We start from the raw sequence: 65,125 nt of genomic DNA on the forward strand, positions 1-65,125 counted from the left end.
GTATTGTGGGGATAATACCAGGGCCGGCGCCAGAGGTTTTGGCGCCTGCGGCAGCGTGCCTTGCGCCTCTGCGCGGCGTGATGACGTCATCGCAGACGTCATCACGCGCCGCAGGGGGGCTGGGCGGCACGCTGACCGCCGAAGCTGTGGGCTGCTGCTGGAGCGGCGCGCGGCGCCCCAGCAGCAGCTCATGGCTTCTGCGCTCGGCCGGGGCGGAGGAGTGCGCAGCGGCGGCCGCCGCCACATGCCCCAGCCGAGCGCAGAAGCTGCAAGCCGGGGCTGGGGAGGCGCGCGGAGGCTGCTCCGTGCGCCGCCCCAGCAGCAGCTCATGGCTTCTGCGCTCGGCCGGGGCGGAGGAGTGCGCAGCGGAGCTGAGGTGGCTGGCTGCAGCAGTAGCTGCAGCCAGCCAGGCAGCCCCGTGCCGCCGCTGCCACATGCCCCAGCCGAGCGCAGAAGCTGCGAGCCGGGGCTGGGGAGGCGCGCGGAGGCTGCTCCGTGCGTCACCCCAGCAGCAGCTCACGGTTTCTGCGCCCAGCTGGGGTGGAGGAGCACGCAGCGGAGCTGGCGTGGGCTGGCTACAGCTGCTGCTGCAGCCATCCAGCCAGCTCCGTGCCGCCGCCGCACGCCCCAGCTGGGCGCAGAAGCCGCGAGCCGCTGCTTGAGCGGCGCACAGAGGCTGTGCCCGGCTGGCGTGTGTGGCGGCGGCGGCGGCGGCAGCAAGGGGCTGGCTGGCTGGCTGCAGCAGTAGCTGAAGGCAGCCCAGTCACTCCAGCTTCGCTGCGCGCGCCTCCACCCCCAACACCCCCTCCAGCGCCCCTCCCGTGCACACGCGCCCGAGGCCACCGCCTACCTGGCCTCCATGGGCGCGCCGGCCCTGGATAATACCAACCCTGACTTTGTTCACTGTTCTGAGTGGGCACTAATCTGTCTAAAAGAGTGGAATACAGTTATTACTAATTACTACTACTATTACCTGGGCTCAGCACTTTGCTGGTCAGGCAGCTGACAGGGAGTGACCGTGCACTCCTTGTTTTTTTCTGTTTCACTCAAGACCCTTGGATTTTATCCCCAGGATTCAAGAAGCAGCTGGTCACCAGGGAACACACCAGCAGGCATCTTGGCACCTCCAGATATCATAGTTTGGTGTAGTGGTTAAGAGCACAGGACTCTAATCTGGAGGACCGGGTTTGATTCCCCACTCCTCCACTTGAAGCCAGCTGGGTGACCTTGGGTCAGTCACAGCTTCTAGCTCTCTCAGCCCCACCCACCTCACAGGGTGTTTGTTGTGGGAATAATAATGGCATATGGCTGTTGTGGGTTTTCCGGGCTGTATTGCCGTGGTCTTGGCATTGTAGTTCCTGACGTTTCGCCAGCAGCTGTGGCTGGCATCTTCAGAGGTGTAGCACCTCTGAAGATGCCAGCCACAGCTGCTGGCGAAACGTCAGGAACTACAATGCCAAGACAATGCCAAGACCACGGCAATACAGCCCGGAAAACCCACAACAGCCATCGTTCTCCGGCCGTGAAACCCTCGACAATACATCAATAATGGCATACTTTGTAAACCACTCTGAGAGGGTGTTAAGTCATCCTGAAGGGTGGTATATAAATCGAATGTTGTTGTTGTTGTTATATCAGAGGTTACTGGTACAGTGGCTGGATTTTCAGACTGAGACATGTGTTCAAGTTCTCACCAAGTGTTCAAGTTCACTGGGTAACCTTGGGCGAGCAATGTTTTCTGAACCATATTTACCTTACAGGACTGTTGTGAAGATGTGAAAGAATTCCTCTTGTGCTACCCTGTGTTCTATGGACAGAGGCAAGTATGATAAAGTCCAGGATCAGAATTATTAATATTATTAACTACAACAGTGTGCATATGTACAGCTCTTCTGGACGGATTATTGTCCCCACTCAAAGAGGTGAACAAGGTCAGTGTTATTATTATCCCCACAAAACAGCTGGGGAGCTGGGGCTGAGAGGAGTGGCTTCCCCAAGGCCACCTGCTGAGCTCATGGCAGTGATGGGATTCGAACCACCAGTGGGTGATTAGCAGTTCAGCCGCTAAATCACTAGGCTACAATAGCTCATGTCCACTATGGGAAGTTCGGAGCACCGAATCACTTTCAAGCATGAATAGCCTGAACTGGATTCATTAAGTGGCACATGCTTCAGCAAGCAATAATTTGAGTCAGGGCTATGAATTTGGGTCCAGCAACCCGTCAATTTCCCTTTCTCCATGTATTTATTTGTAAAAGAGTGATTTATGTACTTGAGGGGAACGTGGATCGCCCTCATAGTACGTCAAAGGAGCCTGCTGCCCTCCTAATATATAGCACCTCTCAATTTCTGGACTTTCTGACATCCCATAAAGTGGCACTTCATTAAGAATCAACCAGGAATAATCCATCCAGAACCATTTTTTTATTGATAAAATTTGTGCAGAGAAATATCAGAGTCACTTATCACTTTCCACGTAGGGGAGAGACAATGAAATCTTTATTGGAAAATTCTCGCTGGCAGGAACACATTCAATCTTGTCAGAGATAGCAGAGCCACCAAAATATATTGCCTGATCTTTAGAACTGTTACTCTAACCAAACATGCTGTGTCAGCAGATTACGGAGCTTAAATGATTTTCACATCAAAGCATCTACAAGGTTTTCATTTCTCTGTCTCTTCGGCAGGAAAAAAGCAGGGAGGAACACAGTACCTAAGCACATCGTATATGAACTTTGAAAATGGGTCCTTGCGTGTCACAGACTTTATCCATATTACATAGGCCAAGGCCCCCCTCACAACAAAATTGCCTAAGAAATCATTTTCCAATTGGCTTCCCAGGTCCAAGCCAGCCCGGCTGTGAACCAAGTAGGGCTGCCAGCCTCCAGGTGATGGCTGGAGATCTCCCAGAATTACAAGTGATCTCCAGCCAACAGAGATCAGCTCCCCTAGAGAAAATGGCTGTGTGGGAGAGGCCCCTCCCTTTTCCGAACCCCACCCTCTCTTGGCTCCACCCCCCAAATCTCCAGGATTTCCTAACCCACATTTGGCAACCCTAGAACCAAGCCACACTGGCTGTCTCAGAGATTGGTCTTTTGTAAGGTATATTACTTGCCTGAACAAGAATGGCCACAGAGAAGGAAGAGGCCCTCCCTGTCACCATAAAGACCTGGTGCCATTTCATGGCACCATCATAATATTATTTTGGAAAGAACATCATTACCCGTCTTCCTCAGAAAACGAATTCTATGGAGGGGGTACTGGCAGGTATGCCCCTTCAGGTATTGGCAGGTATGTCTTCAGTGATGATTTCAATACATTTTCCCACCTGAGGCTACTCACAGCCACCTCTGCTTCCTAGCTGCCCTCTTTAACAACGGCACCGCAAGCCACACGTGCCCTTCCCAAACTCTCTCACAAGATCCCCTCCTTTTGTGAGAGACTGGCCATCATTTTGGTTGCCCTGACAACCCTGTTGATTACTATGGTTCTTTATGCAACCCAAATGATAGCTGAACACTAAACAGAGGAAGGAATCTAGCCAGTGCTCAGGAAGCCATATAGAGCATGTATGATTTGCTGTGCCATTTTTAAAGAGGATTGGGGTTGAGAAGGCAAAAAGGATTGACTGTCCAGGGCCGTTTCCACACTACTCACCTTCATGCGGAACGTCACGGAAAAAACGTGGAAGATAGTGTCTTCTCATGTGAGTTTTGCGCGATGTTGCACAAAACTCACATAAGAAGACGCTATCTTCCGCTGTTTTTTCGCGACGTTCCGCAGCATTCCAGAGGAAGGTGAGTAGTGTGGAAACAGCCCTGGTAGCTTGGCAGAGGGCACGGTGAGGCAGAAGCAGAGGAAAAGATGGTACCATTACAACCACCCATGGGGGGAAAAATCTTCCACTTGAAGAGACTGCCTCCAGTTGACCTTGTGATATGTATGTCTTCTGTGATTGCCAACTCTGGGTTGGGATATTCTTGGAGATTTTAGTGGTAGAACCTGGTGAGGGACCTCAGCGGGATATAATTCCATTGAGTCCACCCTCAAAAACAGCCAATTTTTCCAGGGGAACTGATCTCAGTCATCTGGAGATGAGCAGTAATTCTAGGAGCCCTCCAGGCTGAACGTGGACGCTAGCAACCCTAGTGTCTTCCATCTTTTCTATGAAGTCTCATGTTAAAGAATATCTCAGAAAATGCCTCCCCCAGGAAAAAGGATATCACAGCACAGAAAAGGCACAGACAGAATATTCAGAAGAGAACCCTTGAAACATCAACATTGAAATCCGAAGGGGGAGTTAATCATCTGGAAATTCAGAAGAAACCCCAAAGAGGTATGGGGACAAAAGCGGCAAAAATCATCCATGCAAAAAAAAAAAAGAGGCCTAGATCCCCACCACCTCTGAGCTTTACCCCTAGACTTTACCCAACTACCAGCGTTTTTTGGCAGGACTGAAAGACTGAGATGTTCCACCAGGCATATGGTTGAAGCCAGTCCAGCAGTCACTGAGAAAGCCTCCCAACCGGCCTCTTGTTCAGGTGGGGGGGGGGATCTAACCATCTGCCCCCCCCATATGAGTTACAGCTGAACTGAATAGCCTGTTCCCCCCTCCTTGTGCCCACCCCTCTGTGTACACCCCTCTGTGTATTAATGGCAGGGGTGGGTGGTAAGGTTGCTGTCTGGTGGTGTTTTTTATGGAAACTGTGTGGTTTTATTGTACATTTTAACATAAATTATGTGTTTTATTGCTGTAACCCACCCTGAGCCTGCTTGCGGTGGGGGGGGGGGGATAGAAGCTCAATAAATAAATAAAACAAATTTTTGCTCTCAAGAGTCAGCAGTCAGACTCCCCCTGCTACATTGCTACTGAGCCTATAATAGATGAAGTGGCTCAGTTGAACAGCATCTCTCCAGCAGAACAATACAATCTTCCCAGTTCAAGATCTTTGATCTAGTACAAAGAGCATTTCCTGTTTCCATAAAGTAACGCACAATCCAGCCCAAATATTTCATTCCAGGTCATAGGTGGGGCTCTCCTTCACTCACTGTCGAAACAGAGCAGTGGCGCTGGGAAAATGTACATCTTGGCATCCTGCTCTCTCCTAAGCCCATGGACTCCAACAGACTGAGAACGGTGTGTCTCTGGCATTGTGCATTCCCTACTCTGGTGCCATTATCTCTATACAAATCTCACACCAGGGATGCATCGCTGCCAACATTTTCTAGATGAAAACAGGGACACTTGTATAGTGTACCTTAGACACCTGGCTCTTACTCTTTGACTGCAACACAGCTATCCACCTGAAACTTAGATATACTTGAATACCTTTTGTTCTCAGATCAAAACCTTTTCCCCATTATAAAATGTTGGAGCCTTTTCTTTGATGCATCAGTTTATGCAGCAGTGGCCTGTCCTCCACTGGTGGCTGAAGCAGATGCAGTCATAAGAGTTTCCTTCCAAAGGGGGCTTGAACAAATGGCTAAACTCACAATGGATATTGTTTAATTATAAACAGAACTGTTCATCTCACACTCAGGGAAGATCAAACTAGAGATGGGCACAAACTGGAAAAAAACGAACCATGCGGTTCATGGTTCGTCAAATTTCATGAACTTTCACAAACCTGCCCCTGGTTTGCAAACCGGTTCATTTGGTTCATGAAAATGCCACTTCCAGGCCAGAAAATCATCACTTCCGAGTCAGCAGAATGTCTGCAGGAAGTCCCTCCCCTGTTGCCTAGGAAACTGATTGATTGGCACCAGGCTGTCTGCAGTCACGAACCAAAAAATGAACCAAATGAACCCTTCTAAAGTTTGTTGCAGTTTGTCAGAAATGGGATCTGACAAACCATGGTTCGTGAACCATGAACTGGCCTGGTTTGTGCTTAATTTTGGTTCGTATTTTGGTTCTTGTCCATCTCTAGATCAAACTACTTGATACATGAAACTTCCATTAGTGGATTTCCTGCTTTGATTAAAAAAACACAAAACCTTTCAAACATAGCCATATTAGGGGGGCAAGGTAGATCAGGGCTGCTGCACTGAGCAAAGAGGTATACATTTTTCCCTTGTACCATTATTACCTCAATAGAAATTCCTCTGTCCTTGAGTTGCAATAAGGGGCAAAAGGCCACAAGAGCACAAGCTAATGGCAACTCAGGGTGCTGGTTTTTATTAGACAAGTTACACATGGGAAAGCTGCTTGGAGGATGGGCAGGATACAAACATGACAGATACATGAATGTGTCACTCTTGCTGCCAAGTGGGGGCGGGGGGGGGGGTTCAGTTGCTTTGTACAGCAAGATCCACTTCTGGCCTTGGAACTGCTTTCTGGAGAACAGAGCGGCCCTCTCAAAGTCAGAAGTTGACCATCCCTGACTGGTGCTGTTTAAAACAAATTTTTATGAAGTGGCAAACTAGGCTTTAGTGTGCTAAGTATAATAAATCAACAGCCATACAGATGTGGCTTGCATTTTTTAGAAAGTAGAATGCTGCTCGATGTAGCTTTTACACAATGGAAGAGCTCCCTCTAGCTCTCTGTGAAGTGCTTTTGATTAAAGAGCCCGTCTGAAGACAAGCTGCAGCGTAATGCTTCCTAGGGGGAGCCTCCGAGACCAGTTTGGGACAGAGTTCAGAGTCTGTTTTTTGGGTACAAAGATTTAAACCTGGGATTAATCATGTGTGCATTTCCTCTGCTATCTCCTGCTAACAGGAGCTGTTCGCCTGCTGTAGCGAGTAATAAGGTGAGATCTGCCAAAACACAGCTGCATTTTGGTTTCCAATATCTCCTTTGTGGTTCTGACTTAGCATCCCATTTTTACTCTCGCACAGTTTTATTCGCACTCTCATTTAAATGCACACAGCCCTTTCCCCCAATTTAATAGCTGACTACCATTTTAACAGCGTGGTCCTCTCCTTTCTCTTGTACCTCTTTTCCACCAACAGATCTATCTAGTCTCCATGCCTAAAGGGCTAACAATTTAACTTCTCAGAAGCTGGGATTTTATTAACATTCTTTAACACCATAGCCATGTTAGGGAGGTCTCTTGTAATATACTAACATTAGAGCACTTAGGGCCAAGCTACAAGTGATGAATGACACTTGAACGGCAAGTGAACAGACTCACGTGTATTCCTCCCTGTTCACTTGCCATTCACTTGCCCTCCACTTGATCAAGTGGAGGGCAAGTGAACAGGGAGGAATACATGTGAGTCTGTTCACTTGCTGTTCAAGGGTCATTCGTCACTTGTAGCTTGGCCCTCATTCCCAATAGCTAGAATTGTCAGGCTGAACCTGGCAGCAGGCAGATTTACCCTAGGCAAACATCTCAAATAGGGTTGCTAGGTAGAGGGTACTTCCATTTCTGTCTTCTCACTCCGGCATGAGGACATCACTTCTGGTTACACCAAAACACAACATTTGGGGCCATTTCTTAAACCATTGGTCTGTACATGATGCTGTCTCTTTCAGTGTAACTGGTAGTGACATCACTGAGAGGCGCATCGGAGCACATGGAAAGCCATTTGCCTAGGCTGCCTATCTGTGGCCTGCAGTCTCCAGGCAGCCGCCCTCCTCCCAACGATTACCAGGCAGAGGGGCAAATCACCAGAAGTTTGCCCACCGCCAGCTGGCACCAGCTGGAATTGGGGGTGTCCTACAGCTTAATTACTTCATTTATGCCCCACCCTTGTTCCTAAAGGAGACTCGAAGCATTTACATCATTCTCCTCTCCTCCATTTTATGCTCGCAACGACCCTGTGAGGTAGGTTAGGTTGAGAGAGTGTGACTGCCCCAAGGTCACCCAATAAGCTTCCATGGCAGAGTGGGAATTCGAACCCGAGTCTTCAGATCCTAGTCTGACACTTTAATAATTATACCTCACTGGCTCCCAAGGCTTGTTTCTGTGGTCTTTGCATATATATGTAAGGGTGAAGCATAAACTGCATTTAGTTGGCCCCTCTATGATCACAATGCCTTCCCCCTAGCATTTGAAGTTTCTCCTTTTCCTTACAAGAAATGGAAGGGTGCACACAGACATTGCAGACATTTTTTCCCCAAAAAATTGTAATGTGTGAATGAGACATAGCTCCTTGGAAAGCTTGGAGATGCACATATCAGAGATCCAAGATAGCTTGCAGTTAGTTACCTGTTGAATGTGTATTCAGACGCATAGCTCAGTTTGTTGCCGCATTGGTGGCTGGATGGTACCGAAATGCTACAGGGAAACTAGTGGATGCAAGCGACAAATTTCTAATTATATCTGGCAGCATGGCAGGACATTTCTCTGACTAAACTCCCAGGGACACTTCAGTTTGTCCACGGATATGGATTCACACAGAGTTCTGGACGGCTATATGCTTCCTCCACTCTAAAAGCCAAATCCTGGTTTCGAAAGAGAGCCGTGAAAGAATTGCACATCCCACTGCAGTGGGAATTTAACAATTAATTGCATGCATTTCATTCATCTACATTTTAATTAAAATGTGCGTTCTTATCAGGATCTAAGCTTGCTGAGGGATCATGCGCGCTGTGCAAGAGCATTTTTGAAACCCATAATGGTTTAACATCACCCCCCTCCCTGCTTGTGGAGATAAAAAGCTTCACTTTCATAGAGACTTCTTAATAGCCTCATCAGCTGCAACTAACTGGTTTTCTATTAAGGCCAAAAGGCAGCCATTAATACAGAGAATCATCTTCTCTCTCTTTCACCCTCCATAGGAAATAATGTACAGCTGCAATAAGGAATTTAATGGGTTTCCTGTTGGTTGGGATGTACACATGAACAATACAAGAAAGAGACCCATTTCTATTTTAACTTGAATTTCTGAACGGTGCCCTAGTGAAGGCAGAGAAATGCTTTCCCCAGCGTTCCAGCTGAAGAGAGGTAAACCCACCTGCCAATTAACATGGTAAATCCATTACAAAACCTGAGTATTGGCTGCAAATACAAGAAACTAAAATACAAGAAGCTGAAATACAAGAGCAGTTGTACTGGCTCCCCATAGAGTTTCGGATCAGGGTCAAGGTTTTGGTTTAACCTTTCAAGCCCTGAACGGACTGGGACCAGTATACCTGAGGGACCACCTCTCCCCATATGTACCCTGGAGAGTGCTAAGATCAGCAAATAAGAACTAACTGGTGCTCCCTAGCCCCAGGGAGGCTTGGCTGGCCTCGACCAGGGCCAGGGCCTTCTCAGTCCTGTCCCATCCTGGTGGAACTCTGTATCAAAGGACGCCCGGGCCTGCCAAGACATTATATCTTTTCGGCAGGACTGTAAGAGAGAGATATTCTGACCGGCATAAGGTTGAGGCCAGTCTTAGGTTACCTTGGGAGCCTCCCTATCAGTCTCCTGCCAGGGGGGCTACAAAACCATCTGCCCCCCTTACACGTGAAGTCACTGGAATGATATAAACTGTGGCCCCCAGGCCCTTTTTGTTTACATTCTGATTGGGGGGAAATGGAGGGGGCAGCCACCTGAGATGTTGATTGTACATGTATTGTTTCTCTTGGTTTTAAATGTATTTACATCTTTTAATTTTGTATCAATTTTATTTTTGTACCCTGCCCTGAGCCCACTTGCTGGGAGAGTGGGGTAAAAGTCGAATTAATAATAACAACATTCGATTTATATTCCGCCCTTCAGGACAACTTAACACCCACTCAGAGCGATTTACAAAGTATGCTATTATGATCCCCACAACAAACACCCTGTGAGGTGGGTGGGGCTGAGAGAGCTCCTAGAAGCTGTGACTGACCCAAGGTCACTCAGCAGGCTTCAAGTGGAGGAGTGGAAAATCAAACCTGGCTCTCCAGATTAGAGTCCCGCGCTCTTAACCACTACACCAAACTGGCTCTTATTTATTATTTATTAATATTTCTTATTTATTAATAAATAAGAAACTATTATTGAGTCAGCTTCTTGGTCTACTGAGATTATTCTGCTCTGACTGACAGCTTCTCTCCAGGATCTCAGAAGTCTTTTGCAGGATCTGCAGTCTAATCCTTTTAACTGGAAATGCAGGAGATTGAACCTGGGATAACCAGGTTCAAATCCCTCCTCTGCTATGGAAGCTTGCTGGGTGCCTTTGGGACAGCCACATACTCTCAGTGTAACCTACCTCCCAAGATTGGTGTGAGGATAACATAGAGGAGAGGGGAAAGATGAAAGTCACTTTTGGTCCCCGCTGGGGAGAAAGACAGAGTCTATATGAAGCTAAATAAATAAATACTGAGCCGCAGCCCCTTAATGGTGGGGAATTGGGGGTGCAACTTTTTATCATATGTGGTGGACGTGTAAAGCAGCAAGGAAATATTGGATAGAAATACATGAAGAAAAGCAAAAGATATTAAAATTTACATTTGTGATGAACACCAAAATGTGTTGTTAAATATTATACCAAACAATATTACAAAAATGCATAGTGGATTATTTAAGGATATGGTGGTCACAGCAAGAGTGATTCCTGAAGCAAAATGGAAGGCAGAAAAATGCCCAGATTTGAAGGAACGGAGGAATAAATTATATGAATATGCGACAATAGCAAAATTAATATCTTATATACTTAATAGACTGACCTCAGAATTTCAAGAAAAATGGAAAGTATTTTTGACTACTTAGTTAAACATCAAGAATAAGTAAAAATTTTAAGTTTAAATTAGCATAGGTAAAGAGATTGGCACTATATATCTGAGGAAGTGAGTGTGACTCACAAAAGCTCATACCCTACCAAAAATTTGTCAATCTTAAAGGTGATACTGGACTCTTGCTCTTTTCTGCTGCTACAGACAGACCAACATGGCTACTCGTCTTAATATATGTTTGCAGGGCTCATTTTGAGGGGGAACATGCCGGAACGCAGTTCCAGCACTTCCCCAAAGAGGTCACGTCAGGTGGCCCCGCCCACCTGACTCTCGGCCATTTTGGGCCCATTTTGGCCTGGATTGAGGCCAAAACGGCCTGGATCAGGCCTCTGACGGGTGGTGGATCACTGTCCCGCTCATCAGCGGCCCGATCCTGACCATTTGGGGCCCATTTTCAACCCCTTTTTGCCATTTTGGGCCCAATTTCAGCCCTGAATGGCCAGGATTGGGTCGAAAACAGCCAGAATAGGTGATGTAAGGGGGTGTGGCATATGCAAATCAGTTACACTAATGACACACTTCCGGCAATGGCAAGAGGCGTGGCATATGCTAATGAGTTATGCTAATGAGTTCCTCCAGCTCTTTTTATACAAAATGACCCCTGTATGTTTGTAATACGTGTTTATAACAAAATCATTACTGGGAATGAAGACAGATGGTAAAGATAGAATAGAAATATTGAAATAGAAGTGAAAAATCCGGAATATATATGATAAACCTATACAGATATGTGAACAATATGATTTGAATGATGTTAGTTTAGGTTTATGTTAAAATGTTTATGTCTAGTTTATGTTTTATGTAGACAAATATAGAAGTAGATAATAGTAGATGTATGATTTATTAGTTTTATGATTATATTTTTGAGTTTATAAACTGAAATAAAATTAGTTAAAAGAAAATAATGTGATTCCTTAACATTTTGTGATTAAGCGCAGTAAAGCAAGCATCACCAATATAAGGAATGAAAGATAAGCTTTATCTTTAAAGGGAGTCTCCAGATGAGGTTTTGGTAGTGGTGGTTACTTCCCCTTATCCAGGAGACTTGATGCGTAGCCCCTTTTAAAGAGCTCTGGCGCACCTAAGGTGGTTTGCAACTCAGGAGCGTACTGGTGGGTGGTGGTAGAGGAAAGTGCTGTCAAGTCATAGCTGAGTTATGACAACACCTGCTGGGGTTTTTAAGGCAAGAGATTAACAGGGTTGGTTTGCATTGCCTGCCTCTCCAACCCTGGTCTTTGTGGGAGGTCTCCCATCTAGAGATGGGCACGAACCAAAATACGAACCAAAATTAAGCACAAACTGGACCGGTTCGTGGTTTGTGAACCGTGGTTCATCAGATCCCATTTCTGACGAACCGCCACGAACTTTAGGCTGGTTTGTTTGGTTCGTTTTTTGGTTCGTGACTGCAGACAGCCTGGTGCCAATCAATCAGTTTCCTAGGCAACAGGGGACAGACTTCCTGCAGACCTTCTGCTGACCTGGAAGTAATGATTTTCTGACCTGGATGTGACGTTTTCACGAACCAAATGAACCAGTCCGTGAACCAGGGGCAGGTTCATGAAAGTTCGTGGTTTGTGAAATTTGACAAACCACGAACCACATGGTTTGGTTTTTTTCCAGTTTGTGCCCATCTCTACTCCCATCCGATTACCAACCAAGGCTGACCCTGCTTAGCTTCTGAGATCTGACAAGATCGGGCAGAGAAATGAATTTCCCTTTCAAATGAGAATTAGAAATGCATCTTCCAAACTCCTTACTCTGCTACTTGCAGAGCTTGGTCCATTAAAGGACTAAAACTCATATGGACTGATCAACTATGATTTCTTTTCGGGGGAGCTAGCTCTACTCATTTCTGCATAAAACCCTGACTGCAGATAAAGATGATTCAGGCACATGAAGTAAAACCAACTCCATAAAACTCTTGAAAAGTTTACTGGATTGAGTTATTAATAAAAACACTTCATCTTCAGTGACACTTCAGGAAGAAAAGTTTTTTTAAAAACCATAAAATGCAACTCGGGATTCAGGGAGGAAGTATAGTTCACTGTTGTCTTTCCAAAAGGGGTACAGAATGATTTTGCACGAGGCCAACTAAGAAGAACAGAGTTAGGTACAAATAAGGGTAATGGGATTAATGCTGCAGGAAGAGGCACGTCCTAATGGTCTCATACACAGCCGTTCCTTGCAGACGCACAACCAAGTTTCCCACTACAGCAATAGGCTCCTTGTATTGGTGATGGTATAATCTTTAATTAGTTTGGATTTGTCATGCTTTTCAAAGCCAAAGGAAATACACTGTGGTGTGTGCATACATTTTTCGAAGGATCTTTGATTAGAGATCTGCACCTATTTATTGCAGGTTACCATCAATTTGCGGCTCTGCCAGATTTTGGCAACTATAATCCACCTGCTCCTCCTGACCTGAGCCAGTTCTGAAGCTTAAATGACCCTACAGTCTCTCCCCAGAAACTCTTTCCAGGGGCAGGCTTCCCGTAAGAATGTGCAGATTGCCTTTTCACACTAATAAGAAATTGCAGCTGCCATCTAATTACCCAGGACTAAAAGGCAGCATATGTAGGCCTGAGACGGTGACTGCCAGGCAAGCATCTGCATTACCACTCCTCAGATTGGAAGTCAGCTCTTTCATACATCATCTGCATTGGTGGTATCTGAGATTTGTCATAGGTGCAGAAGAGCATCACAGAAATGCACCGCACCACTTCAAAGAGGCACGAAATCTCCCTCATTTCCTCCTCCTCTGTTTAGTCATCTTTTAGTTCCAGAAATCCAACCTGCCCTCCCCCACACCTTTGATGGCTTTCTGCACCTGCTAACATTTCTAGTTCCCGGCAAGGGTAGAGAACTTCTGGCAGAGCTGCAGGGGGTCTGCATACTGCAGCTAAATACGATCAAAGACTCCAAGCCTCAAAGGTACTCTGAGCTTGATGTTTTTATTACACAACTCCCTGAAGCAGGCTCTATAGCACAGAGAAGCATCCAGGCAAGCTTTTGCCTAAACAGGATTTTTGTGTTGTTTAATGACTACAGATGTTTCCTTAACAGAAACTAATGGTTAGGAGACAACCTCTTATGTGAGAGCTTGGAGAAGCAGGCACCCAGAGCAGGGAGGGAGGCCACAGGGATGTTATGAGTGCATGCACCCACCAAGTTATTTGAAAACACCTTAAGGTGGGGTGGATCACTCTCTCAGATCTGATGTGCTGATAGAGGATCCATTGCCTTGTAGGCGTGCCTTCTTGCCTCCACTTCTGGTGTATCCAATGCATTTGTAAGCAAAGCAAATATTAGAAAGACGCCATAAAGTTCCCAGCACTGTTTCATCCAAAGAAAAGCAAACTCACTGTTTTGGGGAAACAGGGTGCATACGACGACCTCTTTTGCAAGGCAGCAAAACTGAGGTGAAACAACTTATTCCTTGGGGGTGGAGTTCTGTCCATTGTGAGAACAGACAATGGTGGCCCAATGTACATTTTAAAGACACAAAACAAACCCAGCTCAACCCAACCCAAAGCAATTTACACAACCCAAAGAAGATTCAACATCAAATCGATCATCAAAACTATTGTCAACAATAAGCACAAACCATGAACGTGTTAATTCCAGGTGGGTAGCTGTTTTAAGTCTGTAGCAGCAACATGAAATAGGAGCCCAATGGCACTTGAGAGGCTAGCAAGATTTTATGCTGTAATAAGCCACAGCTCGCTTCGTCAGATTCATTCAGGGTACACCTGTAAGGCCAACCAGCATTAGGCACTTCATGCAGCTGATAAAGTGAGCTCGAACTCAAAAGGTTAACCATTTTTCTTAAGTCTCTAAATTGCCATTGGACTCCAATTTCAGGAAGATGCTACAGCTGCAAAAAAGATATCTGAAAACCATCAAATATGAAGAGTAAAAATACTTTGGCTAGGATGGATCCAAAAAAAAAGCACAGGGTGCAACAAGGACTTTGAGATACATGTCTCAAATATCAGTGGCAACAACTTGGGTTTTGAAACCAAGGGGGATAGGAAGAGTGTGTGTGTGCCCAGTCAAACCAAGTCAAAATACCACTTTGGGCGTGCCCCAAGTAGTTCCTTAGATGCTGGTCTCCATTTATTTATTTAAAGTAAAGCCTGCCTTTCTCCTAAACAAATGGGACCCAAGGCAAGTAACAAACCTGGGACCAGCATACCTGCAGGACTGTCTCCTTATATTCCCCGGAGGCTGCTCCATTCAGCAGACAAACATCTACTGGTGGTCCCTGGCCCCAAGGAGGCCTGCCTTGCCTTGCCTCTCTGTCCATGACAACTCAGGCCCAGTGGGATTTATTACCATTCCACCGAGCCTGCAAGACAGAGATGTTCTACCAAGACTTTGGTGTTTGAGGCAAAGTGGCTCACCTCAGCCTCCTTAGTTGTTGTCGTTTCCATCTGATGATTGCTAGTGGCTCCCACAGGCACAAAATGGTTGTATACTAGGGTTGGGAAATTCCTGGAGATTTGGGGGATGGAGCCTGGAGAGGGCAGGGTTTTGGTAGGAGAGGGACCTCAGCAGGGTATAATGCCGTAGAGCCCACCCTTCAAAGCAGTCATTTTCTCCAGGGAAACTAATCTCTGTGGTCTGGAGAACACTTGTAATTCTGGGAGATCTCCAGCCACCACCTGGAGGCTGGCAACCCTATTGTATACGGGACTGTGCAATGTGCACTGCTAGGGGAGGGGGTGGATTTGTGAAATGTATTTGCTTTTTACACGACCAGTTTTATCTGATGTCTTTTAACCTGATGTGATTCTCTCTGAGCCTGCTTGTGAGGAGAGCGGACTATAAATTGAATAAATAAATAAATAATACTATTTTTAAAAAAGAGTAAATTTTTTTAAAAATTGCAATATTTGGCAAATATGTTTGACTTCTAAACTTCCTTTCGCTATGCTGACGTGGATTTATAGACTGCCCCGATCAGCACTGCACTCAAGTAAGATAGCCGTGGCTTGATAAAAAGACACATTTCTCCAGCAAAGGACTGGTTCCTCAGCGCTATTGAACTGCAAAACTGCGTATCCATGATCTGTGTGTTCTGCACAAATAGTTCATAATTCCCCCACAATTAATCCCAACTCATCAGGGCACAGACAGAATAATTACAGTATAGGCAACCGCAGACTCGTTTAAGAACTTTATTCATCGGGCTATAATTATAGCCTGTCCCTAATCCGTTAATTGCCACTAGTATTTGATGTATTGTGGTTTAGACCATCTGATAAAATGGGGCGGGGGGGGGGGGAGGCATACAGCATGCTCCAAAGCAACAAGAAGAGCAGGCAGTAAAGTCATGGAAGTTGCCTATTAATTATAAATATAATGTGTGACTAAACAGGGAAAACTGTGAGAAGAACTATGACGGAAAACACAGCCAGACAATACAGCGGGGATGTATGTTAGTTCTCCCCAAGTATGTGTGTATTTGCTTGCTTTGAGGCATTATTTCTTTGGGATATTGATTAATCTCAGTTGCACCCTTGAACATGAGCAACAGCCACTTGAGAATAGCCAAATTGATTTAGGAGTTACTCTTTTGCCTCAAACTTGAGAGAGAAAAAAAGGTTTCCCACAGGGCACCCTTGTGGAACTACAACTCCCAGCATTCTTTGCAGGAAGCCATGACATTATAAAGGGGTATAACTAGGGTTGCCAGATCCAGCTTGGGAAATTCCTGGAGATTTAGGGGCAGTGCCAAACAATGGCAGAGTGAGAGGAACAGAGGGAGCTCAGAGGGGAGGGGTTGCCACGAAGTCCATTCTCCAAAGCTGCAATTTCTTCCGGGGAACATCTCTTCCCGTGCAAATTGGCAACCCTAGGCAGGGCTTTTTTTCCGGGAAAAGAGGTGGTGGAACTCAGTGGTGGAACTCAAGACTGCACAATGACGTCACTTTGAGTCAGCTGGAACAAGGGGGGAGTTTTTTAAAATTTAAATTGCCCTTGGTGAAAATGGTCACATGGTCGGTGGCCACGCCCCCTGATCTCCAGACAGAGGGGAGTTTAGATTGCCCTCCGCGCAGAGGGCAATCTCAACTCCCCTCTGTCTGGAGATCAGGGGGGCAGGGCCACCGGCCATGTGACTATTTTTAAGAGGTGCCGGAACTCCGTTCCACCGTGTTCCAGCTGAAAAAAAGCCCTATCCGTTTGATTACAAGAAATGGACAGTTAAAAAGCACATACACTGAAGTGAAATAAAGCAGCCATCACTTTTGCCAGGCCAAACATTGGCCGACCCTCTGTCCTATATCACTTAACCAAAAAAAAATGCATTTAAACTATGCCCATTCAAAAGAAATGGATGTAACTGATCACTAACTTGCTACACGTTATTTACTTCATTGTTTCATTTCACAGCAATTCTGACATTACGTAATGCTTTTCAATTAAGCAAGAGATTACATATTCCCGCTTCGACCTACCTCTGGTGGTTTTGAATAAGCTTTTCACTCCAGCATCTTTAGACACTTGTTTGGCACAATTAAAAAAAAAAATTTCCAGATGAGAGAGAACAGCATGATCATAAAGAATAAATTATTTAGAGGAAGATCAGCACTTCAAGTCACGTCAAGGGTCTGCTAATTGTATTTAATTGAAAGTTCCACGGCGAGACATACGCACAACGTTCTTCAGATTTATAACAAAAAAACCCAAGTGCTATTAAGCATTTACTGGCAAGACAGCTCAACTGATAGGGTAATGGAACGGAAAGCCATCCACCTCTAGTTGGCAAGATAGTTAACAAAGGTCATTACATAACCACTTTCGGCTGACTCTCTCTCCTCTCTTCCGATTTTTGTTCAAGTTCTCAGAATAAAAGCAAATAAAAAGGAGATGCAACCAGTTTAAGTCCTTCTCTTCGAGGTCTGGAATCATTGCAACTTTATATGGATTAGAAATCCTTTGCCACAGGGTGACAGAAGATTTGAATTCATTTACTAAAATCTCACATTAGGTAACAGTTTAGTGTGATGCAGTAGGAGCCCCGTGGCACAGAGTGGTAAGCTACAGTACTGCAGCCCAAGCTCTACTCATGACCTGAGTTCGATCCCGGCGGAAGTTCAGGTAGCCGGCTCAAGGTTGACTCAGCCTTCTATCCTTCCGAGGTTGGTAAAATGAGTACCCTGTTTCCTGGGAGTAAAGCGTAGACGACTGGGGAAGGCAACGGCAAACCACCTCGTAACAGAAGTCTGCCAAGAAAATGTTGTGATGCGACGTCCCCCCATGGGTCAGTAATGACTCGGTGCTTTTTAGTGTGATGCAATGGTTTGAGTATTGGACTAGGACTTGAGACACCCAGATTAAAACCCCCACAGTGCCCTGAAGTTTGCTGGGTGACATTAAGTAGGCTAGTCACATTATCTCAGCCTAACCCACCTCACAGGGTGTTTGTAAGAATGAAGAGGGGAATGGAGAAACACATATGCTTCTCCGAGTTCCTTGGAGGAAAGACAGTATAAAGTGTCCTGAATAGACAGATTGTATTGCTCCATATCTCAAATCTCAAAGGAGGAAGTGCTAGGAAAAGAAAGGGAGAAAGGGTGAAATGTTAAAAAGTGTGTGAGCATTATGTACTATCAAGTTGCCTCCGAGTTATGGCGACCCTATGAATGGACCTCCAAAACTTCCTATCATTAACAGACTTGCTCAGATCCTGCAAACTAGAGAACATGGCTTCTTTTGAGTCAAGCCATCTTGTTTTAGGTCATTCCTCTTTTCCTACTGCCTTTCACTTTTCCTAGCATTATTGACTTTTCCAGAGAACCTTGTCTTCTCATGATGTGACCAAAGTACGATAGCCTCAGTTTTGTTATTTTAGCTTCTAGGGAGAACTCGGGCTTGATTTGATCTAGTACCCACTTATTTGTCTTTTGGGCCATCCTAAACTCTCCTCCAGAACCACATTTCAAATGAATCAATTTTCTTCCTGTCAGCTTTCTCCACTGTCCAACTTCCTCATCCATGCATAGTAATGGGGAATACCATAGTTTGGATTATCTTGATCTTGGTTCCCAGAGAGACATCTTTATCTTTAAGGATCTTTTCTAGCTCCCTCACAGCTGCTCTTCCAAGTTTGTCTTAAAAGATACATACGAGTTTGTCATAACCATTACACAGGTGCCATATTGCATATTAAACGAGATCAATGGTACAGCACATGTTTTGCATGCACCAGATCCCAGGCGCAATCAGAGGCAGGTGCCAGGAAAGACCCCTCTTTGCCCGAGGCCCTGAAGAGCTGCTGCCACTCAGAAGAGACAAAACTGAGCTAGACGGGCCAAGGATCACACTTGGTATAAGGCAGCTTCGTATGACATCCACAGGATGAATCCAGATGAGGAGCAGATGCCAGGGATTTGCTCAGTGTGTGCATTCTTGCCCTGCTACTGGCTGGCTTTTGCCACTGGCTTTAGACACGCATTTATTCATCTGTTAATGTGCAGAAGTAAGAGCGAAGGGGTAAGGGAAGTGTTGGACTTCTTGCAAGTGTTCTACGCTCAGTCATGAAAGAGTTAAATTGTTGTTCTGTTTGTTTAGTCAGATAGCTAGTTAGCATAGGACCACTTAGGCTTTGAGAGACGTTCCCGCCAGAGAAAGTGGGTGTCTTTAGTCTTAATGAGAGAATCCAGGATTGTCTATTGGATGAGCCAGTTTATTGGTGAGGGGGGTGGGGGGAGGCAATTAGCTAGCAACATATACTAAGGTTTTATTGCTCTTTGTTCAGTCTGCTACTACAGTCCACTATTACTACTTCACTAGACCATGCAGTCTAAGCTTTTCTCTCTCTAGTACATAGCTGAGACTATCAAGATGTAGTCAGGAACTGTTGTTTTTCCTACCAAATGTACCCTTTTTAGCCTATTATGTAGTAAAGTATTTTTATAGAGCCAGAATCACAGAAGTCTGTCTACTTATTTCCATTGCGCTATTATCAAACTCTGCAACTTTATATCTAATTGCTGTGCAACCGCCAACAGGAAGGTTTCATCACAAGGAGCTACCTTATCCTGAGTTCAGATCATTGGCCAATGTAGTCCGTTATTACCTTCCCCAGCTAACAGTGGCTTCAATCCTAGAGGTGCCTTTCTATTTGGTATAGCAGAAGCACCTTCTCCCATGAAACAGCTTTTCCGTCTGTGGAGATGGGGAGGGAGAGTTTGCTGATCTCCCCCACACACCCAGCTTCAGACTTCCACTTTGCACCCCACACTGTTCCACTGACCCACAAGAGCTCAGTTTTAGAGCTGCAGAGACACGGGGTGATGGGAAAGCTGCTTTTCTCTAGTGCACCTGTGTTTGTGCTGCTTGGGATCTGAAGCAGTGGCTCTCCAAAGAGAATATTACTGCACCATTTCCAGAGATGCCAGGGATAGACTCTGGGAACTTCTGTATGCAAAACATATGTGCTACTACTGAGCTATGACCCTTACCCTGCAAGCATTCGGTCTCTGACTCTACCGTAAATCCGTTGAGTATAACATAATTTTCACCCATCGGGTGTCCCATAAGCTGTTTGGGGTTTGAAAGCTTACATTGCCGCAGACATGATCAAGAGGACATGGCGTGTACATTGACTATACATTGACTATATTGACAAATGCATATTATTTATTCAAATGCAATGTTTTTTTAATATCAAGGATTCCAATGCTTTATCTTTTCAATTTAGCTTTGTATTTTTCCATGCACGCCTGTAAACATTACTGAGACTGGGTTGAGGCCATGGACCTTTGGTTGCAAGATCTATACCAATCTCCTTTTGCTGCTTCCAGCGCAAGATTAAAGAAAGAGAACCAAGGAATTTGAAAAGGTGTGCTTTCCCCTCCCAAATTCTCCACATTCATGGTGCATAAATTCATGACAAAAGGCAGTGGAGGATACAGGCTTATTTACAGTGTACGCTTACCGGGTCAGACTTAGAATACCCTCCTGAGATTTCATAGTTGTTTCAAAAATGAAATTAATTCCACTATATCTTTCTGGTACTAGCTGTGGTTGTCCCACATGTTACCATCCCTTGCAGTCTCTTCCTTCTTTTGTAGCAAGCCATTTTAGCAGACTTTTCCACTATCAGCCACGATGACCGTACTCTCTCGTACCTGAACACCCATTCTTATTCCCAGGGCTTTTTTTCTGGGGAAAGAGGTGGTGGAACTCAGTGGGTTGCCCTTGGGAGAAAATGGTCACATGGCTGGTGGCCCCGCCCCCTGATCTCCAGACAGAGGGGAGTTGAGATGGCCCTCCGCGCCATGCGGCGCGGAGGGCCATCTCAACTCCCCTCTGTCTGGAGATCAGGGGGCGGGGCTACCAGCCATGTGACCATTTTCAAGAGGTGCCGGAACTCCGTTCCACCGTGTTCCAGCTGAGAAAAAGCCCTGCTTATTCCTAAGCAAGTGTTGAATTTTCCAGCTGTTGGGTTTTATTTTTTAAAAAAACCAATTCACCGCCAGCATAGCTATACATGTAAACATGTTTATTTTGCTAGAGGCTGACAGCTTTTCATCCGTCACTCAACCAGCCCCCATTAAAACAAAATTACACACAAATATTAAATAAATAGCAGCAATAAATCTCATGATACTTTCAGAGGCTTAAAAAAGACATTTCACTCAAATCAAGTAGTACCTTAAAAAAAAAAAAGCACACATTCACTCAAAAGGAGGTCAGCACAACTGGAAGCTTGCATCATTGCCATCAACTCCCGCAACATCACCAGCTGTTTTTGTGCTCAGCCCAGAAGACCCGTTGCAATATAATATTCATAAAATACAAAATTCTCTGAAATAAAACATTTGTATTGCATGGTTAGAGCGTTATAGTTTTCTACCAACTAAGGCCCCCATTTTACAATCGAATATGTTTCGGGAAGGTGGTTAGGCTCATCGAAGCCCGAGGTGATGATTTAATAGCACAGAATCTGATCCTTGCGAAGTAAGTTGCATGGTTGATACCAGTGGAGAAAAATCACTACGTACTCCTTCCCTGTTCCTGAAGGAACATGACAGTGAACTCAGGTTTGGCTTGTGTTCCTGGCCTCCACTTACCCCCCACGACTCCTTTTTCAGTCTCCCAGACAGAAGGACTGCCCATTAGCTATACACTTCCGTTGAGGAAAGGACAGTCTCAGAGTTGGCACAGAGGTAACTTTTTGCCATAACGGTTCCAAGTTGTCTGTTAAGTTGTGAAGTGTGATTCCAACACACACCGTGGGACAGACTTACTCTCCTGCCAAGGCAAGGGGGAAAACACACCGCGGCTCAGCGTATCCAACCAAGCGCTCTCTTCTCCCACAAGAGACAGTACTGCAGACGGTTCCACGCAGAACAGGTGCTAGGACATAACTCCAAAGACAGGGTTATGACGGCAAATACTGGGACCGTATTCTTCATAATCTTTCTTTGTGTGACAAACTTCGAAGAACTCTGGCTGAGGGAGGGAAAAACACAAAGACAAGAAGCTCCATATGGAAGTTATACAAAAACTCAAAATTAATTTGCAGCAAAAACAGACCACCACAGATACTACAAGGAAGGTGGGGGAGAATTTGCTTTTGCATCAGGAGCAAGCCACAGATGCTGCTCTGGCACAGGTTCTACAAACAGAGAATCCTCACGGGAGGGAAAGAACCAATAAATACAACTGAATCACACTAAATGCGCATCGCTGTACCTCATTTCAATGTAATTTCTAAACACAGGGTATAACCAAGAAATATCAAAGTCTTTTTATGCTGACACTCATGCAATATAAAGGTTCTGATGTACAGAGCGGTGTAAATAATGTCCGGAGAGGTCCAAACGTAAAAGTCTCATGTGTCTTCTTTCGCACGTTTGTAAAGAAAAAAACTTTTTATGTTGTGCGTATGTGCTTCTTCCTTGAGATTTTAAGTATATCATACATGGATGAAAGCATCCAGCAGCTACACGCTCAATCTGTGACCGGCTGATGGCTCAGATTTCGTAATAATCTTCATCAGGAGCGTGGCTTGTTCATAACTGGAATAAAAATCCATTCTCCAGTAAATTCAATACATAACCAGGAACACTCATTACAAAACAAAAATTAAGCACAAATGCTCTTACCCATGTAGTATACAGAAATACTTATAAACAGAAACGTTGGCAACAAAACCCAGACTGCGGCGGCCGTACCTTCTCTGGCACGCCAGCAGTCATCAATTACTGGTTTATCTACCCGCCCCTTTGCAAGACAAGTTGCTCTTAAAGGGACATAAACATTTATAAGAACATGAAAAAGTATACATATTGAAACAAATTCATAAAAAACAGTTCAAAGAAAGTTCATTATTAAGACCAAAAGGTGTCATTGTCTCTAAGGTATGGATCCAGTACGCTTCCTTCTGAAAAAGAACATTAGAACTGTCCTTCTGTAGAACATAAAGTACTGCTACTCTAAAGCCGTTTTAAGGGTGATGCATATTAGAGAAATGTAAGGCCAATGGTGCTTCTGTTACTTTGTTTTTAATACGTGATATGTGTTCTAAAATCCACACCTTAAGTGGTCTCATGGTACACCCCACATAGAACAGATGACACGGGCATTCAATAAGATAAACCACCCTTGCTGTCTGACACGTGGCAAAGTGGTTAATTCTGATTTGCCTACCCTTCACATAGATCTCTTTATCCTCCCACATGAGTTTACATATACTGCAATGCCCACATTTGAAATTGCCTATTGGTAATAGGCTCTCATGGCATATTGGGAAGAGCAACACATTTTGCATGAATCAAACCCCTTTAAATCCTCCATCAGGTTTTACCGGAGGTTCATTGACCTTTATTTTTTGTTTGAAGGGAATGACCAGGTGGAAGCTTTTTGCTTCAAAAGACCAGGTGGAAGCTTTTTGCTTCAAAAGACTTTGATATTTCTTGGTTATACCCTGTGTTTAGAAATTACATTGAAATGAGGTACAGCAATGCGCATTTAGTGTGATTCAATTGTATTTATTGGTTCTTTCCCTCCCGTGAGGATTCTCTGTTTGTTGCTACTTGTATACGGGAGGTGCCTGTGGTTGTTGTTGCTAGCACAGGTTCTGACATCATTTCCTGTGGAAACAGCAGCAATGGCATCCTCTACACGTCCGCCAGACCTCAGCATCGCGTAGTGTTGAGTTCCCACACAGGAGACCAGGTCCAGGCTATCTAGCCCATTTATCCTAAGACTACTCAAAAGGCAAGAGATAGATATTTAGTTTTGTTCAATTTAAGATGGAAGGAGCATGGCTTGGGATCAGTCCTCAGCCTCACCAGTTAAAGGATATAGAGTGATTTGAAAGACCTATGCCTGAGACCCAGGCAAGCCACTGCCAGAGTAGACAGTACAGAGCTGGACAGCCCCATATTCTGATTCAATATATGGTAGCTTTGTGTGTTACCCACCAGGGGACAGAAATCAAGGAATCGTGCAAAACCCTTGGAGAATGCAAAAAGTTCAGGTCCTATCTCATGCCAAGCATATGTCATGTCAACACGTTTAAGGTAAGTACTTGGGGTGTGGCCTGCTTAAATCCATTTCTATAACATACATCACTATGATCTGCATAATTTGGCAGAAGGTGGCTTGTCATTTCTCCCCCTCTTCATGTCATGGGCATAGCATGGACCTACATGGTAATGGATTGACTGCATCTCTTATTAACACCTTTAAGACTAAGCAACTTTATTGAAGCATAAGCTTTCAAGAACCACAGTTCTCTTCCTCAGATGCATCTGAGGAAGAGAACTGTGGTTCTTGAAAGCTTATGCTTCAATAAAGTTGCTTAGTCTTAAAGGTGTTACCGGACTTTTTACTATTTTGCAACTACAGACTAACACAGCTAACTTCTCTGGATCTATCTCCTATTAAGACAATCAGTAAAAAAGAGAGATCAGCACTACGTTGACCTCTGCAAACTTCACCTGTAGAATGCATCTATGGGTTTCTCTCCTGTCACCATCCTTTTTAAGGTAGAGAAGTATATAAACAGCTAAATCAGAACTATGTTACCATGCCTGACTGGCCAAGATCTGGGGTTGGAGAAGGTGGGAAGTTATAAAGAGGATGGACAATTGATGGTATAATTTTGGCTGCAACAAATATCACTAGCAAGGAAAGATTTGCTTGCGATGGGTACAAATCCGGTTTGGTGCTGCACTCCTGTGCTCCCTTTCCTCCAGCCCCCTCCCGGAGAACACAACGGAAGGTTTCCTAGTTTCAAAAGGCTTTGCTCAAACTCTAGTTGGCTGTAACATCTGTATGCAGAAGCTTAGACAAACTGGAGTTTGCTTCTTCCTCACCATCTTGGACTCCCAGCCAGGATTCTACTGTGGCTTACCAACCAAAGGGAACAATTTCCCATTTGTCCAGGTACCCACATTCAGATGTCATGGCAACCTGGAATACAATGCAAGGCATCGGAGCGATCACACTCCATGCATCAGGGGAGAAGGAAGTGCACAAGCACATCAACACAAACCGGATGTGTTCTCTTTGGGAACAAGATATCTGTATTCATGATATCTGGATGCAGCCTTTATATGAAAAAGCCAGCAGCCTCCACCTTCAAAGGACAAAACAAGATTCTTGGCCACTTCTAGGCTCATGCCATCACAGTCTGTAACTCACATCACTCCACATCAAACATGCTCTAGGACAGGGACAGGCAATCTTTTCGGTTCTAGTGCCAACCCTGCCCCCCTCAAATACCTACCTTTGAAGGCACTGGTGCATTGGCAAACAAAATGGCCAGGGGTGGGGAGACAAAAGGAGTCCCTGGCCAGACACACAGGGAGCCAAGCAGAGTCCCAGTGGCACTGCCATCACTTCGTGAGCCTGGTCCCTTGGAGGAAGAACCGGCCTGGCATGCCAAGCAAAATGCCTCCGTTATGCCATTACTTAGCATAAACGTGCCCATTCCAGAACAGATCCAAATCATCTCTCTCTACATTTTAATGCCAGCTTTGCAAGGAGGGGAAAAAACGCATGCAGAACTTAAGATAAATTAAAGACAACACAGCACAGAGTCGGTCTATTCATTTAAGATCAGAGCATGCCCGGCAACGGAGAAAACACCGTGTAGCTGATCTGCGAAGGAGGCTTGGAGAAAAAGAGAATCTGGGCTGTGCGCAAGCAGACTGAGGCTGGAGCAGAATGTTCTCTGGATCTCGTCCAGCACCCTCATTCTGCAGCCGAGTGACTTCGCAGCAGACGTACCGTGGACGCAAGCATGGATCCTCCAAACCAGACGGCATAGCGCTGCATGTGGTGACTTACCACTTGCACTTCCACAGGTCGGGGCTGAAAAGCAAGCACAGCCTCTGCTTCAATACATCAAACACAGCACAAGAGCATCACTCCGGTGGTCCGTCTCAAGCACAGCCTCTCTGGTCTGAGAAGGGCTTGCGGTCCAGCCCCACATCTCAAAAGATTGCTCTGAGGGGAAGGAAAGGGGACCCTCAATATCGAGCTGTGCAAACGGACCGGCTGATGTTCCTGTGGGCTGATTCCTCAGCCGCCCACTCTTCTCAGCACAGACGGCTCCCGTCCCTCGTTCCGGCTACAACACCCTCTGCTCTGAGTCCCGTATCTGCTGCAAGGCCCTAGAGCTTCAAATTGCTTCTGCCTCGCCTCCAGAGGAAGGACATGATCACAGATACCACACACATTCCAAAGTCCCCCCAATGACCCATTTTCTGCTGCTAGGATCTGCCTCCAGTGGCATTCTGCAGAGACCCCCAAAGAAATACATTTTTTTTAACAAAAACTGCAGCAATGTCATCAGGACTCCAGAGGAATCCATCAGGGGAGCAGAGACATCCCTGCTCTCGTCCCCTCCCCCCTTTGCCTCCCTGAAATTTTAACCGCACTCATTCAGGTTGCTCAAGAAGCAAGGCATAACTCGCTCACTCTCTCTTTGCTGTGGCAAACGCTGCCAGGTATGCTCCGCAAGTGCTCTGAAAGTTGGAATTTCCTTGAACTGGGAGAAATCAGACAAGAGGATGCAAAAGCGCATCTCCTCGTTCCCTTGTATATTTGTGGAGGCCACAAAACCATTTTGCCTTGCCAAGTTGCTCAGCCCCAGGTTGTGGCTTGAATCAATGCTTTTCCCGCACCAGTAAAAACATCACCTGCTTCACAAGCTTCATTAACAGTGACACACACACTCGCCTGGTTCACTGACAGCTTTTTAATAGGCAGTAAAACTCGTTTACCTTTATCCGACCGCCGCTGAGCTCTTCACTGGCTTTCAGTCGAGCATCCACGACTCTCTTCAAGTCTCTTTGCAGCCGGCGTCCAAAATCCCTGAACATAGTGGACCCTCCTGAAAGAACCACGTTCTACAGGGCAAAGAAAGAACACTTTTTTCTCTCTCTTGAACTTTTACAACCCAGAAGCTGCATGGAGCCCATGACTAATTCAAATCTATAGGAATGTTCTACCGGAAAGCCTTGTCTTGAGAATAACAGTTAGACAGAAATGAGATAAATGAGTCGCATTGCACTTGGATGAGTGTCAAATTGGGTCAAGCCCTTGGCCTGCGCTGTTGGCAGATGAGATAGCCGGTTTGCTGCCATCGTACATGAGCTCACTGCATGCTTAAAACCAATTTGCTGTCTTTAAACCGTCCCTTAGGTATCAGAGCTACATGCCCACACTTTCATTCAAGACTCTCGAACATTGCAAGGCAGTTCAAAGAAAAGGGCTACAGCCCAAAGGGGCTTAGAGAACACAGAGAAAGTTATGCTTCACCACTGCACCTCCTCGACAATACAAAGCACTTCTTAAAACTAAACAACTGGGACCTTTGCCTCTGCAAAAATGCGAAGAGCATCTCAGCTGTGCCCACGGTTTCCTTGAGCTGTGTGCACTCAATTCTTTCGGACAGCTGCTTCTGTTGGTGCTAAATTCCACCCAGCCAACGTCTCCTGAAAGGCAGATTGCTGTTTCACAAGTCAAAATATCTTCTTTGCTCTCTTACTGGAACTGCAGTGAATTCAAATCTGCTTTTGATGAGGAAACCGCAAAATGCTCAGGGGCGGGAGTGCGGCTCACTCAAATGCATCCAGTTTGGATGTGTCATAGCGAAGGAAACAGCAATGCTATGATTAATCTCGGAACTTTTGGCCATCACAGTGCCGAGGAAGAGTGGGTGGTGACCTTGGAGAAACCACACCATGCTTAGCACCGTTCCTTCAGTAGCTTCCGTAAGGGTTGCTCTTTGCCTTGCTGTTTGCTCCTTAGAGGAATTTGGGCAAATTATTATTCCTAAAGCCCAAGCGACTGCATGGGGGCCTCATCTGACAACTAACCACGGCCGTTTCCACACTACTCACCTCTGTGCTTGGACAGGGCCATCTACCTATCGTGTGGGTTTCTAAAATATCCCCTTCTCAACTGGCTTAAAACTTTTGAAGGTATTTTGTTATCCAAAACATCTCCTGTTTTGCACAACTGGAAGCACCGACTTAGGTCCAGCGAGCCCTTTAAATAATGAACCGTGGTGCCTTGGTTATAAACAACTTTTGTTGGCAGCGCCGTTGTTCTTGGCAAGCTTGGCTTGTTCTCAGCCTCTTCTGCTGGAAGAAGGTGTCAAAGACCCCTGGGCAGAGTGGCAGGAGAAAAGCCATTAACTCTGGTGAGCATGGACTGCTGCCTGCATGCTGCTAAAGCAGCAACGAGCCCAGATGGAGGTCCTGAACAGCAGCGGCTCTTTATCATCCCACCAATCACCCTTAGCAGCCGATTATTTACCACCAACCTCCAAGGAAAAAATCTATCAATCTTCTTCACATGCTGCAAAATTCTCTCTCCTTCCTTTCATTGCTTTCCACTAATTTTTTACCACCTGCCCCTAAGGCCAGACTGTGTGTGCTGCTGTAGTTTATGAATGCATAAGCAGCCATCAATAGCAATTCCTAAATAAGTTATGATTGAATAGTCGGGAAAGAAGACAGTGCCCCCCCCACCACCAACAGGGTGAGAGAATGCAGTGGGGGCCACCAGGCAAAAAAAAATGGGGATAGGAACGACAATGCCCCCAGGGCAAAAAAATGGGGATAGGAACGACAGGGGTGAAGAGCAAAAAATATACCAAATTATATAGGCAAAAAAAAAGGACAGAAAACCAACAGTGCCCACACTAGTCAAAAAAAATGAGGATAAAGACGACTGGGGAGGGGGAGCCAAAAATGAAGACACCCCTCCAAAAAATGGAGCTGATCAGGACTTGACTCAATCCCTTGCAATTGATGGTTTAAAGCTGGAGTGAATCTTCGGAGGACGGCACTCCCAGATACAGATAGTCCTGACTTCCAGGACTTTCTTTCGTGGCCAGCGACGCTGAAAGGAGCAACATCTATTAGCTGTGCCTAAGAGGACACTGGCTGCTGTTTAGAGGAAGCATAACAAAAAAATAATGCAGCCTTTGAAGGAAGACCCAAGTCATTTAATCCCAGCTGGGAAAGATTAAGGATGAGGAACCGAAGGACGTATAGAACAATAAAAGCAAGTTCCCAGCTATGGACTGCGCTGTGGGAGTCCTAGGCACTGCTGTTAGCATTTAACATAGCTAACATACCCCCAAAATGCTTTAAAAGAAAGATGCTCGCAGGGGAGGAGCAGAACTCTTCATTACTACCAAACCACTAACAATAAATTTCTTCAGCATCCACAGGGCAGATGACGCACTCATTCCTTTCTGGTTTTTTCCCTCAGGGCTGCCACCCATTTTATTCTTCCCTATCTTAAGACACAAAAATACCCAAAGAAGTACATTTTTAAGTGTCCCTAGCTAGATAAATCTGACGGCCTCCTCTTCAGGCAGAGCATACTTAATTTATGAAACTCAGTGCAATGAGCTTTGCTAATTTAGGCCACTGAATTTTTTTTAAAAAGGATCCAATAAATCTGTGGAGGGCAAGTCAATCAAAAGACATTGACCCTGAAAGTCCAATGGAATCTCCATGGACAGAGGCATTGAATACCACACTAGCTCATTACTTGAAGGTGTTAAAATTTAAAAAGAATTAAATTCGCTCATATCCACGAAGACAACACCAACTGTCATGAACCAGAAAATACCTAAGTTCCATTTTTAGAATCTAAAAATGAGACATGGAGCAGTCTAGTACCGCACACAACTTTTATTAACAAGCAGGGTACCCGCACGGACTTGCCGGGAAGGGGAAATCTCACTTTCCCTTCCTTCACTATTTCCTCTTTCCCTTCCCTGGAAGCCCCCACAGCCTCTCCCCTTTCCCTGCTTCCTCCTCTCCTTCCTACCCACCAGCCAATCAGGGACCTTCACTGTGCAAATCAGGTGCTCTGAGTCACAGCTCTTCCTCCAAACAGTGATTGTCACTATTCATACCTTAACACCCTCCCACATGAACCTACCTAGTCACCTATATCACATTCAGGCATCCGTCACCTGAGGTGTGGCAGGTTGCGAAAAAAGACTGGGACTTTTGATAGTGGTGCCTGGCTTTACAGCACCCTCCCAAGGAAGGTAAGCTTGGCTTATTTTGCACCAAGTGAAAAAGTTGCTTTGGAATAACTGAGAATTGAGCCACAGCTTACAATCCTGCTGGTTACCAGTTCTGCTGTTGGGATGTCTTTGTGCGGGTGTTATAGTATTTTGCTTTTCTTACTCACCACAGGTGAAAGCTGCCTTTACAAATTCTGGGGTTCTCCATCCATTACAGCTTCAACTTAGCAAAACTAGGGAACGGTCTCTGCACTATTCTTGATTAGATTTTAATTTCACCTTGATTATATTTCACCCTGTGCTTTCCGCCATGCACCGGCCCTAGACACCATTGTTCGTTTGATTTCTTCCATACCTCCTCGATAAAGTCTGCCTAGGGAAGAGCCACCACGTTGCATCTGATGAAGGGGGAATCTAGTCCACTGAAACTTACGCAGGAATAACATTCTGATATTCTTTCAGATGCCCACAAACCTACAACACATGTTGGGTTTTAGGGGCCTGTTGTTTGGTGGATAAAAAAATGAATTAATGTGGGTCCCCGCAGGCCTTCCAAAGCTCAGCAAACTGGACACCAATCCTCTGCCTCTCCCTTCTACCTGCCCTCCCAACTTTTGGGACCTTTTTGGGCTGGTTGTGGCAGCTGCCAGGACCTGAAACTCAACACCCAAATGGGCTGCCGGGGGTCACCTGATGATGCAATAAGTAAAAGGTGGATCTTGGAGTGGGCGAAGCAGGCAGATAAGCCCACCAAAAATTTTAACTGAGTAATGCCATGGAAAACACAGCTATATCCTTATAGTACTGTATTTAATATATAAATATAAATAAATACACAGTAAAACCTTTACCTGGCATTCACAGGGAAGGTGGTTCCCAGTTAATCGAACGTATTGGATACGCAAACTTATCACCCTGGTTCTCATCCACAGGAAACGGCAGCCAACAAATTTCAACCCCCGTGAGATCATCATGGAGACAGTCCCCACACCTTCCCCTTTCCTCCAAGCCCTTCTTAGGCAGCAGGCAGGTAAGTAGGCCAGCTGCCCACGAGCCCCCTGAGAGTTGGCCCTCAAAGCTCAAGGCAAGCTGAAAGAGCAAGAGGTACCTGAGGACAACGTGAGCTGGGAGCGCCAGGTGTCTGAAGCCCAGCAATAGCCAGAGACATCAAGGGGGCTCACTAGAGAGGTGGAATTGGGGTGCACACAGACCTGAAAACGCAGGGATACTGCAGCTGAGAGGAAGGAGCTTGCCCCTTGGGGTGATGCCAGTTACCTGAGCTGTCTGGATAATCAAGTGCTGCCTAATGAAGTTTTTACTGTAGTTTTAAGTCAGCTGGAAATGGGCAGGTCAAACCAACGATGATTCTTTAGGCTGCTCTCACACATGCTGAATAGCGCACTCCAGCAATTGCTTGCAAGTGGATTTTCCCATTTCATCCAGTAAAATCCAGTTACGAAGTGCACTGAAAGTGCATTATTCAGCATGAGTGAAACAAACTAGTTGTGTTTATTATTTAATTTTAAAAAGGGCACGTCCCAGCTTTTTCAGATAGACTCATAAGGGGCTTACGACAAAGCAATTTTAAGGCAGAAACTATAATATACAAATGCCACAACAGACAAGCTGACCATACAGAAAAACTAGTAATCATAACCAAGATCCAGCATAACACCCAGAGCCAGTTTGGTGTCGTGGTTAAGAGCAGCAGGACTCTAATCTGGAGAGCTGGGTTTGATTCCCCACTCCTCCACTTGAAGCCAGCTGGGTGACTCTGGGTCAGTCACAGCTCTCTCGGAGCTCTCTCAGCCCCATCCACCTCACAGGGTGATTGCTGTGGGGATAATAACGCATTTTGTAAACCGCTCTGAGTGGGTATTAAGTTGTCCAGAAGGGCGGTATCTAAATCAAATGTATTTAGACAATGCCACTATCAAACCACCCCAAATATATCTGCGCTGATCCTGGAATAGGCACACAGGCGTACTTGTCAGCTGAAAAGCAGGGCAACTCTTTAAACTTGATGTGTGTGTATGTAGACTCCACTATGAACAAAGGGCCATCAGCAAAGAAAAAGAACTTCAGGCTGGAACATACACAGCAAAAGACTGCAGGCTGGAGCAGCACAAGAGCTGCTTTCTTTCCAGGGGGAAAAATGCCCCGTGGGATGGAAATGGAAGGGGGACCGGGAGAGATCTCTCCTCCTTCAGCCAGCAGACAAGGGTACCGCCCTGTATTTTTTACATGCTGTTGTCATTTGAATCTTTATTTTTAATAAGTCACTTATTGGCATGAAGGAATTCATCAGAGGACCCCAGCACTAGTCACGAGAGATGTACTTCCATTTGTGGAAGAATCACACTTGTAAACAGAGATGCAAAATTCCACCCCCTCCCCCCCAAAACCCCTGTTGGAACCAAAATATATGTAATACTTATCTTCCTATCAAGCCCACACTTATTTTACCGCTTTAACAACATAAGGGCCGATTCCAGATGGCCAGAAATTGCGGTTTTTCTGCGGAAATAATAGCTTACTGGCCACACGTTCACTTTCGTCTCCATCCGCTTTGTCTCGCAGCGTGCCGTGCCGTCCCGCTTCCGGATGTTTGCATGGCCAACTGAGGTACCCGGGATTGGTTGTTTCCTCCCCGTCACAGTTGATGACGGGGGCCTTCATTGGTTCACATTTCGGTTTTTTTTAAAAAAAAATTTACGTGTTTTGCGCAAATGCACAAATGCGCAGGTATGCGAATATGCAGCGTCGACGTTTGTGCGCTTTTGTGCATTTGTGCACATTTGCGCAGTTTGATGTGTGCAAACATGCGACTGCGCAAATGGCGCCCGGTTTTTAAAAGAAATTAAGGGAATATTGTTGCCGGCCGGCCGGCAAAGAAAGGAGGGAAAGGGGAGGGCCTCTCCACGGCGACGAAGCGTCCAGAAGTGTGCAAACCCACCATACCGCGTTCACACCGTCCGCTTATATAGCGCAACCGAGCGCCATGGACCGCAGGTAAGCCGGGACGGGAAATTGCGGGTTTTTATGAGTGAGGTCGCTGAAAAAGCGAAAGCACTCGCTTTATTTGTGCCCGTCTGGAATCGGCCAAGATGTATCATTTATAACTTAGTTAACATATAAAACTGTACTTAGCCTATTTATGGAATTTAAATGCATAAAAGCCTACAATTAGAGTATAGTAAGACTATCAATTATATTATTTTAAAATAGATTTTGTATTTGTCCATAGACTGTGCTGATCTTTGATCATAATAAATGGAAACTGGAAACAAGTATTCTACAAGCAAGTTTGCAACGGTGCCCAGTACTTGAGAGAGCGCTGCCAACTGCTCCGCCGTATGCTACCTTAGCGTGTGTAGGTTAATTTTTGCTTTCTGATAGGCAGCAAAAAATCAAAGTTGAAATTGTGTAGTAAGGAAGTGTCGTATTTGGACAAAAACAATCTTATATAGTCACAACAGGACAAGCAGCCTATTTGGATAATGAGTTAGCTTTATAACACTGAAAACACTGTACTCCTCTATAATGTATCATCAAACATATTATAGCAAATTAATCGCTGCCAAAATTATTCACATTTAAACAATAAGTATATCCTTGCGAATACACTGCGTGTCTACAGTACACACAGGAACCATCTAATGGTCTTGACTGTTTTACATAAAAATATTTGCACGACACATTTTGAATGAACAAAACCTTTTCCTAGAAAGCAATTTTTGCTCATATCAAAAGAGCAAGTATTTCAGAAGGGTCTTTTTCAGTGCTCCAAAAAAATTTCCCAATTCTTCCATTGGAAAAATTGAAGAACAGTCCTTCAAGATTTGTTAGAGGCTGCTGAAAACTGAGGCAGAACCATCAATACATTTTGCAATTCCATTTTCTGCGTTGCTTGACAATATCATGCCTGATAGTTTCTGAACTGTTTCTAATATTTGTAATCCAAGTCCTGTTACCTTGTTTATTAGATCCCTCGTGCTGTTTGACTGCATTGTTTTACCCAGTGTAATCCGCCTTGAGTCTCAGTGAGAAAGGCAGAGACTATAAATAACCAAACAAATATACATAAGCATTGGTTTTCAAACCACCCTCCTGTTCTAGGCAGACCTATCCCAAAACTGTTTCTGCAGAACAGGTGGAAACTGCTGGCACCTTTATGAATTTGTATCACAACTGAATGTACCAAAATCACTTCCCTTCCCACACATGCCAACAATACCTTATATAAGGGACGTCGGACATCAATAGGACAGTTCTGTATAACTTCATCAACGACATCAGAAATGGAATCCATAAAGTCTGCATTGGCAAACTGAAAAGAAAAGGAGGCAGCCACACACAAGTTAAGTGCAACAAACAATACAAGGGAAACAAACAAAACAGGGAAAAACTCAGAGGATTATCTGTGCTACTTTATTGCGATAGTCTATGAACAGTGCAATCCTATGCAGAGATACTCCAGTCTCTCTGTACACAAGACATCTTACATGAGAGCACTCAAGTGTAGGGAGACACAATGTTAGCCGGGGAACACAGTTTAAAAAGACAGCTGTACAGAGATGGGTCCTCAGAGGGTTTGTTAATTTCATCTTTGCCTCCAGGAAGACTCTGTCAGTTTCACCTCCCCTTGGGGAGGCAAAGATGAAATTAACAAACCCTCTGAGGAGCTCTCTCTTCCAGCTCTGTGTAGAGAGGTGAAATTGACTGCCTTCAAACTCTGTCTTTTAAAACTACGCTTCCCAGCTAACATTGTGTCTCCCTACACTTGAGCATCCTCGTGTAAGATGTCTCGTGTAGAGAGACTCTAAGTTCACTGATCCCACTGGGTGCAGACGGCAGAAGCTCTGCATAGAGTTACACGGTAAAAGTCCTGGGGAACCCTGAGGACCCAACAAGATAAGCTTTTATTGCAGCACGAGCTTCATCAGATGGAATCACAAGCTAAGAATGTTTCACTGACTGTGTTTGGTCTTTGAAATGTAGGCACAACCACAGTCATCATGCACACAGCTAGCACAGCCGCAGCTGATCAGTGTTAGGAATCTGGATATGTTCAAGCACCACAGTACTTACCTGTAGCAGGTGCAATTCAAGTGGTGCAAGGAAGAGCATTTCCCAAGAAGTTCACATATCACCAAGTGCATCACAAAATCAATATCAGAGTCAGCCTGCAACAGGCTGAACAACTTCAATTCTACAATGTCCCAAAGGCAAACCTGACAGTTTTAGGTTTGGCTAACAGCTCTGTGCATAATGCAATTCTAATAGCGCTTGCTATGGTTTAACCACAAGGTGGTGCTCTCCCACTAGAAGTGGCACTACTGTTCACTTCAAAATAATACTATTGTTATTGTCATTAGTAGCAGCCATTTCTCTTACCTCTGGATGAAAGAAGATTTCTGGACCAAGGAATCGTTCATAGCCCACATCTATAACAAATTTATTTCTGTTGATTGCATTGATGCCTGTGTATTGCTTGATCCACTTATGTGGATCCAAATCATACTTGGAGAATTCTTTTACTATGTCAGGGCAAATGTAACAATACTTTTCCTGTGAATACATACAAGGGAAAACAATAAAAACACACTGTTATTTTAATGATTTAAAAGGACAGACCCTCCCTGGCTGGTCCTACAACATCATTGGAGGACAGATGCCAAAAGGAAAGCTTTAGAAGGCAATTATTGTGTTGCAACCTGACCCTGTGCAAGTTTACTCAGAAATCACACAGAATGCAATGCCTTACTCCAAAGTAAGCATGGTTAGGATTGCAGAACCAGACCCATCACTGTGAGAAGAGAGATAAGAAGACTCACAAACATCTGGAACAAAATCTCTTACCTACTTCATGGTTATGGGAAGAAAAAACTGAGCAAAGGTGAGCAAGACACATTCTGCACATGTTAATAAGTGCTCTTCTCTTCAACACACTTGAAAGTCAAGAAGGGAAATACAATCCTACACCGGTAGGGAAACTCCTACATTCAGCTTTGGGGCAAGTCCAGAGATCAAACCACAAAGAGCCTGGGTTCGCGCCAAATAAATAGGGCTTTTGAAACGAAACGAGTAGAGAGCTGTTTTCGCTCTTAGGGACAACTCATTCAAGTAAATATTGAGCCCATGCCAAAAGTTGCAATCAGCCTCAAGGGACATCTTCTCGTGGGCGGCAAATCCTATGACTGTAGCAGCTAGGAAAAGTCTGTGTGAGCAGAGGGGACTTATTTAGGTGCGTCACTGAAGCCAACGGTCTCACCAGTGGCTGGCCAAAAAAAGGCAGGGCTGGCTGACCTCGCCCCATAGGTCAGTGAAAACCTATTCTCGCCTCCGAAAAGAGTCCAGTAGCACCTTTAAGACTAACCAACTTTACTGTAGCATAAGCTTTTGAGAATCACAGTTCTCTTCCTCAGATGCGCATCTGTAAAGTTGGTTAGTCTTAAAGGTGCTACTGGAGTCTTTTCGATTTTGCTACTACAGACTAACACAGCTAACTCCTCTGGATCTATTCTCTCCTCCGTATCATAAAATGCATATTCAACTGCCAAGGGACAAGAAAAACTCAGCAAAGCACTTTGTTGAGATACTATAGCACATATCAGAACTACTGTTTTTGAATAAGATGATGCATCCATCAAGGGCTTTTGCATCAATTCCTTAAACCACTGCTGCTTAGGCATGACAGTCTGCTGTAATAAGCTATCTAGGCTGGTCTTAATCAAAGATCTGGGTTGGATTCAGACCACATTTCCCACTAATGGGTCAGAGTAATCTCTGCCAACTCCTGTAGACCCCCAATTTGACTCTCATGCTGTTCTTGACAGTCCCCCGTCCCCCACAAGCAGCACTGGGGGGGGGGGTTAAGTGGGCTGAACAGGAGGGGACAGGTAGGAACATTGTGTTCTGCTGACAAAAAATGCTTTGTGTGAGCGGAAAATTTAATCCGAACCCAACCCCGTTCCTTTTGGATTTTGCTTTGACCACCGTAGCTACTTTTTTGTGGCCACGTTCGGCAATTTTTAGTTACGCTTTCATTTCGTATTACTGGACAGAAAGGGGATAAAATATTCCACACAGTGGCAGGAAGAGATCCTGTCCTCTCCAGAGCCCCCAAAGACCAGCGGTCATTGCTTCCAAGTGACTACAGCTTACTGGCAGGAGGCAGCCACCGCAAGAAAACTGCTTCGGGATGACGTGACATGAGTGCAAGGAGGAAAGTAAAACGCAGCTACGGCCAAGTTCTTGTATTTAAAAGGGTTAATGGAGAACTGTGAAGAGTCAGATGAATTTCACAAATATTTTTTTTACCTTTATGGCCTTGGCAGTTTCCAGTGATTGTTCGGGTGGGATTCCCACCTCCCTCTCCCTTAACAGCTGCTGAATGAAATACGTGATATCTCGACCCGCAACAGGGATATGCTTGATGCAACTGCCAATCACATAGCCTTCTGCCTGCAGAAAAGGAAGGGGGGGAGGGGGGAGTTAAATTGTTTATGTGCAAAGAATCAGCCGGGCCTGTTCGCCATTTCATGTAGAACAATACTAATACCAGTTGAAAAGAGCAAGAGCCCAGTAGCACCTATAAGGCTAACAAAATTTGTGGTAGGGTAGGAGCTATCGTGAATCACAGCTCACTTCTTCAGATACAGGTAGAATGTGAGTCCATCTGTCCTTTTATCTTGGAGAGTGGGGTGATTTCAGATGCCGAATGACAATAGCAGGTAAATGACAAAAGGCGGTGAACGGTAACAGCAGGTGTGATTGGATAGGGTGGTGTATGCAGAGAAGTAGTGGGTGTGGAGAAATCAGCATTGGTAATGAGACAGGAAGCTTATGTCACCATTCAGTCCAGGGGGATGCATTGTCTTCAGCTTCATTATCAGTTGCAGTTCAGCAGTCTCTCTAATCTCCCTTTGAAATTCCTCTGCAGGAGAACTGCTACTTTTGGGGTCAGCAACTGAATGTCCTGGAAGGTTAAAATGTTCCTCCACTGGATTTTGAGCTGAGACTCACGAAAGCTCATACCCTACCACCAATTTTGTTTTTAGAGGTGCTACTGGACTCTTGCTCTTTTCTACTGCTACAGACGGACGAACCCCCATCTTAATACTAATAACAGTAACAGCAGCATTTACAAGGCACGATGTGAAGACCAATTCAAAAAACCCTTGAATACACAGAACTAATGAGTCCGAACTTGGCCTTAGACAGCATCGGAATGTAGTTCTGAATAATAGTTTTCACAGTTCTTTATGCAGGACAATAGTTACATGTTACTTTAAAAGGCCAACAAAATTTTCTCACTTGAAAGTAAGAAGATAAGATGAGCACTGCTGGATCAAACCAGTGATGTCTCAAACAGTGGCTAACCAGTTACTCTGGAGGGCCAATAACAGGCCATGGCCTGTCCCTGATGTTGCCTCCTGGCAGTGGCATTCACAGGTTGGACTGTCTCTGAATATGGAGATTCCCATTTGTAGTAACTAAGGCTAATAGCCACTAATGGGTTGTGAACCTGTCAAACCGCCTTTTAGTCCCCTTTTAAAGCTGTCTATGCCTGCGGCCTTCTCTACATCCTCTGGCAGCCAATTCTACATTTTAATCACTCGTTGCATAAAGAAATATTTATTTTTGTCAGTTCTGAATCTACTGACCATCAGCTTCATTGGATGCCCTCAAATTCTAATATTTTGGAAGAGGGAGAAAAAGTTCTCTGTCCACTCTCTCCATCCCGTGCCTAACTTTATAAACTTCTGTCATGTTCCCCCTTAGTCATCTATTTTCTAAACTGAAAAATGCCAGGCTCTTCAGCCTTTCCTCATAGGAAACGTCATCCAACCCCCAATTGTCTTGGTTGCTGCCCTCTTCTGCCCTTTTTCCAGCTCTGCAATGTTCTTTTTGAGATACAGTGACCAGAACTGCACGCAGTGTTCCAAATGAGGCACACAGTATTCTAAATGTATTCCAATGACTGAAGTAGTCCAAACAATTGTTTTTTGTGTTACAAATTTCAAAATATTTTTATCTTCTTGGATTTTGCACACGCGCATGCATGCACGCACGAGCACACACACACAACATAATTGCCTTTTCTACATTTCGTTACTGAATTGTAAGAGTTATTCTTGACTGCCGTTTCTGCAGCTCCCTCCTCCTTACAAGACACACATTCATAAAATAAGCTGGTACTTCGCAGATGTGGTAAGCAGAGATCATAATGCTGAACTTGCAAGGATGCTGACCATACAGAACTACTTACCAATGGAATCACATGAGTCACACCATCCCCGCTGTCAATGACGGTCCCTGTTAAGGTCCGCTCTCCAACCTGCCGTGAAGTCCAAGACGCAGCTAATGCTAACACCGCCTGAGCAGAAACCCAAAAACACATATGACAACCAGAGCATTTATAGACTTTTACTAGTGTGACAATCTGGTGTTATCCCCATTGGCGATAGAGGGGGATGAGGCTGGGAAATAACTGCCCGACTAAGAGTCTCTCTACATGAGATGCCTTGGTGCATGTTCATCAAGTATGGGGAGACACAATGTTAGCTGGGAAGCGTAGTTTAAAAAGATAGAGCCGGCAGAGATGACTCCTCAGAGAGTTTGTTAATTTCATCTTCTCCTCCCCGAAGGCTCTGTCAATTTCATCTCTCCAGTCTAAAACTGTGTGGGATCACAACCAGAGGACAGCAAGGAATAGAAATAGACTGGAGCTTTAAGCACTTGACATGAGCTACCATAACTTACATTTTAAAATTGCTCATCTACTGTTTAAAGATATTATGCCTAGTTTGAAACCATGATATTGGCTGCTGATAGGGTCCCAGGCTGAAGGTGCTGTTCTTTAAAGCTTTTTCTGGCCCAGAGACCTTCATATCTGAAAAGCCATTTCTTCCTATATGATCTCATGTACCAACTTCATTCCTCCCAGCAGTTTCAACTTACGGTGGCCTGGCCTTCCTGGTGATGGCCCCAGCCCATTGGAACAAGGGGCTAATGGAGGTGAGAAAGACACCCCCCCTCTACTGCCCAAGAGAGAGAGAGAGAGAGAGAGAGAGAGAGAGAGAGAGAGAGAGAGAGAGAGTATAAAGGGCCATCAAACCACATGACTTATGGCAACCCCTGGTGGGGCTTTTTGAGGCAAGTGAGAAGCAGAGGTGGTTGGCCAGTGCCTTCCTCTGCAGAGTCTTCCTTGGTGGTCACCCATCCAAGTACCGACCCTGCTTAGCTCCCGCGATCTGACGAGATCGGGCTATACCATGCCGCCTTCCCTCCCGCTGTCCTTTAGTAAAGCATACAAAACAACACTTATTTCAAAGGGCTTTTCTGATGGTTTCTTTGCTCTGGATTGATACGAGTTGCTGTTTTAAGTAGCGTTTATGGTGTTGATGTTGTTTCCTATGTTTGGTACCGTTTTGGCCTTGAGCCCAGCAGGGAAAAGAGGGTTATTAACCTTTTAATACCTAACAAATACACAAACAAGTTGCCCTGTGCATACAGTAGATACAGAGGCAAACAGGGATCAGATATACTCAGCGTCATTACCAAACAGAGCACATGAACAGAGGAACCAGGAAGGCGGCCTTAGGGCTAGCCCCCTTCAGAATAAGCCGTTCCCCTCACACAAGCTCTAGATTTCTGAGACATGTACATAAAAGCCCGTATCTCCCTCTATTAAGATTATTTCAGAAGAACAGATATACCAATTTTTTTTTACCTGCACAGCAATGTAAAGTCCTGGTATATTAAAAGATTCAAACATGATTTCAGCAAGGTATTCTCGGTTTTCTGGTGTGTTCAAGGGTGGCTCGGTCTGTTTACAAAAGACATTATTAAAAAATATAGAGAACATATTTTAGTAAGTTTGCTTTCCGTTAAGTCCACAAAAGCTCTTGCAATCCTCAAAAGCAGCACCAAGTAGGAACAACAGAGAATGTATCCACCCGACTGGTGAATTTGGACCTGAAGTTCCCCTTAAAATAGTTCTTAGATTATCCTAAAATACCACATATTGTTAACTGAAGAAGAACGTGCTGCTGAGCTGCAACCAACTCATGATGATCCATCCACAGGGCATCCCAGACAAGAGATAAGCAGGCGTGGTTTGCCACTGCCTTCCGGCACAGCCACCCCAACCTTCCTCGGTGGTCTCCCACTCACATACCGACAGCGGCTAATCCTGTTCAGCCCTAGTTCTGACAAATCCGAGCTAAGCTGGGCTATTTAGGCTGCCATTATCAACTGAAGACTGTATTCACGTATGGACTGTGGATCTTATTTGTTTGTTTTATATTTGACAAGAGGGGGAACACAGGAGGAAGGGCAAACCACCAGTTCCCACTTGAATCCAGCTGTGCTCTCCTACGACTGTTCCAGTTTTCCTCCCTCCAGTTCTACTTTGCTCCACTTTCCATCCTCTTTCAGGGGCCATTTAGGGCTGATACAGCAAACCATATGACATCTAAATGCTTGGGGTGGGAGTGCATCTACCACATCACTCTTAACATTCTTGGATAATTTTTTAAAATAACAACAACCGTGTGCTTATATACTGCTCTTCTGGACAGATTGGTGCTCCATTTAGAGCAGTGGACAAAGTTAGTGTTGTTGTTATCCTCACAATTCAGCTGGGGAGCTGGGCCTGTGAGGAGTGGCTGACCCAAGGCTATCTGCCGAGCTCATGGCAGTAGTGGGATTTGAACCAGCAGAGTACTGACGCACATCCCAACCACTTAACCACTCTGAGAAAGGCAGAGTAATAATAATAATAATAATAACTGCACTTATGTACTGCTCTTCTAGACAGATTAGTGCCCTACTCAGAGCAGTGAACAAAGTGTTGTTATCCTCACAATACAGCTGGGGAGCTGGGCCTGTGAAGAGTGGCTGACCCAAGGCCACCGGCTGAGCTCATGACGGTAGTGGGAGTCCAACCTTCAGAGTGTTGATTTGCAGCCCAGCTAACATAACCACTTTGCTACAGCAGCTCTCTAACCATTGCTTCTAAATTATGATTTTCTACAAAGCTATGAGTCCTCCCAGATTTTCAGAACCCCAAATTGCAGTTGTGGCTGGCCCTGTCGTGTGGATTTTTTGATCTGCACAAAGCTTGCCATTGACTACTGGACCTATATAATCCCCTGATTTGGATAGCTTCAAAATCTAACAGAAGCCTGTTATAAAAGGCCTACAAGGCTCTGAAGTTAGAATGTTACTAGGCACAGCAAGACCCTATTATCGGCATTATCAAAGTCAACTTTGGTCAAGGATACTGCTTGCTATAAAGAGGTTCTTTAGGAGCCCTTCCCAAAGTTATTGTTAAGGAAGAAACTAGAAGACTCTCCTTAGGTCACAGCACAGGTCAAAGGAATATTTGGGAAATAACCACATGAAACGGGACTCCTCCCTACTGCTTCAGCAAGTTAAAGGCTTGAAGATTTTTCTGCTACAATCTCAAGGTAACATGTAGAGATGTTGGTTACTGGAAAACTATTGTTCAGGCTTTTTGGTCAGGCATATTCTTTATTAGAGAGTTGTTATTGAGAATTATTATTCTCCGAACCAAGGGTTTTGTGTAAGCACATATACAGAGTTTTAATATGTATCCTGAAAGCCAACTCGTGTATTCAAAACCAGGACATAAACTGGTGCCAGAAGCACAGATAATCTATTACCCCACAATATATTGCTTTGAGTAAAGCCAACTAAGCTTTATTTGAACCAGCAAGAGTCTCTGTTAGCATATTTATCTGTGTACATATTCTAGGCAAAGTATCCTGTGGCCATTAGCCAGCCTGAGACTGTGGGAATGTGCCTGCCTTCATTTCTGACACCCTCTCTGCCAACAGTCCCGAGAAGATTTGCCAATAATTAGCAATGGAAGGAACTACCACAATGTAATCCCTTGCAAAAATAATTAACTTCAAGGGAGTGTTGAATATTTGAATTCAAGGTAAATGCTGCCTTCCTCCAGATCATACAAGCTGCTAGCTAACTGAACTTTATTTTTGGTAGATGCTTGTTGAATTTCTTTAAGTATCCTGTACTTGCTTAGAGGGAAATCAGCAGCAAGCTTTGGGGAGGGGGGGGCGGGTACATGATCAAGTGTTGAAGAATGAACTGTGTAAAACATATTAGGGCAAAAACAGGAGATATCAGTGGAATCCTACTATATAAAAGGCTAAGCGTATTCAAGACAACTCACTTCCTATGCTGGTGTGCCACCAGAGGGCGCTGCTGTGGAGGAAAGCCCAGATGAGGCAGCCAGACCTCCAGAGAGTGTGCCACGGTGGGAAACTCGGGCTGGGATCAGGCACAGAGCAGGCGGCAATGCCTGCCCCCCGCCATCACCCAGCTGGGATCAGAAGTGGAGCAAGTGGCAATGCCTGCCCCCCTTCACCCAGCTGGGATCAGAAGTGGAGCAAGTGGCAATGCCTGCCCCCCCTTCACCCAGCTGGGATCAGAAGTGGAGCAAGTGGCAATGCCTGCCCCCCCTTCACCCAGCTGGGATCAGGAGTGGAGTAGGTGGCAATGCCTGCCCCCCCCTTCACTCAGCAAGGATCAGGTGCAGAGGAGGTGGCCGTGCCTCCCCCCCACCCCCGCTTTCATCTGGCCAGGATCAGTGACAGAGGAGGAGGGAATGCCCGCCTGCCCACCCTCCCCTTTCTAGAGCTCATTGTGTTTTTCCGCACAACAGGCTTTGTTGCTAGTTATACCATACGAGACAAACACAGGACTGAGGAGGGTACTGAAGGCAAAGAGATTAATCCTTCCTTCACCTGTAACTGCTCCCCTCCAGGCTGTTTTACCTTGTTTTTCCCCCCCAGTTGGGGGATACAGACCAACTAAACGAAATAGCCTCCAGTGAGACACTTGAAGTGGCAAACTGGCAGGTGAAGGTCAGGGAAACGACTTGTTGATTCTTGCCTGCAAATCCCACCCCACCCCCCTTATTTTCAAGTCCAACTAACATGGGTTTGGGAGCTTGCATTTCCCAAGGCTTAACTTCTGGTTCTGCTTTCATAAGCAAGAGATTCCTGTTCCTAGGTTGGACAATTGGCTGATCATGCAACCCACCTTTGCTTTTATGGCGTATCACTCCTAGACAGGTTTTCATTGGAGGTCCTTGCTGTCGGACTGGACTTTCTTTTTTTAAAAAACTGTAATCCAGCTTGAGTCCCAATGAGTAAGATGGGGTATAAATGAATGGTGGTGGCAAGTGCCCTCAAGTCACAGCTGAATTATGGCACCCTCTGGTGGGGTTTTCATGGCAAGAGACTAACAGAGGTGGTTTCCCATGGCCTGCCTCTGCAACCCTGGTCTTCGTTGGAGGTCTCCCATCCAATTAGTAACCAAGGCCAACCCTGCTTAGCTTCTGAGATCTGACGAGATCAGGGTCACCTGGGCTACCCAGGTCAAGGCAAAATTAATACAAAAAATAAAATATTAAACACAGAACAACAGTACAATCCTATATAGTTATTCCAGCCTAAGCCCACTGAGCTCAGTAGGCTTAGACTGGCGTAACTCTGAATAGGATTGTACTGTAATTGGTCCCATTTGTAATTTGGAACTTTGGTCCACTTCCATTGGATTCTTCTTAGGAAATATTTGACGAGCCACACAAAATGTCAGCTCCATCATTCTCAGAGCAAGCTAAATAAAAGTTAGACGGCCTTGTTGATATGTACCATTTATAGAAAAAAAATCTGGTTACAAAAACCTTTTAGGATAATAAATTACATTAACATCATAACATAGCAGTCAACCCTGAAGCCAATTTATTATAAAAATGGAGCGGGGGAGGGATGAAATGCAGCCATTTACAAGGCAAAGCTAATATGGCACCTCGTTACTGAAAATACTTGTTTAAAAAAAAATTTTAAAACATAGTCTATATGTTGTCATCTTATATGAATGTAAAAAAAAAAATCTTGATAGCAATTTTAAGTAAAATGTCTTCCTTTAATGCAATAGCACTATGCAGTAAAAAGCTTCCGCAGAAGGCAATGCATAATTGCACACATAGCTGCTAAAACCCAACATATTGCAAAGTGACATTTTGCTCCATTTTGCTGTAATGCCGTCCTTTGCTTAAGTAAAAATCAGCCAATTATTTCAAGCAGCAGCTGTAATCTAATCAAGCCACCCGACGCTCTTTCTCTAAAAAAATAATAATAATAAAGAGTACTCAGACCTGGAAGCCTGCTAAAGAAATTCACTGGAATATTGCTTTCACGTAATTTTATAAAATTGATCCTCCAGCAATAAAAACGGATGAAAAAGCTGAATAGATGGAAAGCCTTCTGAGGGCCTCTACATCCGTGAGGTCTTTAGACATATAGCTAAGATACCTGAAGCGTACAGCTGAAAATACAAAGCAGATGCGGCATACCGGACCAGCCGATTCACGGACAGAGCTTGGTGTCCACCAAGCCATGTCTGAAAGGCCCTGAAACCACACACATAATGTAACATGCCTTTTGCCTGTTCGCCTTACCATTAAGAAGTAGTGATCCTCTGGTTCAGCTCGAAGATATTTAAAAATAACCTGCTCCATGAATTTTTCCATAAGATCCCAGTCTTCCACAATACCATGCCGAATAGGCCACTGAAGCAAAAGTGAACAAACAAATATTTATATAATAAAAATTAAGGAGCTCACGGGGCGGCGGGTGGGGGGGGAGATCAGCCAACCAGACTGTTTCCAGGATCTCTACACTCTCATGGCCAGGGCTTTTTTCTGGGAAAAGAGGTGGTGGAACTCAGTGGGTTGCACGCGGAGAAAATGGTCACATGGCTGGTGGCCCCGCCCCCTGATCTCCAGACAGAGGGGAGTTGAGATTGCCCTCCGTGCTGCCAAGCGGCACGGAGGGCAATCTCAACTCCCCTCTGTCTGGAGATCAGGGGGTGGGGCCACCGGCCATGTGACCATTTTCAAGAGGTTCCGTAACTCCATTCCACCAGCTGAAAAAAAGCCCTGCTCATGGCTAATTTCTCCTCTCCACCTCCCCAGTTTTCCAGTTATGCTCCAAGAGCACAGGATGTTTAGAGCAGTTGGCTGTCAAACATCCTGTGCTCCTGGAGCATAACCAGTCTTAATCAGATTGAGGCCTTTTTTCCTTTTCATTAATTTACAAAATCTTATTTTTTGCAGCCCTCTGTGGTTCCTTAAGTAGGCAAGAAGCCCTGCGAGTGGCCTGGTTTTGCCGTTTTCCTTGTCCACACAGGGACCAGCCCGTTTACTGTTTGATCGAATGCTGAGCATGCATCTATGCTACTGCAAATTCTAGCAGCTACCCTGCAAGGGGATTCCGTCCTGCGCAAAAAGCTCGTCAAGAACAGGGACTGCCCCACAACCTTCAGCAGAAGAGAATATTTCATGCACAACCCTGAAACGAGTTTAAATGCATGTCAAGTTCTGCACATGTGTCGGAACTCAATAAAGCTTTGCAACACAGTCCATGTAACGTGCAGTATTATTACTCAATTTAAATGCATGTGAGCAACCCTCGAGGATCACGGCACTTATTATGGACCAAATGAGAGTCCGCTGCAACGTTCAGGGGATTCTGGGGGATGTTTCTGCCTACTTTAGCAATACAGGATGTGCAGTCCCTATAAATAGCAGCAAGCAAGAATATGGCTGTGAAACACAGCAACAGAACAAGCATCAGGGACCAAAGGAAGGTGAGGGGCTATGGTTAAGTGGCACGTGTAGAAGGTCCCAGGTTCAATCCCCGGTAGCTCCAGTTAAAAAGGATCAGGCAGTAGGTTTTGTGAAAGACCTCCAACTCAGACCCTGCACAGTTGCTGCCAATCAGACTAGACAACATTAACCTTGATGGACCCACGATCCGACTCATTTTAAGGCAGATTCAGATATTCAAAGCAAAAACCTGACACCAACTAGCATTCACCTGCTCATGGGTCAGCCGTTATAAATTTCAACGCAGAATGCCTTGAGAATGTTGCATTTAAACTCGGTGTCATCAACACCTATGATTTGAAAAAGTAAGGGAGAACACAGAGGAGCTGGCAGCCTTGATTCCAACAGTGGGCAAGACCACAGAAGGAGGTAAGGAAGGAGAGAGGAAGGACAACAGTGGATGAGTATGCACAAATGCAGTTGTGTAGTCTCAGGCATCAATACAGATGTGCGTAAAGGTTACAGAACATGGTTTTCTGAGCAGGAAATAGAACAGAAATGGCACCACACGCTTTTTCTGGGAGGGAGTACTAGACACGGGGAAAGGCTGGAACTCTTCAAAGGACGCAGGAGGCTTTTTAAGCAATGCTGCCATCCTATGCATCCCTTAACTTGATTTGGCCAACCTAGTCATGTGGATCCATGTCACAGTGACCTCGTGGTTAGACTGCTGCAATTCACTCTATATGGGCCTTCCCTTGAAGTCAATTCAGAAACTCCAGCTGGTACAGAATACTACAGTTCAGTTGCCATCAGAAACGGGGCAGAGTATGCATTCTCATTCTGCTGTTACTCCACTGGCTCCCCGTTGGCCAATTCAAGGTTATCACAGGTGATGAATACAAAGCCCTTTGTGGGGTTCAGCCCACTGATTTCAAGCCCAATGATTCCAATGAGAGGGAGTGTGATATAGTAATCAAAGCACAAGGAGACCCAGGTTCAAAACCCCACTCTGCCATGTCTCGTCTTAGTCTGGGAGTGTGTGACCGGCACATCGCAAAGGGTTGTTGTGAGGAAGGAAGAACCATGTATGCTGCTATGAGCTTCTTGGGGGATAAAAATGTAATAAATAAATGAGCTTACACCAGAGTAACTCTGCACAGGAGTGTGCCGTCAGTGTGTTCCCACTTTGAAATGACAACATCTTGTCTTTTCAATCCGTGAAATGATGCCGGATAATTAAAATAAAGTTACACTTGTTTTTGCTAAGCTGCAATACGCTCAACGGAAAGTCTATTTTTTGAAATCGGGAAGATCTGTGTCTCCCTGTATTATTTCAGATTCAGAAGCATTTCCCTGTTCCCAGCTGAGCCTTACCTTCGTAGCATAGGTAGGTTTATCTACAGCTTCATCTCCAATGAAAAAGTCTAGATCATCCACTCCCTGAGTCACCCTCCGCTGTGCTTGATCACCAACTTTTGCCGATTCTCTTATTGCAATGCCTAAATTAAAGAGTTTAAACGTAAATGAACGAGAACCACACAGACCTTCCAAACCACAGCCATTAACATCACTTTATTTACTGTAAAATTCCAGCCTGTTCAAATACAGATCTCCCTCCACAGCCAGGTGGCATCGGCAATTCAGTATTTAAATTGACCGGAAGACTCCCACGGGATTATTCAAGTTGTATCCATGGTGTCAGGTAAAGAGGAAGTCACTTGTTTGCTACGGCAGATCCCTGGCAGCTACACAATGAAGATGGGAAGGAAACAGAACTTGTCATAGCAACCAGAAACTGATTTAATGAGGTCTGGTGCTGGCAAGAAGGAAAGCAAGCTTCCCCCCAAGCTATACACTAGCCAAGGACAAGTGCAGCAAATACCATTTCCCAGAAAAAGACACACAAACACACAGCGCTCCGTCAATGCCAAGTTGGAGAGCTGGGAAGCAAAACTATTCTCTTTTCATCAAGGAGCATGTATTTTAAAAGGCCGAGCAACATTTACTTACATGATGGGATAATGAATTGTGGTTCTGTATTCCCCGCATAGCCAAGCTTTGTATACCTAAAAGAAGAAAGTTACAGGTTTTCAAATGTCGAGCTTGGCAAGGGCATAAATAAAAAGTGCTGCATTTTACACAAACCTGCTGCTTATTGCACTCTAAAACGGTGATCATTTAGGTCAGCATCAACAGATGTGCAACACTAGGACATGAAACGGGCAGGCAGCTGATCAGGAAGTGAATCTCAAGATGAAAGGGGAAACCCTTCCGGAAGTATCGTAAAAATTACCAATGCTAAATAATTTTTATATAAATTTTATAGTATTTAGAAAGTGCAATGTGCTGAAAGTGCTAGAACAATAATAAATAAGTAGAGTCATAAATGCAATAACTACAATATTAATATGAAATACATCCAAAGTCCTTCCTAACACAGTGAGAAATATAATTTCAATACAGTATTAGACAGTCCAACCGGTGAAGATAAATCCAACAGGTAAGTACAACCGTCTTACAACAATGTAATCATAAACCATATATATCTGTTTCTTCTAGACAGAGACTCTTCTTGAAAATGTCGATTCTTCAAAGGAACCAACAGTGGATGAGCAGATCAGATCGTTTTCATATGATGCTGGGATGAGCATGAATTCTGTCAGGGCGGTGTTCACACCTTGCAAACCTTTGGCTTGATTCTAAGAAGATACTGGAGTGGGCCATACACCAATTCAGCATACATGTCAGCAAAAAACCTTGCCTAGCTCACCTGGGCATGCATACACACCCTGCGTACCCCCCAAAGGAAGAAAACAGGCAACTTTTGCAAAGTCCACTAAGAGACGGGACACAGTGGTCATGGGAGATTTCAATTGTCCGGATATCTGTTGGAAGTCTAACTCTGCTAAAAATGGAAGGTCAAATAAATTCCTGACTTGCCTTGTTGACAAATTCATTTTTAAGGAAGGTGGAGAGGGAAACAAGGGGTTCTGCTATCATGGACTTGATTCTCACCAACATGTTCTGTTCAACATTTTTATAAATGATTTGGATAAAGGAATAGGGGGAATGCTAATTAAATTTGCAACTGATACTAAATTAGGTGGGGGGTAGCAAATACAGTTGAAGACAGAGTAAGTATACAGGATGATCTTGACAGGCTGGAAAACTGGGCAAAAACAAAATGAATTTCAACAGAGATAAATGCAAAGTTCTGCATTTAGGAAGGAAAAATCAAATGCATAATTATAGGACGGGGGAGACTTGTCTTGGCAATAGTATGTGCGAAAAGGATCTAGGGGTCTTAGTAGACCATAAAGTGAACATGAGTCAGCAGTGTGATGTGGTAGCTAAAAAGGCAAATGCGGTTTTGAGCTGTATAAACAGAAGCAGAGTGTCCAGGTCACACAAAATGATGGTATTGCTCTACTGTGCTCTGGTTAGACCTCATCTAGAGTACTGTGTTACGTTTTGGGCACCACAATTTAAGAACGATATAGACAAGCTGGAACATGTCCAGAGGAGGGTAACGAAGATAGTGAGGGGTCTGGAGATCAAGTCCTACGAGGAAAGGTTGAAAGAGCTTGGCATATTTAGCCTGGAGAGAAGACAACTGAGAGGTGATATGATAACCATCTTCAAGAACTTGAAGGGATGTCATATAGAGGATGACATGGAATTGTTTTCCGCTGCCCCAGAAGGTCAGACCAGAACCAAAAGGTTGAAATTAAATCAAAAGAGCTTTCAGTTAAACATAAGGAAGAACTTCCTGACAGTTAGAGTGGTCCCTCAGTGGAACAGGCTTCCTCGAGAGGTGGCGGGCTCTCCTTCTTTGGAGGTTTCTAAGCAGAGGCTAGATGGCCATCTGACAGCAATGCTGATTCTGTGAACCTGAGCAGATCAAGAGGGGGAGGGTAGAATGGGTTACATCAGTGTTTAGTTCTCCTGGCCTTCTTACATGCCCAGGGTAATGTCGATCGCCACCTTGGAGTCAGGTAGCCATTTTCCACAGGCCAGTTTGGCTAGGGATCCTGGAGGTGTTTTTCCATCCTCTGGGCATGGCGCAGGGGTCACTGAGGCAGTCCAGGATGGGGGGTAGTTGTGAATTTCCTGCATTGTGCAGAGGGTTGGACTAGATGACCCTAGAGGTCCCTTCCAACTCTATGATTCTATATTCAAAAAGGGGTACCAATATAAGGTCGTTGTTAAGAAGGGGAAAAGAAGAAGGGGTACTCTGGGCTCCCTCCCTCAGCTGAACTCCCAAACCAGAATAAGAAGCCTACACAGGGCTACCCTTGGGTCTGATCCTGAAACTGCAACTGGTACAGAATGCAGCGGCGCATGTCCTTACAGGGTCCCCATTGGGGGCACATATAACACCTGTTCAGTTCCAGCTCCACTGGCTTTCAGTGGAATTCTGGATCAAGTTCAAGGTTTTGATCTTATCCTTAAAGGCCCTTAACAGACTGGGACCAACATATCTGCGGGACCACTTCTCACCATGTGTTCCCTGGAGGATGCTCCATTTAGCCAGTGAACATCTGCTGGTGGTCCCTGGGCCCAAGGATGTTCTCCTAGCCACGACCAGGGCCAGGGCTTTTTTGACTGGTGGAACTCTCTGTCTGTGGAAACTGGAGCCCAGCGGGACCTGACATCATTTCACCAGGCCTGCAAAACAGAGATGTTCCACCAGGCTTTTGGTGGCTGAGGAGGGCAAATTATCTAGCCAGCCTTCCGCTGGGGGAGGGGGGATTGAACTCCCCTTCTGATCCTGCTGCCCTTTTTGGACAGTGTGCCACCCCTACCCCACGGGGTTTGGATGTACGGGGCTGTGTGATCTCGAGCACTGCATTCTGAGACTGAAACTGTTTTATTGTATTTGTAAATTGTTAAATTTTTTACCTTATATTTTGGTTGCTTTTATCTTAGATTAGCTTGATACCCGTGCTTCGCTACAGTATTTAACTACTTTAAATCCATTTACCGCCTTTCTTCAACTATCTGCAGTTTCTTTGACTTGATTTTTACCTCAGAACACAGAGTTCCACAGCTGATCAGAGAGAGGGGGGTGCAAGCAGGCAGGAGCCTGCCAGCCACACAGGAAAGCCAGGCCCCACAGGGAGACTGGCAACCTGGGTGAATTTTTAGGGGAAGACTGGGAGGTGCATTTTACCTCGGGACATATTCAATGACTCCCAATAACAACTGCATACTATTTAGAATATGGGTGATGAGGACCAATCAGGCTGCATATGCAAATGACCTCTGTGTTCCAACTGTCTCTGGGGGTGGGAAGGAAATAGGGTGTGGAATGTTGTGAGCCCCAATCAGCCCGCATATGCAAATGACCTTGAAAGGCTGGCCCAATCAGGGAAGAGTGGCTGAGCTGGCAGTGGGCGGGGGTGCAAGCAGGCAGCAGGCTGCCAGCCACACAGGGAAGCTGTATCCTTTTGGGAAAACACATTTTACCCATTTTTACCCCCTTAGGGAGCGAATTTCTTAAAATCCCTTCTTAGTGAGTGTTTACATCATGAAAGGAACGTTCTCCCCAAATTTCATGTTCCTAGGTCCAGGGGTTTGGGCTGGGAGTTGATGAGTCAGTCAGGACACTTGTATTTATATATATAGATGTTGTTATCTGCTCTGAGCCCGCTTGCAGGGAAACCAGGCTACAAATTTAATACAATAAATAAATAAATAGAATGGTGGCAGCCAGTAAGGCCCTTGCCTACTCCAGGGCTGAAGGGAGCAGTAGGGAAAGGGACGGGGTGGGGACTAAAGGACCCCTGGGAGGAAACACCCATAGTAGAAAAGCCCTCACATGGCACCCATGAATACACCTAGGGCTTAAAATTGCAGCATCCTTGAATCGGTCTGCAGCGTGAACATAAAACCTGTATTGGCAAAAAGAGTCATGGAATCTCACTTCCAAATTCAAGCCCACATTTCCACATGGCAGAAACTGTACACAAAAGATTTTTGATATTCCATGTAAAAACTGTTTGTTTAATATCGCCTATTAAAAAACATTACCTGGTCACTGGCATTAAAACTTGCATAACTATTTATGGCATACCGCCTGCAACTTGAGAATCTGAGTTCGGGTCTTACATCTATTCTAAACTGCTTGATTTTGCTCTTAAAGAAGCCACAAACACAACAGGTCATCCGTGCTGCAAAGCTGGAATACTTCACCTTGGGGAAACGGCTAATATGTGATGCCTCTTAAGGCAGTTCCATTTTAATACCACAAAGGCATCCCAAACTGTCTTAAAATAGCTCACTCTGTCCCCTGTGGAAATCCAGGTCAACACGTAAACTGATCACTGAAGAAACTTGTCACAGGAGCAAGAGAGGAAATATATACAGCCCAAACTGTGAGGTGTGTTCCCCTGCTTTATCTGACTTACCTAATTTTTAAATTGCTTCTTCAAACTGTAAATCTACTTCTTGGGTTTGTTTTACACTCAACCGTTTTAAATCAATTTCAGCAATTTTTGGCTTGAAACTTGTATACTCGTCATATACTCTCCAGAACTGAAAAGCAGCTTGCAGATATTTCAATAAAACTGTGGTTAGTAAGCCAGTTATATTCAGGGACGATATTAGTGTATTTTTAAATATACCATATAAGTCAATTGTGGGCCAAGGTCGAAAAAATAGTTCACAAGTTGGGGCCTGGGGAATTAGTTGAAGAATACGCAACTATTAATCAAAGGATCACATGGTAACCGAAACAATTTTGGATTCCATGGATGAAACACACTGTTGCAACCTACAGGGCTCACACCTGGAGTGTGTTTAGCTCTTGAAAAGGACTGTTGCAATCACTATGATTTTGATAATTGGTTATTATGTACAGTGGGATGAGACAGAGATCAGTCCTCCATCTCCTGAGAAATCACGAATTGTTAACATACAACCAATACACAGTAGACTTATTTGCAATGTATGAGTGGGAGAGAGATCCCAGGCACTTAGCTACCTAGGCACTTAAGAAATATTTTTTAGAAGAAACTTGTTTTGCTTTTTTTCACTTGTAAAAACTCTAAATGGCTTAGGCACAACATAGCTTGGAGATCACCTTCACACCTGGGTCCCACGGTGATCTCCAGAATCTACCCTCATGGATCAAACTAGACATGATAGAGATCACAGACCTTCACACATGATTTGAAACTAAATTTCAGGCACATGGGGCCTCAATTCACAACAAGACCACAGAAAAAGGGGGCTCTCAACTAGGATTGCCAGGTCCCCTTACCCTCCCAGAGGAAGGGGAAAGACCCAGCACTCACCTTTCTGTTGCTCCTTGCACATGCACTTTGCGTGCACACTTTCCTGGGGCAGCACAATGACATCACTTCTGGGAAGTGACATCATTGTGCAGGCCTGAGAGCACACATGTGCTTCACAGAGAGCTGATTTGGGCCCCAAACAGGCCCCATTTGACTTCTTTAGGGCCCAAATTGGCCTGCTACAAAGTGTGGGAGAGCTCTCAGGGTGGCGCAATGTTGTCATTCCCAGGAATGACATCGTCACACCATCCCAGAAGCACTCCCAGGAGGTCTGTTCCCCCACCTTTCCCCCTCGCCGGCCAGGTGAGTGGTGGCAGGGGGCAGAGAGACCAGGGATCCCTACTCTCAACTGAAAACCAATTTGCTTATAAAAACCAACAACCATCCTCATACCCAGAGCGCTGAGGTGCATTTCTTTTTCTTTCCAAGGCTAATAGGGCGGGAGGACAGTTTTGATGGGCAAAGCAGTGAATGGGTGGAAGATTTATCCCCCAATCCAGAGGCACGTACAAAACCTGGAATTTTGTTCAAAGTGCTGGGAGATGTGTGATATCCGTCTCTAGTACGGTCCTTAATGATACCATCTGGCACCCTCCAGGCAGAAGAGCACACAGAAGGGCATCTACTTACGGACCTCCCTCTCACTGGAAGCGTGCCCAGACCAAGTCGGAACATTTCCTACAAGCGTTTTCAGGCCCAAACAAGATATCATTCAAGAACATCTACAGATGAATTTCCCAAAGTTTTAAAAGATAAATTGGAGCCAAAGCCCTACCACCTGCTCCACTACCACGATTCAGATCAGGTGTGAGGAAACAGAAATTCAACCCTTTCCCCAACATGGTTCACACATGACAAATTTCATTCCATGGTCAGCAAGACATTCTAAGGAAGTTCTGTGCTCAGAACTTAATTCCCAGGTATAAGCGGGCCACCGGGGAAGGGGAATTACGACTGCTTCCATTTCCCTAATGGGGCAAATTGTAGTTTCCCAGGGCTATTTCAGGTCAGTAAAATTGGGGAGGAGGGCAACAAGGCCTCTGTCTCAATGAGTAATGGCCCCAATCCAAATAATAATAATAAAAATAACAACAACAACAACAACCTATTTATATTATCACCCTTCAGGACAACTTAATGCCCACTCAGAGCGGTTTACAAAGTATGCCATTATTATCCCCACAACAATAATCACCCTGTAAGGTGGGTGGGACTGAGAGAGCTCCTAGAAGCTGTGACTGACCCAAGGTCACCCAGCTGGCTTCAAGTGGAGGAGTGGGGAATCAAACCCGGTTCTCCTGATTAGAGTCCCGCGCTCTTAACTAGTACACCAAACTAGCCCACATGACCTAGTCTTTAATTTCTAAGCCAATTAGAAATTAATGACCCAATACGTGGAGGATGCAAGGACTTTGTAATGTGCAACTCACGCTTTTGTGATTGTTAGCCCTGGACAGGAAAGAGAGAGATGGGTCTTTTTTTGCCTTCCAAGAACAACATAGGAGGAAGACTAACAGTGTGATCCTAAACAGAGTTACTCCAGTAGAAGCCCATCGGATTGCACTGTAAATGTTCCCCTACCTTACATCACATGTCCAAACCAGGGGACCCTTTAAAAAAGTTGTGAAGTTCAATCAAAGACTGAGATTTTTCAAGCCCAGATTAACAACATAATGGGGGTGGGCAGAAACCATCATTTTGCAGTCTTCAGTTACCCACAAGCCACCTTTTAAGAGGAATTCAGCTCACCAGTGAAGAATTAAGCAGACTTGGTAGCTTGTATTATAGAAGGGCTTGAGTGCCTTCAAACCCCCAACTTCATTTCTAGGTTTCATACATTTTTTCCTAAATTAAATATAGTAACAAGTAGGATTTATCTCCATTTTAATGAATTAGAAGCTCAGATAAATATGTAAGAAAAGTAACAAGTCTTTGCCAGGATCTTTTGCCATAGCTGCCAGAAATCTAGACTCAAATGTCATGTTTTTATCCAGGCAGTAGAACAGTTCCTCTACACCTATGAGTCAAACCTTGATTTTTAACATTGTTTTTGCCTCTAGCAGGCTTACAAAGAATCTGCCCCATACCACATTAGATCAATTCAGATTAAAGAGAGAAAAGCCGCTTCTACAAAAAAAATATTCTCTCCATCTAAGAATGCCGGATTTTATAAACTTCCTAATAAACTCCCTGATATGGAAAAAGAGCTCATGTACATGGTATAAATAGTTTCGTGGCCAGATATCATGTGGTCCTGTTCCACAGGGGCTGCTGAAAAAACCATCTTCTGGCACCTCACAGTCTAATTAATTTACTAGGGCATAAACTTTCATGAGTCAGAGATCACTTCGTCAGATGTTGACAGGGACTCTGAAATTCTGCACTATGGAAATTATTTTAATGCTCTCTACAAGCACAACATCCAGCACTTCAAACTGAAACGTTGTGCAGGTTTACTGTCATTTTGCATATTCAAAACAAAATGGGGTCTGCATGCCCGAATAACCACCAATCCAAATCGGCCTGTTTGTACTGTGAGCTGTCCCATTACCAGATATTTTAAAATATATGTTTATTTCATTTATATACCCTACCTTTCTTCCCATTTGGGGACTCAAACCAGCTGACATTATTCACCTCTCCTCCATTTTATCTTCACAACAACGCTGGGAGGTAGGTTAGGCTGAGAGTGAGCAACTGGCCCAAGGTCACCCAGGAGTTTTCACTACAGGGTGGAGATTCCGCAATAGCTGTGTACAAGAGTGATTTTCAGAAGGTACACCATTTCTCACCAGAGTAGCCCCAGTATGCGACAAGCTGTAGCTGTATGTGCCTTATTGGACACCCCAAGTATACACAAGTTATTCTAAGTAGAAGTCCACTTAATCACTGATTACAGGAACTCAACACACTACACCAGTATTTTTGCAGGTTGATTTCTGAAACCATGTTGATCTCCAAGAACTTAACTTTCCTTCTAAACTGAAGCTGAATTCTCAGCGCACTGCCAGAGTCACAGATGGCACACTGTACAGTGCAGCACAAACACTGCTAGATACGTACATTTCCAGAATCCGTATACCTAGCGGATTACCAGTTTCACAGCATTTACACACTACATTACTTACTCATCTGACTTTGAAGTTTACCAATATGACTTTATCATGACTAACTAAAAGCAACAGTAAATTTTAATTCTGGCAGATGGATTTTCCTAAGGAAATGATAGCTCACAGATTCATAAGAGCTGGAAGAGGGCTTAGAGGTCTAATTCCAACTCTCTGCTCAATCCAAAGCTGCTATCCAGCCTTTGCCTAAAGATTTTAATAGGAAAAGCCTGCCCGCCTCTCCCCTCCAACCAAGTTAATTCCATTGCTAAACTGTTTTTACTGGTAGGGAATTTCTTCTAATGCTCAATTTGCCCTCCTGTAACTTAAACCCGTGAAATCTAGTTTTGCCCTCTAGAGCAGCCCTCTAGAGAGCCCTCCTTCAATGTAATCTTTTATTCTTGCAGGAGAAATAGTCAACAGAAATCCCTACCTGCTTATGCAAGAAAAGTATGGAGGTTGGGGGAAGAAAAGAAGTGGGGAATGGTCTAAGACAGGTGAATTCAAATCTGACTGGGGAAGCAGATTTCTCAAATGAACATGTATTTCCCTGAGTTTCTTGCACCCTGTGTGACATTGCTCAAATCTGGGAGAGGGAAAGAGGGGGAGATAACTGCAACAGCACAGAGCGCTTGTAGAACAACTCCTGCTTCTCACAATGAACTTCTTATCCATCTCCATCTGATCAAAACTCTGAATTGTGCACAGGCAAGCAAAACAATTGCACACAGTGGCAAAAACATGGTGAGGGCAGTGCCTTCTTCAACATGTTAAAAACAAAAGCCAACCTAGAACAAGTACGCAGTCCCAATCATCATTTCCCAAGTATACAAGTCACCACATCAAAATCTGTGAAATGCCAGGGTAAAAGGGAAAACATTAGTACAGAGACAAACAAAACTCAGCGGTGTAAACAGGCCCAGGGGACTCCCCTCGGCAGCTGGTTCCAATAAAACGTTAATAATACAGAAAGCGATCAGAAGGGAATAGTTTTAGAGATGTGGGATTACAGACACAGAGAACTGGGGGAAGATCTGCAAAGCTGTGCGGTTTGCGGGACGACTCCACAACATAAGCACGATGCTCACACAGCTCTTAGAAAAGGGGGCATAAAATTAGCACAGGTTACTATGCAAAGGTACCGGTTTTGGTGCAAGGACTTATGTGAGAAAGGTGTCTCTAAGTTCTGGAAGCAGAGGGAGATGGTAGTGTTCAGTTCACTGGGAGACTGTACCAGCAACGGCCTCAAATGCGTGGAGAAAGGACAAAGAAGCATAATAGAAAAAGGGCCGTCCGCTCTGAAGTCATAGCTGGAAAACACGACACAATATTCTAAGATCCAGAGGAGTTAGCCATGTTAGTCTGTAGTAGAATAGAAAAGAGTCCAGTAGCACCTTTAAGACTAACCGACTTTACTGTAGCATAAGCTTTCGAGAATCACAGTTCGATGCATCTGACGAAGAGAGCTGTGGTTCTTGAAAGCTTAAGCTGCAGTAAAGTTGGTTAGTCTTGAAGGTGCTACTGGACTCTTTTCTACAATATTCCAATGCTGCAATGCATTAAGACCAAACTTTTAAAGGATTTGAGTCCACTGGCCCCTTAGAGACCAACAAGATTTTCAAAGTAGAAGCGTTCAAGAGTCAAAGCTCCCTTTTTCAGATACCAAAGATATTCCTTCTTCAGAGCTTTGATTCTCGAAAACTTCTACCCTTGAAAAATCTTGTTGGTCTCTAAAGCACCACTGGACTCACATCCTACTGCAGACCAACACAGCTACCCACCTAAAACAAACTTTTTAAGAAAAGGGAAAGGCAAGGATGCAGAGTTGCTTGCTAAGGCAATGGAGAATGAACAGGATTGGGGGGTGTTGAAATAATAAGTCAAAGTGGCTGCCCCAAGGCCATCCAGCTTGCCATATAAGCAGTGCTGGACTGCAGGGCCCAATCCACCAAAAGCAAACAGGTTGGGCTTCAAGATGACTGTTTCAATAAGGTTGCCAACTCTCTGTTGGCAAACTCCTGGAGGTTTGGGGGTGCAGTCTGGGGAGGGTAAGAACCTAATTGGGTTATAATGCCATAGAGTCCATCTTGTCCAGAGGACCTGATGTCTGTCAGCTGATGATCAGCTGTAATTCCTGGAGATCTCCAGGCCTACCTGGAGGCTGGCAGCCCTAATTTCCAGAGACTAAATACAACCCATCTGAATTAGGGTAGAGAGTCAGGCAAGGTCACTTGGCACAGAGTGGGGTGGGCAGGGAGAGAGGAAGGTCCCTTGAAAAGCTCAGGCTGAATTATTTTATTTTATAGTCCACCTAAAACAGATTGAAAGACAAACGCCAGCGCTCAGCCCCAGCTGTATTGTGGGGTACTAATCGGTCTAGAAGAGCAGCACACAGGCACAGTTATTATTAACTGTTATTATTATTAACATTATTATTAACTGTAGAAAAAAGCAAGATTCCAGTAGTACCTAAAAGATTTGCGGAAGAGTATGGGCTTTCATGAGCCTCAGCTCACTTCTTCAGATACAGCTAGTCTGTGAGTCCATCTCCCATTATTCCATTCTCCAAGATATAAAGGACAGACGCACTCACCTTTCTAGCTCATACCCCACCACGAAATTTTGTGAATCTTATAGCTGCTACTGGACTGTTGCTCATTTCTACTGCCACAGACTAACACGGCTACCCATCTCGATCTACTATTATTAACTGTTATTATTATTATTATTACAGTTATGCAATCAATAGCTGGGGCATTCATTAAGCAAGTCAATAGCAGAAATGTCAAAAATAAGCATAAAATGCAAACACAGGAACACAGGGAGGGAACAGAGCTGACCCAGCAGGTGGAACCTGCCTCAGCATATGAGGGAAAGCCTCAGAGGTGCCCGGTTGGTGCCAGTGGAGGGGAGAAGGGCTTGGCTTCGGAGGGCTGGGGGAGGAAAGGTGGAAGGGAGAGGAGGAAGGGGCCAGCCAGGCCGCAGCAGGGGAGCCCGGCTCTGCTTGCCACTCACCCGGTGCCGCCGTCCACGACGCAGGGCAGCAGGCGGGTCGCCATCTTCGAAGGCGCCCGGGAAGCCCCCGCAGAAGCGCGGAGCAGCGACTGGAGCGCGCAGCCGGCGGAGTTGACAGCGCCACCCTCACCGCGCCTGCGCCGAATCTTTTCTCCGCATGATGCCTTCGCGCTAAATCCCGCGTTATCCACCCCGGCGGACATTTTGGAGCGGGGCATCCCTGTGCCTCTGCCCTTAACGCTCATATCGGGGCCGTGTGACGCCCGATGGTTGCTTAGCAACAAGAAGGCGTGCAGGCCTCAGTCGTTGGTTTCGTTGCCAACTTACAGGTGGGACCTGGAGATCTCCCGGAATTTGTTAGTCTTCAGATGACAGGGATCAGGTCCCCCTGGAGGGTGGACTCCTCGGCATTATACCCTGCTGAAGTCTCTCCCCTTCCCAAAATCTGCTCGCTCCAGGCCCCAGGGGAGGGTTGCCAGTTCCGGGTTAGGAAATTCTTGGGGATTTGGGGGGCTGGAACCTGGAGAGGGCAGGGTTTGGGGAGGGGAGAGACCTCAGCAGGGTATAATGCCATAAAGTCCATCCTCTAAAGCAGTCATTTTCTCCAGGGGAGCTAAGCTTTGTGGCCTGGAGGTCAGTCGTAATTCCGGGAGATCTCCAGTCACCACCTGGAGGCTGGCAACCCTATCTGAGACAATTCTCTATACTTAATGCATTTTAAGCAGCTGGCACTTTTATTACTTTTTCTTCATACATTTCAGGATTTTTTAGCTGTGACATTGAAAACAGGTGCCAACACAGCGTTTTAGCACAAATTAAGCCTTGTCACTGTATCTTTACTAGTTGTACAGAAGACATATTCAGCAGGTATCATTCCTTTCCGTTATAAATTTTATGAGTGAGAGACCATGTACCAGCAATAACTAGATTTGCCCTTGAAATGGAAGACTAACCCACCCACCAACCCCCAATGAAAAGTGCATTGCCAAATATTTAAACATATTGCTGTACTTACTCAAATGCAAGACTGTCTTTTCCCAGGTATGTCATAAAAAAGAGGGAGTCCTCTCAAATTTTGCAAATAAAGTTAGTTATGTCTAATAATAAAAAACATGTTGTGTATAATATTTGGGAAAGATTGTCTTACATTCAGGGTAATCTTCCTTTTGGAGTAAATATGGTACATATCTCACAAATAAATCCAACAAATAAAATATAAATAAATAAATAAACGGACATTCTGGCACCGCAGAAACCCAAGAGGGTTGCCCCACATGATGTTCTTTTTCTCCCTGATCTTTTAAATCTACTATTTTTGGCACTATTTCATCTGCTTAAATAGTTGTTGTAGACAGTTTAACAAGAAGATGAATTTCAGGGGTGGGATGGAAGTAGGGTTACCTGCTCCAAGTTGAGAGATTCCTGGAGATTTGGGCGGGGGGGGGGGGTGACGCCTGGAGAGGGCATGGTTTGGGGACAGAAAGGATCTCAGCATGATATAATTCCATACAGTCCACCCTCCAAAGCATCCATTTTCTCCAGGTGAACTGATCTCTGTAGCCTGGAGATCAGTTGTAATTCCAGGAGATTTCCAGTCACCGCCTGGAGGCTGGCAACCCTAGATGGAAGGCCTGTTGAGCCCATTAGCAGTGGCCAATTGATACCCTTACTGTAGAAAATCTACCATATATCTCCTGAGGTAAGCTGGCTCTTTCTAATTAACCTTCACAAGTAGGGTTGCCAGCCTCCAGGTAGTGGCTGGAGATCTCCCGGAATTACAACTGGGCTCCAGGCCACAGAGATCAGTTCACCTGGAGAAAATGGCTACTTTGGAGGATGGACTCTATGGAGTTATGCCATGCCAAGGTCCTTTCCCTCCCCAAACCCCACTTTCTCCAGGTTTCACCCCTCAGATCTCCAGGAATTTCCCAACTTGGAGCTGGCAACCCTATTCACAAGCCATTTTGACTCTACAACAAATCCAGTGATTCATTAGCCAAAAGGAGGGGGGTCTCTCAAAAGACAGTGAAAATGTAATTTAATTTTATCTAACCTTCCTCTTTCAATGGTATCAACCCACAGGCTTGCAAGGTCAAGCTTCTCTGTTAAGAAGCAATAGTGAGGGTTTGCAAAAATAAAGGAAAGCCTGTAACAATTTCAAGTAAATGTGTGCATGTATCTTTAAACGCTTGGTGTGAGATTGGTGAGAGTGGGGGGGGGTGAAAGAGAGGAATGAGTGAGTGATATGATTGGTTGATGACAGAGTGTGGGCGGAGTGAATGCAGTTTAGACTGAGAGTGGAGAGAAAAGTTTCAGTCAGAAGAAAGCAGGCAAGCTGTGTGGTGCCTGAGTAACTTTAAGCAAATCTGTGAGAAATATTGAGTCAGAGAAAGAGGCTAACTTTATGTGAAGCCTTAGAAGAGATCTGTGTGAATGAATTTAAATGAAGTAACTTTAAGTACTGAGAACTACTTTTATGAAATCATTACACTTCTTGAAAAAATAAAAGTTTGTTTTGTTTTTGTTATATCTTGGGGTATCTGTCATTGCTATAGCCCATTCCTATCCTCAGGGCCACATAGAACCATGAAAGAGCCTGACGCTTGGGCACATTACTAAAGGGAAAACTTAAATAAAATATCTTGGAATATAATATTCCTGATGGCAGCAATCTACCCAGAGGGTGTAAGGCAAAGATTAAAGGTAAAATCTACCCAAGAAAAAGTAAGGGTCATAACATTGATGCATAGGCTCTTATTTTAAATATCACTTTCTATTGTGTCCTTAATTTGTATCTAAAGTCTGAAAATAGCACAAATACAACCATATCCCAAACAGAGAGGAAAGAAGCAGACAAACTTGGACTCATGGACAAACAGGAATTTGTTACTTATGCTTGGCAGACTAACATTGTTTACTCAAATCATGGTTTAGCCATAGCCCTTACATTCAACAGGAACCAGCTAACTATCATCGAAAGCATGCGCAGCCAGATATGTATTCACATCAACTGTGCATGCAGATCTACAGTGCTGCATAGGGACAAAACAGGGTTGCCAGCTCCAAGCTGGGAAATTCCTAGAGATTTGGGGGTGGATCCTGAAGAGAGTGGAGTTTGGGGAGGGAAGGGACTTCAGCAAGGTGTAATGCCACGGGGCCTACCTGCCAAGGCAGCCATTTTCTCCAGGGGAACTGATCTCTGTGGCCTGGAGATCAGCTGTAATTCCAGAAGATCTCCAGCCCCCACCTGGAGGTTGGCAACTCTAGGGCAAAACCATGTAAGTTATCAGAGTTACATGCTCTGTAATCACAATTTTCGTTAAATAAAATGTGGGTTCTTTATAAATTGCTCTTTGAGCCTATCTCATACCTAGCCTTTGGCTCAGAAGACGGTATACTGCAATACGAAAGGACAGCATTTGCCCCAATTGTCCTTTCATTACATATAATAATTATAGGGCAGTCAAGTGTACTTCTTCTGCCAGTGGACAAAAACAAGAGGAATAAATTATTAAGCAAATCCATTTTCCCCCTTTCAAGGAAATACTGTATAGACTGCGATCTTCAAGAGCAATTTTCCCTTTTACACAAATTTACCATTAAATTTTTCTGGGGTCTAGTAATCCCAGCAGACTACATACCACAATGTAATATACATCTGATTCTTTTCTTTTGGATTTAACATTTGTGAGCCATGAATAATAGATTGCAAAAGGAATTCTGGGAGTATATTCATCTTACACTGAGCACTAAACTATTTACAAATGTACTTAGGCAGCAGTCCAAAAGATACATCAAAAACGTCAATTGGATATTGTTAAATGAAGTGTCACCGATGGGTAGATAAGGAAGTATGGTCTGCTAAGAGTAAAAAATAAAAAATAAAAAAGTCTTTCTTATGAGATTATATAAATTGTTTAAGACCAGGCGCATGGCCACTTCTACTTCACGTGTTATGCATTTAATAGATGGAAGGGTAAAGCAACATATTTACATGTCGCAAGACCACATGCCATTCTTCAGGATTTATTCTATACCACTTTTTTAAGACTCAAAGTGGATAAGACTAAATAATGCATATATGAGATGTTTCCCCAGTACGTTGAAGCTCCTCACATTCTTCCGCTGATGCTCAATGTGTATTCTTCGTGCATTTTTTGCTTCCTATTACCATGATGTCAAATTTGTGTGTTGCCAGAATGTGTGTGTTTGTGTATTGCCACCCTTGCAAATCACTCCTTCCAATAGCCCCTTTGGCGGTCCTGTACCAGTCAGTACAGAAGTGAAACTGGGCTACTTATACTAGCTTCCAGGGCCAAATCCACACTTACCTGGCACAGCGCCAAGCAGGCAGAGTGAGAGTGTCTTTCTGGCACGATTTATGATGTCATTGCACCAAGATGCCGCTCTCGTGGCGTGATGATGTCATAAAACGTGCCAGAAAGACGCTCTCACTCCGTCTGTTTAGCACTGTGCCGGGTAAGTGTGGATTCAGCCCAGATCTGAGGAAAATAAAAGGTCACCATCCATTCTCCCAAAAGCAGGCTGACAAGGGCCGTTTCCACATGGCCAAAGCCTCCAGGAGATCGTGCGAAACTCACGGAACGAAGCGCCTTCCTAGCGCGATTTCCCGGCACGATCCCGTTTAATGGCAAGATTTCTGACATCATCGCGTCATTAAAGGAGATTGTGCCAGGAAATTGCGCTAGGAAGACGCTTCATTCCATGAGTTCTGTGCGATCTTACGGGTGCATGTGAAAATGGCCAAGAACTGACTGCTCATTCCCCTTCACAAACAACAAAAGGAAGACAGTAGTTGAAAATCAAAGGGGAAGAAATAAAAGAAAATCCAAGGATAAG

The 65,125-nt window shown here is 44.8% G+C and overlaps 1 protein-coding gene across 5 annotated transcripts; it reads right to left on the reverse strand.

Annotated features, from left to right (window-relative positions):
• Window positions 1-21,026: 21,026 nt before the first annotated feature.
• ACTR3B (actin related protein 3B) lies at window positions 21,027-60,380 on the reverse strand. Of its 5 annotated transcripts, none has more exons than XM_054991446.1 (12): window positions 60,266-60,380; window positions 48,856-48,911; window positions 48,220-48,344; window positions 45,694-45,804; window positions 40,912-41,007; window positions 39,448-39,555; window positions 37,497-37,640; window positions 35,571-35,744; window positions 34,411-34,503; window positions 26,899-27,024; window positions 25,901-25,984; window positions 21,027-22,107 (listed from the first exon to the last, which is right to left on the reverse strand). In XM_054991446.1, exons 1-12 carry the CDS (start codon window positions 60,307-60,309, stop codon window positions 21,943-21,945), a joined length of 1,326 nt encoding a protein of 441 aa, XP_054847421.1. In that variant the 5' UTR covers window positions 60,310-60,380; the 3' UTR covers window positions 21,027-21,942. The 5 variants fall into 5 exon arrangements, with proteins under 5 accessions (XP_054847421.1, XP_054847425.1, XP_054847423.1 ...); XM_054991450.1 differs by lacking the exon at window positions 60,266-60,380 and adding an exon at window positions 58,393-58,471; XM_054991448.1 differs by having other exon boundaries at window positions 21,932-22,111; window positions 25,961-25,984.
• Between the last annotated feature and the right edge of the window lie 4,745 nt (window positions 60,381-65,125).

The sequence above is a fragment of the Eublepharis macularius genome, chromosome 11 (genome assembly GCF_028583425.1).
Source record: "Eublepharis macularius isolate TG4126 chromosome 11, MPM_Emac_v1.0, whole genome shotgun sequence".
NCBI classification, from domain to species: Eukaryota; Metazoa; Chordata; class Lepidosauria; order Squamata; family Eublepharidae; genus Eublepharis; species Eublepharis macularius.

What these genes read in the sequence shown, in the direction of transcription:
- ACTR3B (XM_054991446.1), bottom strand. Translation starts at nt 60,309, where the DNA reads ATGGCGACCCGCCTGCTGCCCTGCGTCGTGGACGGCGGCACCGG. An exon ending in AAATCTTCTTTCATCCAGAG is followed by an intron (nt 34,504 to 35,570) that starts GTAAGAGAAATG and finishes TTTTCTTTTCAG; the next exon opens with TTTGCCAATGCAGACTTTAT. An exon ending in GATCCATGCTTGCGTCCACG is followed by an intron (nt 22,108 to 25,900) that starts GTACGTCTGCTG and finishes TCCCTCAGCCAG; the next exon opens with AGTTCTTCGAAGTTTGTCAC.